Source organism: Furipterus horrens, unplaced genomic scaffold (genome assembly GCF_987537825.1).
Source record: "Furipterus horrens unplaced genomic scaffold, mFurHor1.1.pri manual_scaffold_3, whole genome shotgun sequence".
NCBI lineage: Eukaryota > Metazoa > Chordata > Mammalia > Chiroptera > Furipteridae > Furipterus > Furipterus horrens.
This window is the reverse complement of record NW_028327173.1, coordinates 94,601,584-94,673,672: the sequence shown is the minus strand read 5'-3', so window position 1 is coordinate 94,673,672 and position 72,089 is coordinate 94,601,584. Positions and strand designations below refer to the sequence as shown.

At 39.9% G+C, this 72,089-nt stretch overlaps 1 pseudogene; it reads right to left on the bottom strand.

The window, feature by feature from the left end:
* Window positions 1-48,750: 48,750 nt before the first annotated feature.
* Window positions 48,751-51,206, bottom strand: LOC150015526 (HEAT repeat-containing protein 3 pseudogene; annotated as a pseudogene).
* Window positions 51,207-72,089: the final 20,883 nt, after the last annotated feature.

Sequence of the window (72,089 nt, the reverse complement as noted above, 5' to 3'; positions counted from 1 at the left end):
AAATATTGGCAAACAGGATCAAGCAATACATCAAAAAGATCATACACCAAGATCAAGTGGGATTCATCCCAGGGATGTAAGGATGATTTAATATTTGCAAATCAATAAATATAATACATCACCTAAACAAAATGAAAGACAAAAATCACATGATCATATCAATAGATTCTGAAAAAGCATTTGACAAAGTACAACATGCATTTATGATGAAAACACTCAGCAAAATGGGAATAGAGGGAGCATACCTTAACATAATTAAGGCTATATATGAGAAGCCTGAAGCCAACTTCATACTCAATGGACAAAAACTGAAAGCATTCCCCCTGAAATCAGGAACTAGACAAGGCTGTCCACTCTCTCCACTCCTATTCAACATAGTGTTGGAAGTCCTAGCCACAGCAATCAGACAAGACAAAGAAATAAAAGGCATCCAAATTGGGAAAGAAGAAGTAAAACTATCATTATTTGCAGGTGGCATGATAGTATACCTAGAAAACCCTATAAACTTTACTAAAAGACTACTCGATATAATAAGTGAATTTGGCAAAATAGCAGGGTACAAAATAAATATACAGAAATCTAAGGCATTTCTGTACACCAACAATAAAATAGCAGAGACAGAGACAAAAATGTAAATACCATTTACTATAGCAACAAGAAAAATAAACTACCTAGGAGTAAACTTAACCAAAGAGATAAAAGACTTGTACTCTGAAAATTACATAACATTAAAGAAAGAAATTAAGGAAGATACAAATAAATGGAAGCAAATACCATGTTCTTGGATGGGAAGAATCAACATCATCAAAATGGCCATACTACCCAAAGCAATTTACAGATTCAATGCAATCCCTATTAAAATACCAATGACATTTTTCACAGAGCTAGAACAAATACTCCAAAAATTCATATGGGACCAAAAAAGACCCCGAATAGCAAAAGCAATCTTGAGACAGAAGAACACAGCAGGAAGAATCACAACACCAGATATCAAACAATACTACAAAGCCACAGTGATCAACAGTCTGGTACTGGCATAAGAACAGACATATAGATCAATGGAACAGAATAGAGAGTCCAGAAATAAACTCAGGTCTATATGGTCAACCAATATTTGACAAAGGGAGAAGGAACATAAAATGGGGTGAGAAGAGCCTCTTCAAAAAATGGTACTGGGAGAACTGGACAGGGACGTGCAAAAAAATGAAACTAGACTACCAACTTACACCACTCATGAGAATAAACTCAAGATGGATCAAAGACTTAAATGTTAGCCATCACACCATCAAAGCACTAGAGGAAAACATAGGTAGGAAAATTTCATATATCTCACATAACAATATCTTCACAGATACATCTCCTAAGGCAAGAGAAATAAAGGAAAAAATAAACAAATGGGACTACATCAAACGAAAGAGTTTTTGCTCAGCAAAAGAAAACGTCAGCAAGATGAAAAGGAAACCAACCATAAGGGAAAACATATTTGCCAATGACATCACAGACAAGGGACTGATCTCCAAAATATATAAAGAGCTTATATGACTCAACATCAAGAAAACAGACAACCGAATTAAAAAATGGGCAAAGGATCTGAACAAACACTTTTCCGAAGAGGACACACAGAAGGTTCATAGACACATGAAAAAATGCTGAACATCATTAGCTATCAGGGAGATGCAAATTAAAACCACAATGAGATACCACTTTACACCTGTCAGAATGGCCATCATCAACAAATCAACAAACAACAAGTGCTGGCGAGGATGTGGAGAAACAGGAACCCTACTGCACTGTTGGTGGGAATGCAGACTGGTGCACCACTATGGAAAACAGTATGGAATTATATCATAAAACTAAAAATGGAACTGCATTTTGAACCAGCCATTCCACTGCTAGGACTATACCTGAAAAATCCTAAAACACTAATTCAAAAGAACTTATGCACCCCTATGTTCATAGCAGCACTGTTTACAATAGCTAAGTGCTGGAAACAGCCTAAATGTGCATGTGTAGATGAGTGGATCAAAAAACTGTGGTACATTTACACAATGGAATACTATGTAGCAGAAAGAAAGAAGGAACTCCTGCCATTTGTAACCACATGGATGGAACTAGAGAGAATTATGCTTAGTGAAATTAGCCAGGCAAAGAAAGAAAAATACCATATGATATCACGTAATAGAGGAAACTAAAGAAGAACACAAACAAATGAACTAAATAGGACAAAGAGCAAAATAGCAGTCAATAGGGAGGAGGGGGGAGGGAGAGAAGGGGCATAAGTAAGGGAAGGGTTTAGTCTAAGAACGTGTATAAATGACTTATGGACATGGACAACAGGAGGAATATGATTGTGGGAGAAGGGGTGGGCTGAAGGGGGGAGAGAAATGGGGGAAAAATGGGACAACTGTAATTGAAAAAGCAAAAAAAAAAAAGTTGATGTGATAGAGAAAAACAGTGGTCATTTTTGGATTCAGATGCCAAAAGTTAGTCAAAAACAAGTATCAGATCTAACTCAACGAAAATTGTGTTTCCCACTGTAATGGTTGTAATTCAAGTGATTCAATCCTTGAGTCAGGTTCTGAAACTTCAGGCCAAATAAAGGGAGCTGATTGACTGGCTGAGTGAGCTGGCCAGATGGAGGGAGTGCAGGAGTGGTCTTGACTGGTTAGAGAAATAGGTATAGTGCCCACCCCTTTGCAATCTTAGTAAAGTGTGTGTGTGTGCTTGGCAGGTGTCCTTGGGGCACTGGGCCCTCATTGAACAAAACTCCAAAGGAGGGTGGTGAGTATATCCTACCCATATTTCCTTCCTCTCTGTAGCCAGAACTCTTGGTAAGGTTCCTTCGTTCAGGGTAGTCCTGGCCCCTGGCTGATGCTGCCCACTGGTCTATGATGTGGTTTCTTTGCAGGGCTGCCCCATTGCTTCCTTGCAGGAACTGTTTGCTGTTCAGGGAAAAATTGAGCTGTATGGAAGGCAGTTTCATTTTTCTCCATTCATTCCCCTTTCTCTAGTAAGTTCTCCTGCACAGAGTTTAGGTTCTAGAGAAGATGCTCAGCCTCAGGAGCCAGGTAGGTATGGGTGTGCCCAGGAGCCATGGAACCTCTCTAGGCAGGGGCAATGGGGAGAGGGAAAAGATGGAAGCCATCACCATGCCTCCTCATTCTCAGGTACCAGCTCAGCTTTGCTTTGGGGTCTGACTTCCCCTGATCCTCTTTCCCCTCCAAAAAAGGCCTCATGTCCTCACTGACAGGTGAGCAAAGGTGCTTCCAGGGCCAACCAGGTGCTTTTCCCTGTATTATTTTTCCAGGGCTGTTGTCACCAATACCACAGATGGCATGGCTAACACAGAAAGCAGGCTGCATCTTCAACACTTGGCTTAGAAATCTCTTCATCCAAGTTCATCACTTTAAAGTTCTAGTTTCCACAAAACAGTGGAACATAATTTTGCCAAGTCCTGGGCTGATTCATAACAAGAATCACCTTTCCTACACTGTCCAGTAACATGTTCCTCATTTCTGATTGAGACCTACCAGAAGCACCTTTATTTTCATATCATACAACATTCTGTTCATGATATGTGTATCCTCTCAGGTGATAGAAGCTCTCTCTCTAGTTCTCTTCTTTCTAAGCTCTCACTACAACTGCCTTTAAAATCCATGTTTCTATCAACAATTTCTCCCAGGAAATATAGATTTTTCTAGCATGCAGCTGAAATCTTTTTTAGCCTCTTATGCAACACCCAGTTTCAAAGCCACTTCCACATTTTTAGGGATTTATTACAGTAGCATCCCACTTCCCAGCACCAAAATCTCTATTAGTCTGCTGGAGATGTTGTAACAAAATACCACAGACTAGGAGCCTTATACAACAGAAATTTATTGTCTCACAATTCTGAAGGTTATAAATCCAAGATCAAAGTGTTGGCAAGGTTGGTTACTTCTGAGACCTCTCCTTGGCTTGTAGACAGCCATCTTCTCTCTGTGTGTATCTGTGTCCTTGTCTCCTCTTCTTATAAGGACACCTGCCCTACTAGATTAGGGTCTATCCCAATGACTTTAATTTTTTCACTCCTTTAAAGGCTCTGTCTCCAAATACAGTCACATCATGAGGTCCTGAGGGCCAAGTTCAACCCATAACACCCTCTGTTCTGTGTCTCTTTGTCACAATGAATGAGTGCCATTGTGACTCCCACTTCTCAGACACTTGTTTGTGCCATGTTTGGTTTGTACCTGGAAAAGCTTTTTGCCCTGACTGGTGTGGCTCAGTAGATTGAGCACCAGCCTGTGGACTGAAAGGTCGCTGGTTTGAGTCCTGGTCAGGGCACATGCCTGGGTTGTGGGCCCAGTCCACAGTTGGGGGTGTGTGAGTGGCAACCAATCTATGCTTTTCTCTCCCATGTTTCTCTCCCTAACTTTCTCCCTCCTTTACCATCTCTCTAGAAACAATAAATAAAATTTTAAAAACTTTAAAAAAAAGAAGAAAGAAAAGCTCTTTAAAATAGAGATAGACTAGACTGGGGCTGGGACTGGGACTACCTTTCCTATAGTTGCCTGTGGTGACAATTATCCCTCCTCAGCCTGAACCCCAGAAAGATCTACACTTGAGCTATTACAGATTCATGATTATTAACCTTTAAAACACCAAAACAAAATATTCTATTCCAAGACAGCCCCTGTTAATTGCTGTATGATGGAGTGGGAAGAGATGGGATCAGTAGGCTTTGATTTTCAGCTCTGCCTCTTATAAAGTCTGTAATGTTAGCCAAGTCATGCACATCTCTAAAACTGTCTTATCATCTTAACGGATAATTATATGTGTTACTTTGACTGGGCCAGGGATGCTGATATTTGGTCAAACATTATTCTGGGTCTTCTGTAACGAGGTCAACATTTGAATCAGTAGACTGAGTAAAGCAGATTGCCCTCCCTAGTATATATATGCATGAGCCTTATCCAATCAGTTGAAATCCTGAAAAGAACAAAAAGCCTGACCATCCCTGAGTAAGAAGGAATTCCTCCTGTCTGACTGCTTTCGAACTGAGCATTGGCTTTTCTCTGCTATTGGACACAAACTAAAACATCAGCTGTTCCTGGATCTTGAGCCTGTTGGACTTTGAACCCAGAATTTACACCACTGATTCTAGTTCTCAGGCTGTTAGACTTAGACTGGACTATACTATTGACTTTCCTGGGTCTCCACCTTACTGACACATCCTGCATATCTTGGGATTTCTCAGCATCCATAATCATCATGTGAACCAATTCCTTATAACAAATTATTATATAATATTTAACATAATATATAATTTATTATATAAGAAACTATACAGAACTTATTTATAATTATATATAATAAATTATATATATATGTACATATACACTCCCTTTAACAACAGGAGTTTGAACTGCGTGGGTAGACTTATATGCAGATTTTTTTCAATCGACCTATGGAATTCAATTGACCAGTGCAGTTCGGACCTGGGTTGTTCAAGGTTCAACACTGTGATTGGGAATCCTGGTATGGAGAGGGTCAATGGTAGTTATATAAAATTTTTGACTGCATGGGAGATCAATTTTCTTAACTCCTGCCCTTTTCAAGAGTCAACTGCATAATTTTTGTGCTGGGTCTGTTTCTCTAGAGAACCCCAACTAATATGGCATCCTTATAAGTGGAATAAACATGTAGCCCATCCATTCCCCATGGTCATTGCTTTGATTTTTAAAAGTAGCATTGGAGGGCATTCTGGAAAAAGTGACATGCTATTCCTATGACAGTCATCATTGTTATCATTGTCAACAATGACTTGGCATTGCTCAATCTCGGGATCAGCTGTCAGTTCTTGTCTCACTGACCAGCAGTCTCACACAGGAAATCACTCTCCTTTTCAAACCCTCCCCTGAATCCTGAGGAGCATGCTCTCCTGGCTGACCCCTTTCTCCCTGCCTGTTCCTTCTTAGTCCTTTGGCTGCTTTCTCCTCTTTCCTGGACCTCTAAATATTACAGCACCCCACATTCTGTTCCTGGAATACTTTGTTTTTCTACTGATGCTCACTCCCTTGGAGAGCTCAGTGAGTCTTCTAGATTCTAATGCTGTGGTTCTCCAGGAGCAGACTCTGAGAAGGAAGTGTATTGGGGCACAATCTGGGGATCAACCTGGGGGAGTGGTTAAGCAAGTTGAATTAGGACTGGAGACTTACTAGCCAGAAGCTGAACTGAGATGTCATTGTGACTGTCAAAGATAAGCAAAGCTGGACACTGGTTAACATGTTAAGGACAGATTTTAATTGGGAACATAATATTGCAATAGGGAAGAGTCCAATGTGATCTCAACTTTGATTTGTACAGAGATGTACAGAGGTGATTGAGTGTTTTAAAGAGAGATAATGGTATAGGGAGGAGTGGGGCTCAATAGAGTCAGGGAAGTGAAAAATTACAAAGAAGGGAGGAGGCCAAAGAGGGGCAGAAAGAGGGGGAGGACTGGTCCCCTTTCATTTGTTCCCTGGTGCTCATTAAAGTGAGGCTCCTCCTCTCCCATAGAGGCTGGGAGGTAGAGTCCTATCCTCAGGTGTTTGCTGGGACAAATGCCAATTCTGTTGGTAGCCTTGAGTCTTTTGAGGCAGGCTTTTTGCGGTGGTCTAAGGCCATCCTGGGGGTGTGGCTTTGAGCTATTAGAAACTATTTTAGTGTTTGTTCAAGTCTTCACAGGCCAAGGTTGAGGCTTAGTTGTGAAGAGGGGTCAGAGGAGCCTGACCAGAGTTTGGTCAAGGAGAGATTTTTTTTTTTTTTTTTTTTTTTGTCGCAATAAAATGATTAGTTCCCACTGGGACCTCTGGAGCTTGGGTGACCCTACATAGCCATTGCACTTGGAAGGCAGGGCACTGGCTCTGCTATGACCAGCCATTGGATGTGCTGCTAGGGAAGAGGGTGTGATGTCAGGCAAGGCCATCAGCTGCAATGACAAGGAAAATGAGTGCCTCTTTTCTCAGGGGGGTGTTAGGTCGAGAAAGGTTATGACTTTGAAGCATGGAAAATCAATTCTTGCCATCAAATGGCAAGACTGGAATGTAACCCTGTTTCAAAGCAGTTGCAGCTCAAGAGGCATCAAGAGTTAATTCACTTTATTGCAAATATTGCAGGGTCAGTAGGGTGACCAAAGCATGGACAACAAATCTAGTAGCACTGTTTCCATAAACTTGGCATGTTCACTCTTTCTGTCACGTCAGGTCCCAGTTCTGTCAGCAGGTACCACGCTTACTGACTTAAAATTCACAGTCTTCATTTTGTTTTATTTAAAAATACCTGGGCCTTCAGCACATCAGATCTGAATTTTACCTAAGTATGCAGATGTGTTAATGATTGTGCTCACTCCCTTCTTTCTAGTGTGGTCTTTCTTAGTAAAGGCTGCCAGGATTTTGATTACAGCAGTATGATTCAGTCCTCTGGACAGAGCTGTGAGAGGAAAGCTCCCTTGGCTAATCTTTAATTCTCTTATGGGATCTTATCTGTCATCCAGAAATTATGATGGCAATATTGATTCTGACCAGCCACTCAATGCTGAGAAGGATTTTCTCAACTATCATTTTATAAGAATAAATGTGGAGCTCAGTGTAAACAATTTCTTTTATGATTATCCTCATCCTGGAGGAAAAAAGCCAAGCTGCCATTTCTTATGCAAAGTATCACAGTTTGAACTCAATTCTCCCAGTTGAACTATTCCCCAGAGTGATGGGAAGCTGCCTTTGCTCAGACCCAGGGAAATAAGGACAGACACTGGGCCCACAGGTGCTCCTGAGGGTCCTCCTCCAAAGCCCTGTGGAAGAAAGGCCGCAGGTAGGGAGTGGGGGCCCAGCTCTGCTTCCAACCTGGGAGACTGAAGCTGTATATTTACCACCTCCACCACCTTTTTTTTTTTTCAGATATAAATCAATTGCAAAGTAGATATTTAAGGAGAGACTCAAAGGAGGTTATTCAAGTATTCCAAAGAGCTTCCCCTCTTTGCTTTAGTGTAGGATATCCCCAAATGTATGCCCACCATCACTGTCCCCAGTAACTACCCAGCCTTTCTGAGACCAGAGAAAGGACCATGTAAATCATGGTCATTACTAAGCATGTCATATTTCATCAGGGCTCAGAAGACAAAACCTTCTTTCAAATTGTATGATGCCAAGAGATCACAATTTATTAATCAGAATAAAAGATCAAAGTTATAGTATCAAAAAAATGTTGGCTGCATTCATGTCTGGAAATGAATTTAGGGAAAAGTAACTACTTTTTTAATATAATTTATTTATTTGTTTATTTATTTTTTTAGAGAGAGAGGGAAAAGGAGAAAGAGAGAGGAGAAACATCACTGTGTGGTTGCCTCTCACTCGTGCCCCCAGCTGGGGTCCTGACGTGCAACCTAGTCATGTGCCCTAACTGGGAATCGAACCAGCGACACTTGGTTAAAAGTAACTATTTTTTTACTTAGGTCAGAACAATGGGTTGAATTGCAAAATATATTCTCTTAATCTATCATTAACCTAACTTCACAGTCACTGGGGCATAGTGAGTTCTTACCAGGGGCCTAATGCTGTGAAGTCAGTGCTATTTTTCTTTCTTAGAGGCACATAGATTCCAGTGCCTGGCAACCTGGCTTAGAATCCTGCTTCTGTTGTGGAGCTTTAGGAAAGTTAATAAACCTCTCTGGCTCAAATTTTTCCTCTCTCATATGGGAATAGCAGTAGCTTCTAGCTCAGAAGGTTGTCTCAGTATGCAGTGAATTAACGGATGGTTAAGATATCAGCACCTAATCCAAACAATAGTTGAACAACACCATGCCCTTAAGCTGGTGAGTTGTGTTAATTTTGCTTTCTTATTTTTAATGTGAGATTTTTACAAGTATTGTTTTAAAAAAGAGTGAGAGAGAGAGAGGGTTCTCCTGAGTTCTAATGGTCACTGTGGAGGGGTGACTTGTCATATTCAGTGGGTGTTTCAGAAGGGAGGCTGTGCTGGAGGCTTCCATTTTAAGTGCACTTGGGGAATCCAGGGCCCTGAACCAGTTCTCCCAAGTTATTAACAGTGGCAGTGAACTTGTCCTCACACATCCTGGACAGCCAGGAGCTGGCCTGGAAGATCTCATTTTGTCTCAGCCTCGGTCTTCATTCCTTTATAGTCCTTGTTTCAAAGGTAGCAGCAGGAAAAGTATACCTCATTCTTACTACAGACAATGTATAAGTCTTATCTGGCTTCTCTGAGGAAATCATTATTATATTTTTTTATAGATTGTCTACTAATGGCTAACCCTTGGCCTTGGAACAGTATCTAGAGGAGTGTATAGAACAATACCCAGAAGAGTGCCTTGGTTAATAATAGGAGTGCAATAGATCTGTGTCGAATGACTAAAGTGTTCAAAATGCTGAAAGGATGAATAAATGAACAGTGAAGCACTCAGAGGTGGAATCATCCCAAACCCTATTCTGAAATGGCTGGTAGGTGACATGGTCCCCCAGAAAGTGTAGGTGGAGTTCTGAACAAAAGTGAGAAAGACCATGTTGCGGATATAATGAAGGGCCCCAACCCCTGGGGTGACTCTGATGATTCAGCTAGCCTGGCTTTAGGAGCCCTAGGGTCATGACCAACACCCACATGGCTGCAGAAGGTAGAGTTTGTTTGATTTTTTCCCAGTGAGTGTTAACAAAGGGTCTGAAATGAGTGGGGAGGATGAACAAACTGGCGAGCCTTGCACTGTGCTAGTGTGGGTATGCTCCTTCTCCATGCTGTTCTCCATGCACACTTGCTTGTGCTCTAATAGGAAGAACCTTACACTCTGCTCTTACATTTTGGATTTACTTGTGATCCCTAGTGTCAAGGATGGCTCTCAGGAAGCTGTGCTAACAGGGTGAGCAGGCCCAAACTGGAATGTTGAACTGGAGTTACTGTCAACTGGGAAGCATATGCTTCTGGTGGACTCTCACAGTCCAGAGGGAACCATTTAATTTTTGTTACTTCAGGCAACTGTTTTCAGTCAGTAAAGTATATAACTTATGGACAAAGCTTTCTGATGTGCAGTTGTAGGGCAGGAACATGTTTTATTCCGCTCTGGAAAGTAAATCACATAGTTTGAGAGTGTTTTAGATCAAAAGGGGGCAGAGCATGCCTGAGATCCACTTGCATTCATGTTCATGGTTTTTCCCACAGAAGCAATTTGAATCCTACCAGGTAAGGCTTATTTTCTTCCCTCTTTGGTGTGGCAGAAGTGGTAGAGTCAGTGAGGTGTGTGGTGTTTAGAGACCTGCATCAAACCCCTGCTCTGTTGCATAAAAGCTGTGTGATGGTGGGAAGTTGCTCAACTTCTCTGAACCTCTTGTTTATATGAAGAATGAGTGTAGTAACATACATGCATTTTTCAGGTGGGGTGCAAAATTGGATATACCTCAATAAAGCTGTTATAAATAAATTACACTTTTAAAAAATTGAGGTATATTGTGTGAAAGTGTTTTTATAGCATAATGCCTTCCAAGTGGAAGGCCCTAAGCAACCATGTTCTTGTCTTCCTTCCTATTTCCCTCGCTCCACTCCCTTCCAATCTTTTCCCCAGGAGAGCCCATAAGGTTTCCACGGTTCCTTAGGAGCCCATTTTGGGAAGGCTGAATTGTGCTCACCTCTGCTCTGTATGATCCCAGAGGATCCCAAAGCCCCCAGCAACCAGTGACCAGGATTAGAGGTGTGATGAGGAATTGCAACATCACACCACACAACGAGGCCTGCTGTTACAGGGAAGGGCAAGTCGAGACTGGTGGGGAGGTTGGCATGTCCTGCTCATTTATTGTTATCATTTACTTCAATATTTTTTAAATTGGATTTCTCCCTGTGTGGACAATTGCCAGGGGCAAAAAATTGGGTAAAGCATAGGCACAATACTACTGCCCTACTGCTGGCTGCAGTCATCCACTGTGGTCTGAGGAAATGCCATGTGAAAAGAAAGGAAAAATGAAAGTTTCTTGTGTGAAAGAAAGTTTAAGAGAAAAATTTCAACTTAAAGAAAGGAAAACAAAGTTTGGTTTTTGTTGGACTGATTGTTCATTGGGAGAAAAACTAGAAAGTGAATATTGGTCGGTAATTAAGGGCATGTAAAAGGGAAAAGTCAAAGGACTTCAATGAAGTCTGGAAAGAAGGGACTATGAAAGAGAAGCTGCTTTCCAACTATTGGGTTGGCCAAAAAGTTTGTGTGGTTTTTCTGTAAAATAAAAGACACAGTTTTCATTTTCACTAATAACTTTATAGATTTGGATATTTTGAGTATGTCGTCTATCTCCTGTGTGATATAATGTTGATTGTTCTCAGTTAATGTCTCAAGTTGATCGCTTTCAACTTCAACTGGTTTATCTGACCATGGAGCATCATCCAGGAGCAATTTCCAGCATGAAACTTCAAACACCACCTTTGACACATTCAACCAGTCACAGCACCTTCTCTATACACTGCACAAATCTTTTTTTTTGCATTTCAGTTGCATTTTCACCTTTCTTGAAATAATAAAGCATAATATGCTGAAAATGTTGCATATTTTTTCAATGTTCAAATGGCTACCCAAGGATTCACCTATTTTGATTTTTAAAAAAGAATATTTGCTGATATGACAGCTGTCACAATACAATCTAACAAAAATTGTTTTGAGTGAAGTTAAAGCCATCTTATGGAAAAAACAAATGAACATTTTGGCCAGCACAGTACTCGTCAGGTGTTTCTTTTTACACCTCTCCAGATTTGTAAAATTATTTAAAAAGTAGAAGATGGCCCTGGCTGGTGTGGCTCAGTTGATTGGAGTGTCATCCCATAACTGAAGGGTTGCAAGTTCAATTTCTCATCTGGGCACTTATGATCCCAGGTCCAGGAGCGTGCACGACAGATCCCAGATCTGGGTGTGTACAAGAGGCAACTGATTGATGCTTCTCTTTTGCATCAATGTTTCTCTCTCTCTCTTCCTTTCTCCAGCCTTGCTTCCAGAAGTCAAGCTTGGGCATCTTCTTAGACTGTTAACTCACACTGAGATTCAGAAGTGCAGAGACAATCAGGTTTTTGAATTTACCTGCATCTAATTTTAAGCTCTACCCACTGGTTAGCAGGGGGGAAGATTTTAAATTATGCTATATTTTTTAATTAAAAATGTAAAGTAATGTCCATTGTGGCTCAGATTTTGATTTGAAAATGTAAACAATGCTTTCAGATATTTTTCTTTCTAGGCAAATATGCCCAGACTTTCAGATTGCCTTCTTTTCCCTTTCTCACCCTTCTCTTTAACTTATGAGTGGAAAAGTGGGGGCTGTCAATGGCCATAGCCAGAGAGGAAGACCTGGCTGGCACTTGCAGACTGTGTCATCCATTGGGGAATGTCCCATGCCCCCACCGTTGCTTCCCTCTGGCACTTGTCTCCTCCTGGCAGAGGGACACTCACCTGCCACCACAGTCTGTAGACCCCTGAACTCTCTCTACCTCGTCATCCATCTGGGCCCCCCACCTGCTGCACTGGACTCTGCTGCAAGGTCACTGCACACCAAAATGACAGGCCATCGCTGGCCCATGGATGTCTGTCCTGTGTCCACACCCCACAGACACTGAGGTCAGCTTAGGGCCACCTCTATCTTGCCCAGCTGTTCCACTAGATTGATGGGCCCACACCTGAAGTTGGTGAGGGCAGCTAGTCAGTGAGCAGTTTTCAGAGTCTGAGACAGGCAGCAGAAGCCAAAGCCCACTGTACTCATAGTTCCTGTGTTTATGTGCTGAACTTCCTCTCTGGGCTGAAGCAAGGTGGGAGAAGGTAACAACAATAAGACCTGTGCTTCTGACCCACAGGTCCTCCTCTCCACCTCGTCTGTCCTCCTCCCTCCTCCTACACCAACCTCTCCTCTGCCCCTAAGCTCATGGCTCACAGCCACAGGGGTAAGCAAAGATGCCTCTTTTCTACAATGTAGGAGAACTCCAAGGGGAAGAAAAACTCCTGACCATCCCACCAGGAGTGAAAGGCCTGTTTTCCATGGTTCCACAGATACTTGATGTCTCCAATAAGATGAATGAAAGGGGTATTTCCTACTGTGATCATTTGTCTTTTACTTGCTAGTAAAGTTTCTTTTCATATGCTTGTTGGCTACAGTAGTCCCTCTCTATATCGTGGCCTCACTGTATCGCAGGATTTTTTAAAATATTATATTTAATTATTTATCATGGATTTTTTGCTATACCATGGGATTTTGCAATACTGTATACATATGTTGTTAAAGTTATGTAGTTTAAGAGTGTAGAATATGTTTAAGAACATAAGTAGTGTTTATAAAAGTGTGGAAAAGGTTAATAAGGGAGGGGGAAAGGTTAATAAGGGACTGGGAACGGTTTATAAGTGTGTAGGAAGGGCTTATAAAGACTTAAATTATATATAAATACTGTACTAAAATAAATGTAAGGTTCCTACTTCGTGGATTTTCACCTGTCGTGGGAAGTCTAGAACGTACTACCCACGATAAGTGAGGAAATACTGTATTTCTATTTTTTCTTTGTTGACTATCAAAGAAAAAATTGTTCATTGAAACAATTATTTTGTCTTTTTAAAAATAAATTTCTTTATAAATTACTTTGTTTTATTTGTAAATTTTCTTTATAAATATTTTTATGATTTGTCATATTATTTAATTTCATTTATAACATCTTTAATAGTTAAGTATTTATATAATTTTATTAGTCAGTTTAATCGTTTTTAAAAATAACTTGTGGGTTTTGTATCATGCGTAGAATTTTCCAGTCCATAGTTAGAGAAAGAGCTTCTTATATTTTAAATAATTTTATTCATTGTTTTGTCATTTTTAAATCTGAGATTTATTTTCCTCGTGGTAGCAAGTTTGGAGCTGGGGTGGGGAATCTAACAATTTTTCTTCCTACCTTCTTCATTATCACAATATTATTCATGAAACATCTACCTTTTCTTCACCTATTGAAATGCCAATCTCTAGAGACTGCTGTGGATGAAATTTTCATTTCCACTTATTCTCCCTCTGTCCTCCAAAGAGGGAGAGTCGTGTTTTATGATTGGACAGAGCCAGATATCTGAAACACCGCTAGGATGACATTTCACTTTAGGCAAGATTATGCATAGTCACCCTTTCATTCAGTTGCTGGGATCAGCCTACGTGGCAGACACACTGCCCCTTTGGGCTTCCTGTGTCCTGTGGGCAGCAACCTGGGCTGAACCAGCTTTTTCTCAATATTATTCACAAAACATCTACCTCACCTCCCTGTCTCCATTCTGACCAACCACATCAGAATGCCTGTGCCTGGGTAATCCTAAAAATTCTGGTTCTGCAAGTCACTGAGGTGGACCTGCAATGTGTAGAGTCATCTAGTAGAGTCTACTGGGAGCACAGTACTGAGAGAAGGGGCAACTCCATCCTTGTTCAGGTATTGGTAGTGATTTTTTGTTGCTTCTTTGCTGTACATGTTTCTTGGGAGGAATCTCCAAGTAGGAGGGTTGAGTTGTGGGTCTGGGAACTCGCACTCCATGTAGTGAACACACCACGCATACACGTTTATTTATTTTCCTAGTGATCTTTTTGTGTGCTTCTCTGTCAGCACCAAACTTGATACCACACTATCCTGTGGAGTGACAGCTTAGGTAAAATAAAGGTTAGGCTCTAAAGTGGCCCATAAAGCTAAAATTGGTAGACAAAATTGCTCTTGAAAATCCTTGAAATCAACCAGAAAGTGCAGCACACAGAGCACTGGGCTCAATAAGCTCAACCAAGATGATTTTTCCTCCATTGTTGGATCTAACCTGTTTTTCCACTTGGATACTGGGGAGAAAGGATGGTTTTCTTTAGGGGCAGTGTTGTATGAAATACACATATCTTCAACATTAGATTCACACTTGGTTCGGTGAGAGGCTCACATCATGAGAGACCCGGCAACTGAGACTTTCAGGAGTAGCCACACTCTGCCATACTGCATGGCAGCAGGTTTGCTGGCACTGTCTGGATTAGTGTGGAGGCTGCTGTAGCCAAGTCTCACAGACTGAGGGGCTTCAATAATACACATTTCTGTCCTCACAGTTCTGAAGGCTGGAAGTCCAAGACGTGGTTAATGTCTTCTGTGGCCTCTCTCCTTGGCTTGAAGATGCCTCCTTGTGGCTCTGAGCTCACATGGTCTTTACTCTGGAGTGTGTGTATGTGTCCAAATGAATCTCCTCTTCTCATAAGAACATCTATCAGATTGGATTAAGGCCTACCCTAATGAGCTCATTTTACTTTACCTCATAAAGGCCCATCTCCAAATATAGTCACATTCTGAGGTGCTTGGAAGTAGGATTTCAACATGAACTTTGGAAGGGAGGACAAATTGCAGCCCATAACATTGTTGAAATCTCTCAATCAATCAATCAATCTATCTCCCAATCTCATTCTCTTCTCCCTTTATCTCAATCTCTCTTTCTCTATATCAACTCATTTTATTTTCACAATACCCTAAGAGATAGGTATTATTATTATTATTCCCATTTTAAATATGAGGAAACTGAGCACTTTAATGTTATGTAATTGTTTCAAGTTCACACAAATTAAGTGGATGAGCTGGAATTCAAACCTGTATAACCTGACTCTGGAATCCATGCTCTTAAGCAATAATGAGACTACTTATCAAATATTTTTGCATATTTATTTTGTTGATAAAAGTTTGCTGACATTTCATAGGTTATGAAATGCAGAACTCTTTTTTTATGTCATTTTCTAATGAATTAACCTGTTATGTAATTTCTCATTTTTGAGAATTACTTATGAGTATTTTTAAATTTCTAACATTATGGGGCTATAGTCTTTGGTGTTTCATTTTAGTTTTGTTGTCAGATGATGTGGTATGTTCAGTTGCTATCTATCTATGATCTACCTATATCAGACAATAAAAGGGGTTCTATGGAAAGAAATCTCACAGGGTGATCTGATCATGAATTTCTAACCAAGCAAGTCATGGTGGGTAATCATACCCCAGGCCTATAATTTCTGTCGTAAAAGGGTTATTGTTGCCTGAAGCAAGGCCTGTCCCTTGTTTCTGTGCATCTAGGTTGACGTGCCTTTGACATAAGCATAATCACTGTGAAGAGAGTACATAATCTTGTAAACTACCCTGATATAGAATGTCTGCTTTGCTTTCTCCTACCTTCATGTAATCTTCCCTCCTTAATTTCAAATACATAAAGCTGTAAAACTGTCATTCTCTGGAGCAGTTGAGATCTTGCTTACTGGCAATTGTCAGTTTGGCTCAGATGAACTCTTATAAAAATTCTTTACAGGTCTGGATATTTCTTACATTGACACTATCAATACCTCTATGAATTTGTTAAGATTTTCTTTATGACACAGTCTTTAAAAAATTTCTATAAATAGTAAATAAACATTAAGTTTTTTTCTGTTTTATAAAATGTAGTATGTCTATTACATAAAGCTTGTTGTAAAATTCAAATAATCATATTAACTCTTTTTCTACTGGAGCTGTTACATTTTTATATAAAATTTTAAAACACATTGTGATCTGCTCTGGCTGATGTGGTTTAGTGGATTGAGCACCAGGCTGTGAACCAAAGGGTCAACAGTTTAATGCCCAATCAAGGCACATGCCTGGGTTGCAGGCCAGGTTCCACACATTGATGTTTCTCCCTCTCTTTCTTCCTCCCTTCCCCTCTCTAAAAATAAGTAAATAAATTTTAAAAATCTTAAAAAAAAAAAAAAAGACACATTATGATCTTGTAAAAATTTTTGAATTTCTAAATTTTTTTCTTCATTTATTTTCATACAATGTAGTTTAATGTGTAAATATCTATAATTATTACAATTTCCTTAGAGATAGTACTTTTTATCAATAAAATTTCTCTTAGCCTTATTTTTTGTGTGATATTAATATTACTGCCAAGACTGCCGGCCAAGATGGCAGTCTAGACAGACATGCTGTATCTCTCTCCACAGCTAAGAAGAAATACAACTACCTCAAAGCTGGAGACAACCAGAAGTTCCAGAGAACTGAGCTGCATGGAAGTCCAACAAACAACAATATGAAAAAGAGGTGCTCATCAGGACAGATAGAAGGGGCGGAACAGGGGTGGAGAAGATGTGATGTGGTGGCAGTAGCGGCAGGCCGGCGGAAAATGCAGTCACACATTTAAAAAAGTCAGGAGGGACACCTGAGGAGTGTTTCCAGCCCCAGATCAGACCATGCAGCTCACAGTTCCAGCACTGAGGAAGGTGGAGCCTCATTGCTTCTGACTGTGAAGGCCAGTGGGGGTTGTTCTTGGAGGAGGAGACTGCCAGTCTCTTGGTAGAGTCTGCTTCTTTGGAGGATCCACATGGTCCTGAAACATTCACAGACCCATGCACTCTGGGAACAAGGGCCAGGGCAGTGGCTAGAGAGGCGCAGTCCCATGTGGAGGTGGGAAGGGTGCCTGGAGCAAGGGCAAGTGCTGAGCAGGTGGCATTGTTCCCTCTCAGACCCATCCCCCACATACAGTGCCACAACATGGTGAAATGGGTAACCGGTACTGATAAATACCTAAGGCTCCACCCCTTACAATGTAACAGGTGCAACAGCTCTACTTAAGACACAGGGACAAACAAACACAGGAGCCTGTCAAGATGAGGAGAAAGAGAAGTATGGCCCAAAAGAGGGAACAGATCAAGGTTCCAGTGGGAGAACTAAGTGACGAGGAGATAGCCAACCTAACAGAAGAAGAGATGGCCAACCTAACAGATGTTGAGTTCAAAACATTGGTGATAAAGATGCTCACAGGCTCGACAGATATGCTTAAATATCGCAAATGAGTAAGGGAAGAATTGAAAGCTATGCTAAATAAAACAAAGGAAAATCCACACAAAACCAATGGTGAAGTGAAGGAAACCGGGGTTCAAGTCAATGATTTGGAACATAAGGAAGAAAAAAACAGTCAACCAGTACAGAATAAGGAAATAAGAACTGAAAAAAATTAGGAGAGGCTTAAGAACCTCTGGGAAAGCTTTAAACATGCCAACGTTCACATTATAGGGGTGCCAGAGGGAGAAGAGGAAGAGCAAGAAATCAAAAGCTTATGTGAAAAAATACTGAGGGAAAACTTCTCAAATTTAGCAAAGAAAATAGACATACAAGTCCAGGTAGCACACAGTCTCAAACAAGCTAGACCCAAAGAGGACCACACCAAGACACATCATAATTAAAATGTCAAAAATTAAGAATAAAGAGAGAATCCTAAAAGCAGCAAAAGAGAAGAAGAGAATTACATACAAAGGGGTCCCAATTAGACTGTCAGCTGATTTCTCAAAAGCAACTTTGCAGACAAGAAAGGATTGGCAAGAAGTATTCAATGTGATGAAAAGCAAGGACCTACAACCAAGATTACTCTATCCAGGAAAGCTATCATTTAGAATGGAAGGGCAGATAAAGTGATTCCCAGACAAGGTAAAGGTAAAGGAGTTCATCATTACTAAGCCATTATTATATGAAATGTTAAAGGGACTTATATAAGAAAAAGAAGATCAAAACTATGCACATTAAAATGACAACAAACTCACAACTACCAACAAATGAATCTAAAAAATAAAAACAAAATCCAACTAAGCAAACCAGAACAGGAACAGAATCATAGGTCTGGGGATCATTTGGAGGGTTACCAGCTGGGAGGGGGAAAGGGAAGAAATGGGGAAACGGTGCAGAGATTAAGAAGCATAATTGGTTGGTACAAAATAGACAGGGGGATGTTAAGAATAATATAGGAAAGGATGAAGCCAAAGAACTTATATGCATGACCCATATACATGAACTAAGGGGGTAGGATTGCTGGAGGGAAGGAGGGTACTGGGTGTAGGGGAGCAAAGAGAAAAAATTTGGGACTTCTGTAACAAAATAATAAAATATACTTAAAAATACTACTGTCATTTATCATTGTTAACATTCTCCTGATATTTCTTACTCACTTCTTTATTTTCTACCTTTTCTTTTTCATTTATTATGTATACTTTAAAAACAGATTTTATCTGACTTTTGCACTGTCACTTAATTTGTTCTTTTTTATTGAATATAAGATATAGCAAAGAGAATAATCATATCCACATATATTTTTATTGTAATTAATGATATAGTCAATCTTTGTCTTAACATCTTATTTTATGTTTTGTGTTCATTATGAATTCTTATTACTTCCATTTTTCACCTTTCCTATCTCTTTCTTGTTTGATTTTTTTTTTGTTCTTTGTTTCTCAAGTGACATAAAATATTACATCTAAATATTATTCTAATAGTAGTTATCCTTAGGTAATTACAAACATATTTTATTCTATATTTCTTTGTCAAAGTTAAAAATTAAACATCATTCATAACCACCGGCCTTCACAGCCAAGAATTTTAACATGAATTTACTTCATTTTTCTTCCCCTTATCACCTGTTTTTTATTAAGTAATCTGGGCTCTTACTTATATTTCTCCCTCTCTCATTTATTTTTTAAAATTAATTAATTTTTAATATTATATATAACAGTGAGAATTGAGGGTTGCAGTAATTTTAATATTTTAGGATGAAGAAAATTACTTTGGAGTGTACATGTCTTTATTTTGGGATGTACTTTTTAATGAACACTTTTTGTCATTTAACAAAAGATCTACTCATTAGGGGAGGTCTTGAATTAACCTAAGTACAGCTGTTTTGGATTGAGATGTTAAGTGTTATACTCAGTAAAGTAACTATTTGTTGAACTAGATAAATACTGAAAAAAAAATTACTGTTAGTTCTAAAGCAATGAGTACTTCTTGTAAGTCATTTGCCCAAGAGTTGGGTTGGTCTATAGCCTGGATTTTATGCAAGGCTTATTTCCTATCTCATGTAGAAGAAATTATGGAGCTTGGCACAGAGCTAACTGTTTTGGCCTAGTGGTATCCTGATACTGTTTTTTGGGAGAAATGCCCAAGTGCTTGGGAGCAAGTATTGTGGGTAATTAATATTACCTTCACTCACCCACAAGAATGGCCTAAATGTTTTGAGTTAGGTTGGGACAACTCAGAAGAAAATAAAAGTTTTTACTGTTAATCATCTAGTATTTCTTAATTATGGCTTTGCTCATTGTACATATTTTTAATTTATGAAACTGCTGTTGAAGAGATATTGATATTGACTCTCTCAGACTTATCCTATGAGTTCTTTCTCTTTTCTCACTTTACAATTTCTGGCCCTTTTGTCATTTTATTATGTTTGGGGAACTTTCTTGAGTTAATTTACCAAATCCAAGATTATATTTTTACAAGTGTTCTTCCTGTTGGTCAATTCCTTGATTAAAGGTTATGCTTCTTTAATTATTGTTTTCTCTCTATAACTATTTTTTATATCTCTAATGGGTTCTTTTTCATAGGAGCCTTTGGTTGTTATTTTATCTTCTTAGATATCACTGTGAATAGTAATCAGAATTTATGAAAGATTATCTTCTGTTTTCTGCATTAAATCTTTTAAATTGGGAGCCATTACCATGAGTTGCCTAGTTTAGCCTCCTTTCTGGTTGCTCATTCTCCTCAGGAGCCTAATAAATTGCCTTTACTTGATTACATTTATAGTGGGCTGGTAGGACTACCTCAGCATGTAGTATAGGTTAATGTGTAATTTCCTCTTTAGAATGTCCTGATCTCGATCCCCCTCCAGCTCCAGTGAAGATACTAGCCGAAAAATGTTCTAGAATTGAGGAGGAAAACCAGCTACATTGATTGAGAGCCTTTGGGTGTCCCAGTGACTCTCTGCCCATCCCACCTCCCCCATAGCTGATCTACTCCATGCACTATATTGTTGTGTTTCTGTGAATAAAGATGTCATTTTATTCAATTCAAACCATGTTCCCTCTGGCTGATAGTCTTTCAAGTTGGTAAAAATAACATAGAAGATTTCCTTAGACTTGGTGTAGTTATAATTCTCATGCTCCTTTTTGCTGGTGTCTGGGAAGTTTTTATATTTTACTTTTAAACTATAAACATAATTTATATTCTTATATATTCTTAGAAGTCTTCCAAAATTTTTTAACAGAGTAAATCTATCTGTGCATGCACGCACACACACACGTGTGTTATATATATAGTTATATTTATATATAGTTATATATATAGTTATATTTATATATAGTTATATATATAGTTATATTTATATATATAGTTATATACAGTTATATATTGGAATATATTGAAATGATTGGAATAGTTAGTTTAAAAACTGAAATGTATCTAAGTACAGGAAGTGTAGTGCACTATGAGGAATCCCAGAGCTAGGATTCAGAACATCTTATTCTAGTACTAGTTCAACACAAGCTGTGTGACTCTGAGAAATCATTTTCTTGGATTCCAGCTTCAATTTTGTCATCTGTTAAATAAAGGTAGATTATTCAGACATCTTATATCTTACCCAAATTATTCATTTATTCATTCAGCAAGGATCCATAGACAGATGAAACTATGCACAAAAATATTTTTAAAATACTAAAAGAAAGAAGAGAAAAAGAAGCAGGATGAGGAGGGAGAAGAGAAGGAGGAGGAAGAGGAAAAGGAACTGGTGGAGAAGAAGGAAGAGAAGGACAATGCCATTAGTATGTTCTAGGTCAATTGAGAAACACTATATTAATTAATTTTTAAAGTTTTCAGTAATTATTATACTACAACAGTGTACAGTATTAAACATATTTAACAGAAGACAGAAAGACTGAGGTCTTCACACCTCCTGGAAGTTAGAGAATCATTGGTATCCTTTTATAGAGTTAACTCAAAATTTGGATTCAAAGATTACCAGGAGTTGTCATAGGGATGACGACTGAGCAGCCAGGAGGAAGGATGAGCATGAGCTAAAGAAGACTGTTAGAAGAGGATGGAAGGATCAGTGGCTTTGGGGCACAGATTAAGAATTCCTGAGATCTATAGGGCATCCCAGGAGATGACCTGGAGCCCAGGATAGGAGGGGGAGCTTATTGGGAGATAGTATGACAGAGCTGATGGCATGGGTCTCACAGGGGAGGAATATTGGTTTGCAGAAAATAGGAAAATGCTTACTCACCTGAAAATGAAGAGAGATATGGGGAAAGGGCATTCACCACCTGGAGAGGCTAGACAGGCAATGTGCTCAGGGCATGGCTAAATTTTAGAGGTGAAAGAAACATTTGATGAGAGATTAATTTTTTCCCCCCAGGAGACAAGAATCCAGATGATAGCAAAGAGAGGGTAGGTAAGATGGTAAAGTGTGTCATGTCAGGTGGAAAGAAGTTGGGTAGCTCCTTAGGGTGGCAGCACCAGGGAGGACAGGTGGCCAGCAGGGCTTGTGTTCCCAGCACAGGAAGATTATGGGGATGATAAACAAGGCAAGATGAGCTGGCTTCAGCTATCACTATTGGAACAGGCTAGGCTGTTGGAAACCTCACAATTTTCTCTATCCTTCTAAGGTTCTTCCATCTGGTCTAATAATTAAATTAACATGAAATAGATTAACAAGAGAAAATAACGATATTTAATTACATATATGATAGAGCCAGAGACCCTGACCTGGAGGCTTCAAGAGGGAAGAGAGTTATTCACAGATAATAATAATAATAATAAAAAAAACCCAGAAGTTTAGTAATTAAAAGTTTACCCTTTCCTATAGATAGGTCATAAAAAGTTATTTCTGGTGATAACTCTTTTGCGCAAGGCCCTAAATTTAAACTATTTAAGAAAGAGGTAGAAATTTCTCTTGATCCCTCAGGTCCCCGTGACCTTCAGCTCAACATAAACTAAATGTTAGGTTAGCACATCTTGGGGAGGCCTGTTCTGAATCCCTTCACAAGCAAGAACAATAATTCCAAGCAGTGCCAATTCAGCAATTTCATTGTGCCTCACGGGGAGGATTGGACATTCAAGGTGGAGTCATGCTCAGGTAAGGAGAGCGTTAAAATCAAGGCATGGACTTGTTGGGGGAACACCCATGGCATGATGGACTGCAGGATGGATTACTATTACAGAGTAAGGTGGTTTCACCTTTCTCAACATATAGTTTCAGCCAGTCACTTACTGAGATACATTATGGATAATGTTAAAAATAAGCTATGTTATCAAGACTTCTGGCCAAGATGGAGGCATAGACAGACATGCTGTGTCTCCCTCCACAGCTAAGAAGGAATACAACTACCTCAAAATTAGAAACAACCAGAAGTTCCAGAAAATCAAACTGCATTGAAGTCTAGCAAACAAAGATATAAAGAAGAAATACTCATCCAGACAGGTAAGAGGGCCAGAGCCGGGGCAGAGAGGACACGGTGTGGTGGCTGCAGTGGCAACAGCAGCAGGCCAGCAGAAGGTGCAGTTACATGTTTTAAAAAGTCAGGCAGGACACAAGAGGAGCAGTCCCAGCTCCTCACCAGGCTGCGAAACTCAGTGTCCCAGCACCAGAGAAAATCAAGCCTCATTGCTTTTGACTGTGCAAACCAGTGGGGGTTGGGTTGGAGGCAGAAACTGCTGGTCTCTCAGCAGAGTCTGCTTGTTTAAAGGGCCCCCACAGACCTAGAACATCCGCAGACCCACCCACCCACTCTGGGAATGACAGCCAGGGCAGCAGCTAGAGGGGCACCAGTCCAATGCGGAAGTGGGAGAAGTGCCTGGGAAAGGGGCGCGTGCTGGCCAAGTGGCATTGTTTCTTCTCAGACCCCTCCCCTGCATACAGCACTAAAACATGGTGAAACAGGTCGCCCGTTACTGATGAATACCTAAGTCTCCGCCCCTTACAACATAGTAGGAGCAACAGCCCTCCCTGGGACACAGAGGCAAACACAGGAGACTTCCAGCCAAGATGGAGGCCTAGACTGACATGCTCCATCTCTTTCCACAAGTAAGAAGGAATACAACTAACACAAAACCAGAAATAACCAGAAGTTCCAGAAAATAAATAGAAGTCCATTGTATGAAGTTATAAAGAAGTGGTGCTCATCCAGACAGGTGGGAGGGGCAAAGCTGGGGAGCAGAGTTCAAGCTGTGCTGTCCATGACAGAAGCAGTGATGGAGGCAGGACAGCAGTAAGCAAGACACCCGTATTTAGGGGGAGGTGAGAAGTGCCTTGGGAGCACCCCCGGCTGCAGACCAGACCCATCAGCTTACAATTCCAAAGCTGGGGAAGGCCGACCTCCATTGCCTTGGACTGTGAGGCCCGGAAGGGGTGGGGATAGAGGAGGAGGCTCCCATTCTCTCAGTGGAGAGTGACCGTCAGGGATCCATCTTGGACTCCCATCTCCACAGAAAACGCCACAGTGTGATGAGACAGGTCACCCGGTTGTGATGAGTGCATGGGGCTCTGCCCCCTATAGCATAGGAGGTGTGACAGCTCTGCCCAGGAAGCAAATGTAAACACAAAACGGTCAGGATAGCATAGATTATGATAGAGATCCTGGTGACACAGCTGACCAGACAGCAAATATCTTATCTAATGGCTAAGCAGATAGAAAATCTTTCTGAGGCTCAGTTCAGAGCTTTGGTTATAAAAATGCTCACAGACCTAACACAGATCTTAAACAAGATGGGGAAGGAATGAAGGCTAGTCCTGCTGAAATGAACAACAACACATATGAAACTCATGGTGAGGGCAATAAAACCAGGTATCAAATCAACAAATTGGAACATAGGGAAGGAACAGTCAACCAGTGCAGAAAGAGGAAACAAGAAATGACAAAAATGAGGAGAGGCTCAGAAACCTATGGGACAGCTATAAGCTGGCCAACATCCGAATCATAGGGCTACCAGAAGGTGAAGAAGAACTAGAAATTGAAAAATTCTGTGAAAAAATAATGAAGTAGAATTTTCCTAACTTGGGGAAGGAAATAGACTTACAGGTCCAGGAAGCACATAGCATCCCAAAAAAACTGGACCCAGGGAGAACCACATCAACACACATTATAATCAAAATGTCAAAAATTAAAGATAAAGAGAGAATCTTAAAAGCAGCAAGAGAGAAGAAGAGAGTTATATACAAAGAGGTCCCAATAAGACTATCAGCTGATTTCTCAAAAGAAACTCTGCAGGCAAGAAGGGACTGGCAAGAAATATTCAAAGGAATAAAAAGCAAAAACCTACAACCACGATTACTCTATCCAGCGAAGCTGTCATTCAGAATAGAAGGGCAGAGAAAGTGCTTCCAGGACAAAGTAAAACTGAAGGAGTTCATCAGATCCAAACCACTGTTATATAGAATGTTAAAGGGACTTGTTTAGCAGAAAGAGGATCAAAACTATGAACATTAAAACGAAAACTGTATCACAACAACCAGCAACAGAAGCTAGGGAATTGAAACAAAGGCAGACTAAGTAGGCAACAAGAGTGGGAAAAGAATTATAGGTATAGGGAAAATTTTGGGGGGAGGTCGGTGGGGAGAGGGAAAGGGGAAAGGGAGGGAGATGGTACAGAAATTAAGAAGCATAGTAGAAGGGAGTGGAGTAGATAGGAAGATGTTGAGAAGAACTATATGCATAACCAATGGGCATGGACTAAGTGGGGTGAACAACTGGAGGGTGGGGGGTCATGGGGTGGAGGGGAACAAAGGGAAAAGAAAGTGGGACAACTGTAATAGCATAAACAATAAGGCATATTAAAAAATAAGCTATGTTAGCAGATATAGTCCTGTAACTTGTCAGACACCATCTATAAAGCATAGACATCTTTTTTCTGCTATGGTTTTTCTACTCTACATTGTGTTGCTTAGCTTACTTCATATTGGCTCCCCCAAATCCCCTTGAGATACTTGGAACATATTACTACCACCCAGGAATAGCTGCCCGATCAATGCAAATCCCTTCCCCTCTTGGCAACTCCTAGGACATTTGTTCACCTTTCTACTCTGGGCTCTGGGGTGGGAAGTAGAGGGAAGGAGTCCTGGATTTATTGCCAAGGCTGTGCCAGGATAATTGTATTCCTGCCATGCCAAGTTGAAATGATAGTAGCTTATCAAAACAATCTTTATACTTCCAGCCAAGATGGATGTGTAGACAGAAACACTGCATCTCCCTCCACAACTAGGAAGGAATCCAACTACCTCAAAACTAGAAACAACCAGAAATTCCAGAAAATCAAACTGCATGGAAGTCCAGTAAACAAAGATATAAAGAAGAAATACTCATCCAGACATGTAGGATGGACAGAACCGGGGCAGAGAGGATGCACTGTGGTGGCAGCATCAGTGGCGGGAGCAGCAGGCCAGCAGAAAATGCAGTCACACGTTTTAAAAATCAGGAGGGACACCTGGGAGCATTTCCAGCTCCTAACCGGACCTCTTAGCCCACAGTCCCAGCACCAGGGAAAATCAAGCCTCATTGCTTCTGACTGTGCAGACCAGTGGGGGTTTGGGTGGAGGCAGAAACTGCCGGTCTCAGCAGAGTCCACTTGTTTAAAGGGCCCACATGGTCCTAGAACATCCGCAGACCCACCCACTCTGGGAACAAAGTACAGAACAGCAGCTAGAGGGGCACCAGTCTGGTGCAGAAGTGCAAAAGGTGCCTGGAAAAGAGGAGAGTACTGGGCAGGAGGCATTGTTTCCTCTTGGACCCCTCCCCCACATACTGCGCCACAACTGGGTGAAACAGGTCACCCTGTACTCATGAGTCCCTAAGGCTCTGCCCCTTACAATGTAACTAGAGTGACAGCTCTACCTGGGACGCAGAGGCAAACAAACACAGGAGCCTGTCAGAATGAGGAGACAGAGAAGTATGGCCCAGAAGGGGGAACGGATCAAGGTTCCAGTGGGATAACTAAGCGATGAGGAGATAGACAACCTACAGATGCAGAATTTGAAGGACTGGTGATAAAGATGCTCACAGACTTGACAGACATGCTTGAGTACAGCAAACGCATAAGAGAAGAAGTGAAGGCTATGCTAAGTGAAATGAAGGAAAATACACACAAAACCAATGGCGAAGGGAAGGAACCGTGGTTCAAATCAATTATTTGGAACATAAGGAAGAAAAAAACAGTCAAGCAGTGCAGAATGAGGAAGCAAGAATTGAAAAAATGAGGAAAACTTCCCAAATTTTGTGAAGGAGATGGACATACAGGTCCGGAAAGGATGAGCTGGACCCAGAGGGGGCCACACCAGGACGCATCATGACTGAGATGCCAATGGTGAAAGATAAAGACAGAGTCCTTGGGACAGCAAGAGAGAGGTGGAGAGTTGCCTATAGTGCGGTGCCTATAGGACTATCAGCTGGTTTCTCAGGGGACACTTTGCAGGCAAGGAGGGACTGGCAAGAAGTATTCAATGTGTTGAAAAGTAATCTACAACCAAGATTACTCTATCCAGCAAAGCTATCATTTAGAATGTAAGGGCAGATGAAGTGCTTCCCAGACAAGGTGAAGCGAAAGGAGTTCATCATCACCAAGCCATTATTATATGAAATGTCAAAGGGACTTACTTAAGAAAAAAACATCAGGACGGAAAGGGAAAAAAAAAAAAGAAAAAGAACATCAAAACTACAAACAGTAAAATGACAAAAAACTCACAACTATCAACAAATGAATCTAAAAAATAAAAACAAAATTCAACTAAGCAAACCAGAATAGGAACAGAATCATAGATATGGGGTCATTTGGAGGGTTATCAGCTGGGAGGTGGGAGGGGGAGAAATGGGGAAATGGTGCAGGGACTAAGAAGCATAATTGGTTGGTACAAAATAGACAGGGGCAAGTTAAGAATAATATAGAAAAGAATGAAGCCAAAGAACTTATATGCATGACCCATGGACATGAACTAAGGGGGATGGGTTGCGGAAGGAAAGGGGCATACTTGGCAGAGGGGAACAAAGGGGGAAAAAATTGGAACTACTGTAACAACATAATCAATAAAATATACTTAAAAATTCTTTTTAAAAGAGTAATTTTTGTCTCTGGAGTAATTAGGAATATCATCCAGCTAGCTAATGGGCTAAACAGAACTTTTTTTCCTCAAATGGGCTACCCTGTTTACATAATGATGGCTTATTACAGTGTGACAATTTTTAAGTCTTTGACGTGTCAGGGAGCTGTCCATCCAGACTCTGGTGGAGACTCTCAGGTCATGATGGATAGTCATATTCTCAGGAGTTTAAAATTTTTTATATTTAATTTATATACAATGACATTTACTATGAGTTTTGACAAATACTTACAGTGATGTAATCAGCACCATAATGAAGATGCTGAACAGTACCAAAATTTTTTCTTGTTTTGCCATTTTGCAATCAAACCAACCTCTACCGCTATATCCAGCAGCTACTGATCTGTTCTTTACCCTTACAATATTGCTTTTTTCAGAATGTTATATAAATGGAATCATACAGTATTTGACTTTATTAGTAGGCTTTCTACACTTAACATAATGCATGTGAAAGTATTTCTAAAGTTATTTTATTCATAATTTTGTTTGTTTTTGGTTTGTCTCCCCTCTGCCTTTTGCTGTTGCTGTTGTTGTCCTGTTCCCCTTTTTCTGACTTCTTTGAATTACTGGGAAATTTTTTAGTATTCCATTTTTGTTGTTATCTCTTTGGTTTTGCCTATCTCTCTTTGCATTTTAAATGGTTGTTCTGAATATTATAATATACATATTCTGAATATTATAATATACATTATAACATACATATGTCATTTTATCATTACCAACTTTTATCATTCAAAATACAGCATGGAAGTTTTACAACCATATAGTTTTCATTACCCTTTGAATACATTGAAAACACTACGAGACACTGTAATTTTTGTTTTTAACAGTTGTGCACATTTTAAATAAAGTATGTAAAAGGGGAGAAAAGTAATTTAATATTTATTCAGATCTTTGCCAAATTGTTTGCCTTTTCTTGATTCCTGAGATTACGAGATTTCCCCTAGCCTGTAAAACTTTATTTAGCCTTCTTTTAATCTTTTTACCTTTTAATCATTGAGGATATATTTATTTCATATTAGCCCTAAACATATTTTCACTCAATATAGAATTCTGGGTCAATAGTTATTTTCGTTTAACACTCTAAAAATGTGTTCCATGGTTTTTAGCTTCCATGGTTCTTAATGAGAAATCCAGAATAATTTATTTCTATTTTTTAACATTTACTTATTAAAAATCCTATTTATTTATTTTTAGAGAGAGGGGAAGGGAGGGAGAGAGAGAGGGAGAGAAACATCAATGTGTGGTTGCCTCTAGCACATCCACAAATGGGGACCTGGCCCCCAGCCAGGGCATGTGCCCCAACTGGGAATCTCACTGGTGACCCTTTGGTTCATGGGCCAGCACTCAATTCACTGAGCCACACCAGTCAGAGCTATTATTTCTTTATATATAATGTGTTGTTTTCTTCTGGTTGCTTTCAAGACTTTAAATTTTGATTTTCAGCAATTTGATTACATGAGTCTAAGTTTTTTCATATTGCATTTTGCTAGCTTGAATATTTAAATTTTTGTCTTCCACAAGTTTGGAAAATTGCATTTATTGTTTAAAGAAACTTTTCTTTTTCACCAAATTTTTTCTTCTCTCTTTGGAACTGCAACAACACAAGTGTTAGATTGTCCCATATTGTCCCACAGGCCCCTGATGCTTTGTTCATTTTTTAATGTTCTCTATTCTTCAAACTATGTACATATTTTCTACTTACCTATGTTCCATTTCACAGGCTCTTTCCATTGTCATCTTCACTCTGCTATAGAGCCCAACCAGGATGTTTTAATTAAGATATTATATATTTTTTCAGGTTTAAAATTCCATTTGGTTATTTTCTATACTTTCTGTCTCTCAGCTGAGATTTTTATCTCTCCATTTATTTATAGTGTTCATATTTTTTACCTCATAAAGTGTAGTTACAATAGCAATTTTGAAGAGTGTCTGATAATTCCAACATCTGGGTCATCTCAGAGCAGCAGCTACTGATCATCTTTTTCCTAGAGAATTCCTGGATTGAATTCTGAACATTTTGAATATTATGTTCTGAGACTCTAGTTTACCTTAATATCTCCTGGGTAAACTCAAGAAGAAATATAAAATCTGAGCAGAATATGAATGATAAAGAGATTGAATCATAAATTTAAAATTTCCAGAAAAGAAAAGCCCAGGACAGATGGCTTCTCTTCTACTAAACATTCAAAAAAAAATTAATAACAGTCCACCTTAAACTCTTCCAAAAAACAGGAGAATGCTTCCTAACTTATTCTATAAAGCCAGTATTGCCCTGATATCAAAGCTGTGCAATGATACTACAAGAAAAGTAAAGACAAATATATTTTATAAATGTAGATGCAAAAGTCATCAACAAAATACTAGGAAACCATATCCAACAGTTTATTAGGCGATTATACATCATGACCAGATGAGAGGCTGGCTCAACATGTGAAAATAAATCAATATAATACAGAACAGAATATGAAAAAAAGCCCATATGATCATCTTAGTTGATAGAGAAAAAAAGTATGTGACAAAATCCAATACCCTTTCATGACAAAAGCATTCAACAAACTAGAAACAGAAGAAAACTTTCTTGACATAATAAAAGACATTTATGAAAAACTCAGAGCTAAAATCACACTCAATGGTAAAAGAATAAAAGTTATTCCCCTAAGATCAAGACCAAAACACCTGCTTTCAGTATTGCTATTCAACAGTATATTGGAAATTCTAGCCAGAGAAATTAGGCACATAAATAAATAAAATTAAATTCAAAAAGTCATCCAAATGGGAAAGGATGAAGTAAAATAATCTCTATTGCTGATGACAGATTCTATGTATATAAACTCATAATGAACACACACACATACTGAACTACTCGAGATAATAAATTCAGCAGAGTTTCAGAGTACCAGTCAACACAACAATCACCAGCAATAATGATGCAAAAAATTGCAAAACAACTCTAATTTTAATAACATGTAAAAAAATACGTAGATATAAACTGAACCTCAGAAGCATAGATATTGTACACTAAAAACTTTATAACATTGTTGAAATTTAAAAAGACCTAAAAAATGAAGGGCATTCTATGTTCATGAATTGGAAAACTTAATATTATAAGATACTAAGACTACCCAAAGCAATCTATAGATTCAATGTAATTTCTGCCAGCAGCCTTTTGCACAAACAGAAAAGCCAATCCTCAAATTCATATGGGATCGGAAGGGGCCCTGAATAGCCAAAACAATATAAAAAAAGAAGTTGGAGAACTTACACTTCCCAATTTTAAAACTCACTACAAATCTACAGTAAGCAAAACAGTGTGGTGTAGGTGTAATAATAGACATATAGGTCAAAGGAATAGAATTAAATGCTCAGAAATAAACTCACATATCTTTAGCCAATTGATTTTTACCAAGGCACCAAGACCATTCAGTGGGTAAAGTATAGTTTCTTCAACAAATGGTGTTTGGAAAACTGAATATACACATGGAAAAAAAATAAATTTGGAGCCCTGCTTCATAGCATTTACAAAAGTTAATTCAAAATGGATCACGTATTTAAATGTAAAAACTAAAACTATAAAACTTCTACAAGAAAACAGGTAAATCTTAAATGACCTTGGATTTGGCAATGGTTTCCTAGATATGACAACAAAAGCATAAGAAAGTAATAGATAAATTGGACTTTATCAAAATTAAATTTTTGTGCATTTAGAGGATAATCAATAAAGTGAAAAGAGAAACTATTTGAAAAATTTATACCTAATATAGGTCTAGTATCCAGAATATACCAAGAACTCTTAACAACTCAACAACAAGAAGTTAAAAGACCCCATTTAAAAAGTGAGGCAAGAATTTGAATAGGCATTTCTCCAAACGAGATAGATGCCAAGAAGTGCATGCAAAGATACTCACCATCATTAGTAATCAGGTAAATACAAACCAAAACCAAAATGAGGTACCACTTTGCACCCACCAGCATGGCTACAATAAAAAAGACAGGCAATAACAAGTGTCAAAATATAACAAAACTGGAACCTTACACATTGCTGGTGGGAATGTGAAATGATACAGAAACTTCACAAAAACAGTTTGGGAATTCCTTAAAAAGTTAAATATAAAATTATCATATGACCCAGTAATTCCACTTTAAGTATGTACGCAAAAGAATTGAAAGCAGTTATATAAACAAAAACTTGTATACAAATGTTCACAGTAGCATTATTTACAATAGCCAAACATGGAAACAACCTAAATTCTTATCAAGAGATAAATGGGTATACAGTATGCGGTATATCTATACAATGGAATATATTTAATAAATAAAATGTTATTATAAAAAATAAAATACTGAAAACATTATTCAACATGGAAGAATCTCATAAACTTGTTAAGTGAAAGAAGCAAGACACAAAAGGTCACATACTGTATGATTTCATTTATATGAAATATCCAGAATGGGTAAGTCCCTAGAGACAGAAAGCAAATTGGCAGTTGCCAGGGTCTGGAGAGATGGGAGAAATGCAAGGGACTGCTTATAGGGTTTCCTTTTGTGGTAATAAAAATATTTTGCAATTATAGAAGTGAATGCACCAAATGCTACTGAATTGTATACTTTAAGATGGCTAATTTTATCTTTTGTAAATTTTTTCTCAAAAACAAGACTTCAAAACCCCATTCTAATCATGAAACAAACATCAGACAAATTCCAGTGAAGAGTGTTCTACAAAATACCTGGGAAGTCCTCCTCAAAACTGTCCAGGTGATCAAACACAGGAAAACAAGAGAAACTGTCACTGCCAAGAGGAGCCAGACACATAACAACTAAATGTAATGTGGTAACCAGGATGAGATCCTGGGGCAAGGGAAAGACAAGTAAAAACTAAGGAAATCTGAGTAAACTGTGAACTTTAGTTCTTAATAAGCTAATTAATTGTAAGAAATGTACAATATGGCTCTGGCCAGGTAGCTCAGTTGGTTAGTGTCTTCCTGATACAGCAAGGTTGTGGGTTGGATCCCATGTCAGGGCACATACAAAACTCAATCAATAAATGCATAAATAAGCAGAACAACAAATTGATGTTTCTCTCTCTCTCCCTTCCTCTCTCTTATCTCTTTGAAATCATAAATAAAAAGTTTTTAAATGTATCATACAAGTGTAACATGTTAATAACAGAAAACTGGGTACAAACTTTAGAACCAAAAACTGTTGTAAGGTATTACGGTGTGCTCACAAACCCTCTTAATAATGTTAGTCTCTTTGTTTTTGTTGGCAAACGTGTCAGGTTCAGACTGCCAGTCCTGATTCACTTTTGGGGTTGCTGGTTCCAATGTCAATTCAGATGTCAAAGCCCTTCCCATGCTCTGTTACTGCCCAGGTGTGTACTACTCCAGGATTAGTCTGGAAGTTCTTGGTTTGTTTTAGGTTGTAGTTTAGTTTCCAAAACCTTTGGCAAATGCTTCTTTGGGTCTCTTCCACATATGTGCAACTGAGGGGTGAAATTAGAATTTTTATTGGTTCGTTCAGAGAATAAGGAGATGCCTGTCTCCAGCTCTCTTCGAACCTGGATTTCCCTGTACTCTCTGCTCACCAAGGTTTCTTTTGTCAGAAAGACGTGTTATTTACTCCAGTTTTAGGTGCCTGTGCTGTGGTGGCAGGAGCTATACTGCTTTGCAACTGAGGCTGGCCTTGGGGTAGAGAGAGAAAAAGGAGAAAACAAGAAAGGTGGAAAGGTGGATTCCTCCCCCACTCACAGGCTCTTAGTGACCCTTCTTGTCCTCCTAAAAAAAAGCAGAGTATACAAGGAGTTTGTGCTATCTGCTTTCATTAGCTCTGTTTGTGATCCACCCTTTAGGTCAGAGCCAAGAGATGAAGGGAAAAAATGAGTAATCTCTACTGTGTTTGTCATTCTTCAAGTTTTGACTTCCTTCCCCTAAATAGCCCACTCTTGTTTACTTTTCAGAGTCCTCAGGTAGTTAGCTGCTTTTAAAATTCTTTCCAGAATTTTTAGCTGTAATTAGTGGGGGAGGTAGACACGTGGAGTCCAGTCTGAATCAACTTTCAACCCACCCATCGTCTCCAATGCTCCCTGGTTCCCCGCTCCTTCATCTCCTGTTTTAGGTTCTGAGGTGATCAATCAGCCCATTAACTTCTAGGTTGCTGACTCATCTCTTTAGTGTCCTGGCCTTTGCTAGCATTCTCTTTCCCATACAGTGACATTTCAAACTGAGTCCCCTAGATAGCACATATATTTTGGATTTTTCCTGGGACTTCCACACCTGTGAATGGACAGGGCTCAGCTCTGAGGATGCCACTTTCTTCAGGTCCTGGCAGGACTAGTGGTACTTGATTTTTCTGGGCCTTTTGTTACCTTTCAAACATCACATCTTGAGTTATACTTAGAGGTCATCAAAGACAATTCAGGACAAGATCAGAGCTAAGGGAACTAACCCAGACATAGAGGAGGCTCCAAAGTACACAAGGGGGTGAAAGACCAAGCTTTTTGGTAGTACAGGAGATAGTACTTCTGCATGTGCAGGTTTGGTTGCTCAAGGGCTCTTCTCTCCTGGTGGCTTTTCTATTAGGTATAGTCTTCCTGAGAAAGGACAGAGAGGCGATCTAGAATCAGCCTCAAAGTCATTTCATATTAATGCCCTCAGTGATGACAAAATTCATCCTTTGAAGGAATATATCATTTTTTGAAATAGTCAAAAGTCAGTTGGAATATAGACATTTCTGGTCAATGAGATGAGTTTATGAAGTTGGTGGTGCTGTTAGTAACCCCAAATGGGGTGAGAGTATAAGGGAAAATGGATCTGTGTAGCCTGTAAGTTCTCTCAGAAGACAGTATAAAGATTAAAATATATTTTTAGAAATGGCTATATTGCCTCCCAAGGTAACTACTTTGAATGAGATAGGTCTCATTCAGATGGCTAAATCCTCTTATGTTTAACTGTTGATGTAAAACCAGTTTGTGAACTTATAGACACTTGATTTACCTGCTTATTTTCTTAGGCTATGCTAGAATTTCCCCTCTGTTGTGGCTTCTCTTCAAGCTGATTACTTGGTGTATTAGAAATAACAGGAAATTGATTAGACTGCAAGTAACAAAGTTCTGAAAAACAAGGACTTAAAGGAATTAAGGCTTATTCTTCTTTACTTAACTGCACACTCCTAGCTGCAAGGGATATTAGGAAATGTGTTTTTCAACTGTGTCCACATTGTCCTCCATCCCCAAACAAATTAAGATTCTTTTGGTAAGATAGAAAGGGAGAATGGATCTTGGGTTGGCAGACCGTTGGAATCTGTCATATATGGTAGATAAAAATGTGACCTGAGTCTCTGGATCTGCTGAAATCACAGGGGGAAGACTTTTATTAATGCTTTAAACAGGGTTGTCTACAGGAAGTAATGGAATATGGGAATATTTATACTGGTTTACTAATAGCTCTTCTTGGCTCCTTGTTCATATTGAACACAGTGCCAATCTAAGTTGGACCCAAGATTTTGTTAGCCTTGACCATAGTTGAAAATTAGATATTCAACTCCATCATCCCAGGTCATTAAAATTCATTTGAGTTCATGTGTTTTGAGAACTTGGACCATAACCTAATTTTAAAAGGTCCTCATGAGGATGACTGAAATAAAGGACCATTTAGGGAAATGCTGATTATTCAGAATTAGTTATCTATACCTACTTCTCCTTTCCTCCTAGCTTATTCATATGGCTAAATCATTCATCCATTTATGCATCCATCCACCCACTCACAGTGTTAGACACTAAGACCTCAAAGATAGTTAAGGAAGTCATGTTCTTTATTTTTGAGGACCTTAAAGTCTATAAGCAGAAAATCATTTGGCCTGACACACGGAGGGGGTAAATCAGCATATATATTTGTGTGCAGGTGCTTTTACCTCTTTCTTACATAACTCAGGGTTATAATATGATTTTATCCAAATCTACCTTTCTATTACCTTCTATTTGTTTATTTTGGGTAAAAAGGAGACAAAAATAAGCCTTTATCTGCTATATAAAACTCTAAATCTTAAAATCCAGACTGTGTCCAGTACTCTCTATATTGAGAATGACCAGAGGAAAAGAAAATAGTCTTAAAATGCTTTCCTGTTTTCGACCAAGTGTGGATTTTCTTTTTGCTTTACATTTTCCTTTGTTCTTTCTCCAGTTCCTCTGTTGTTTTTTTTGGCCCAGCACAGTGGGCCTTACAGCCAAACACCCTCCTCAGACTGATGAGGCATCCTGTGGGGACACGATGGAGCACCGCAGTGCTGTGAGAGGTGGGAGAGCAATGTGGGTTGGAGAGAAGGTGGCCTGCACAGTGTGCTGCTGATGGATGGCCACTTTGTTTAAAGAAAAGAATTTTCATTTCTGTTTTTTCTCTTTTATGAGTTTAAAAGCTGATTGTAGGCCCAAGTGGGAAGAAATTTTGGAACTAGAACTCTATAGTAATTGACAGCAAAATGATGACAAGTAGTGCTAGAAGTGTGCCTTCCTTCTGTCTAGAAAAAGAATTCTGGGTTATTGTTGCTGTTTTTCTTTCTAGATTCTACATAACTTTAATAATTCTACATCACTGATGGGGCTGAAATAAAAAAGAGTCTTCTGGGGCTCAAGTGGACTTAGGATAGTAATTCTTAAGGGTGGAAGGCTGGAAGCCAGGTTTGCTTACCAGATGTCAGCAGGGAGAGCTGAGAGAGGGATTAGTGAAACAATAATCAAAGCTGATGTTTTTAAGTCTTTTAATGTGGACCAGACATCATTATAAGAGCTTTGTAAATGTGAACTCATTTACTCCTCACTACAATCCTGTGCAATAAGCATTGTTATTATTATTTACATTTTGTACACAAGAAAACTGAGGTCCAGAGAGGATGAGCAATGTGCCCAAGGTCACACAGCTAGGAAGCCATACATCCCGAGTTACAATGTTATAAAGAGGATGGCATGAGAAGGAAAAAAAAAAAAGTAATTACTTACATGCTTGAAGCTCTGCAATCTTCAAGACACTTCATATCTCATTTAGTACATTCATTCAACATATATTTGTTCAATACCAACTAAGTGCCAGGTACTGTGTATTAATAGAAATTTTGAGGTATAGTAAAGCCAATAGATCAGGAGATGGTTGCCATTGAAAACACCATTTGTTAGTATCCCAGAGGAAGGGTCATGGCAAGTCATGGGAGGCCACATGGATAAGCACCAGAGTCAGTTGAGTGGTAGAATGGGGCAGGAGGAACCCTAGCAAGAGCCTTAATTGTTTTTTTTTTTTTGCATGAAGGAACAGGTGAGGCAGGCTTAGGATTGGCTAGTTTGAATAATTTCAGTGGGCTCTGGGCTCTGGGGCTGTCCCTAGTGGCCTGGTATTTGGACTTGGATGATTAGGGCAGAGCAATAGTGGCCTGAAATATGAGTGACCCATAGAGGAGGTGATTGGTGTGGGCTCTGAATTGCTTGGTTTGTATTTGAAAAGTGCACTAATAAGTGAGTTGTTTACTATTTCTAGGAACTAGCTATTCTTGGGAGGGTTGTCCTTTCAGGGTTAGCAAGACCCCAGATATCAAAGCATGAAAAGTACAGAAAGTAAAACATGTGGTTAATACACTGCGCTAAATGTTGGGGATATAACACTGACTAAGCCAGGTAACCAGAAAATGTGTGTGTGTGTGTGTGTGTGTGTGTGTGTGTGTGTGTGTGTGTGTAGAAGACAGACATTAAAAAAAACATTCAGAGACTTCCGGCCAAGATGGAGGTTTAGACGGACACGCTAGGTCTCCCTCTACAACTAGAGAGGAATACAACTACTTCAAAACAAAGAATAACTAGAAATTCCAGAAAATAAAACTACACGGAAGCCCAACATATGAAGTTATAAACCAGCGGTGCCATTTGGGCAGGTAAGAGTTAAAGAGGGCAGCGCTGTTTGCGGTCGCACCTGGGACAGCGGCGGGGCGGCGAAAAATCCCGGCTGCAGTCAAGCCCCTGGCAGTGCGCGACCCCAGCGCTGGGGAAAGCAGCCACCACATTGCCTTGAACAGTGAGGCCCAGGGGGGCGGGAGGACGGATCCCGGTCTCCTAGCTGAATAACTGTGTGAATCCATCTTGGACCCCCGCCCCCAAAGAAAGCACCACAGGGCTGCGAAATAGGTCGCAGACAGGCGCCGGTCGCTGAATTGTGACGCGTACACAGGCACTGCCCCCTACAGCCGGCCCAAGAAAACAAAACGCATCTGTCAAAATGAGGCAGACAACTATAGAAATCCCGGTGGCACAGCTCACCAGGCAACAGATAGAGAACCTGACAGATGAACAGATAAGAAACCTGTCAGAGGCTCAGTTCTGGGCCATTGTTATCAGGTGGCTTACAGAATTCACAAAAGAGCAGGAAAAAGATAAGAAAGAAGCGAAAAACATTCATAACGAAAGGAACAAAACCACATACGAGACAGATGGTGAGGAAAAAAAATCCAGAGTTCATTTCAACAAACTGGAATATGGAGAAGGAACAAGCAGTCAACCAATGCAGCGAGAGGAAATGGGAAGCAACAGTGAGAGGATCAGAAACCTCTGGGACAGCTATAAAAGGCCCAACATAAGAATCATTGGTTTGCCAGAGAATGAGGAAGATGAACTAGAACTTGAAAAATTGAGTGAAAATATAATAAAGGAGAACTTCCCAGACTTGGGGAAGGGAATAGACTTGCAGGTCCAGGAAGCAAGGAGAGTTCCCAAGAGACTGGACCCAGGGAGAACCACTCCAAGACACATTATAATCAAAATGTCAAAAATTAAAGATAAAGAGAGAATCTTAAAAGCAGCAAGAGAGAAGAAAAGAATTATGTACAAAGGGGTCCCAATTAGACTATCAGCTGACTTCTCAAGGGAGACCCTACAGGCAAGAAGGGACTGGCAAGAAATATTCAAAGTAATGAAAATCCAAAACCTACAACCATGAATACTCTATCCAGCGAAATTGTCATTCAGAATAGAAGGACAGAGAAAGTGTTTCCAGGACAAAATAAAACTGAAAGAGTTCATTAGATCCAAACCACTGTTATATGAGATGTTAAAGGGACTGGTTTAAAAAACAGAAGCTAGGGAGATGAAACAAAGGCAAACTAAACAGGCAACGAGAGTGGAAAAGGAACTGTGGGTACGGGAAGCATATTGGGGGGAGGTCAACAGGGAGGGGGAGTGGGGAGAGGGAGGGAGATGATATAGGAATTGGGGATCATGGTAGGAGGGAATGGAATAGACGGAGAGAGGTTGGGAGGAACTGTATGCACAACTAATGGACATAATCTAAAAGGGGGGGACAACTGTAGGGAGGGGGGCCACCGGGTGGAGGGGAGCAGAGGGAAGGGAAATTGGCACAAATGTAATATTTTAATCAATAAAACACATTAAATCTGAAAAAAAAAAGAAAACATTCAATTAGATAATTAATTACAGTCCTGGTAAATTCTGTGGCAGAGAAGTGTAGGGTGCTAGAAATACATGTAATAGGGGATTGGCCTAATCTGAAGTAGTGAATCCCCGCAACATCTTAATAAAAAGGCAAAACAGAAATACCTGCACATTATAACTTTATTTTATTAAATAAGTTTCCATTGAGTTCCCATTGTATATCAAACCATTAGGGGTATAGAAATGATGAAAAATTTAAGTCTTGTCCCCAGAGTTTGTAGAGAAGCAGGAAGAGTAAGACAATTAGACATTTTGAGGTGATGTAAGTGCTGCCATTCCAGGGAGAACCTGGTGCATGGGAACATCACTCAGCAGAGAATGATGGGAAGGGAAGGGAAGGACTAGGCCAGTCCAGTGGGGCAGGGTGAGGCCATGCTGGCACGCCACAGAAAAGGACTGTGTAGAAGACACAGAGATGTGAGGGAACTTGCTGTGCTGGGGGAGTTCCAAGTGTGGGCCTGGATGTGGTTGCTCCTGGGGGTGGTGATGGCAGACCTGAGGCTGGAGTCAAGGCTTCCGTGAAGAACCTTGGCAGCTGAGGACCACAGGTGTTGAAGCAGAATGACAGGACCAGATTGGCATTTAGGATCAGACTCTCTCTCACTTGTGCTGTTTTCCTGCTTTCCCAGTTGCCTCTCAATCTTTGGCAGAAGTAGTAAGAGGCACTGTTTCTGACAGTGCCATCCAGGGAAACAACACAGCAGAGAAAATCAGTGATGACTCATCTGAGACCCACAGCCTCAAGGAAGAGATGAGACCAGACTCTAGACTCATATCTTTTGATTTTGTCTTTGGTTTTTATCCAAACCAAGGAAGGCAGAAAAAAAGAAAATTCAGGAGGAGAGAGAAGGGAGTCTTCCTGATTAGGTGTCACTTAAATGTACAGAGAAGTGAGGCCTGTTCTGGTGAGGGGCAGATACCTGATCCACTTCCTTTTTTCCCCCTCTCACACTCCATAGATTTTAACTCTGAAGTTCCCTCAAGACTATCCAGAATAAAAGGTATTGAGGTACAACCCATTTCCCAAAATGGCCTGAACCGTGGCTGTGGGGGGAAAAGCATCTAATTTTTTCCTGGCAAGAGAGGGTCTTTAGTGAGAACTGGCTTTTCTGACTCTGCTCTGGGGATAGAGATAGGGGGCAGGGGGATTCGAGTCTTCAAGAATACCTCAAGGCCCTGAGGGAGAGGGGAGAGTTATCCTGAAATCTCCTCCCAAAAATCAAAGTCTTTTCTTACTGACCACATTGATTTTTTTTCTGGATATCTTGATATATCACAAAATCCTAAACTGGCTGATCCCTTTTCTGGGAAAAGGAAAAAAAAGAGAGAGAGAGAGAGAGAGAGAGACAGAGAGAGACAAAATTTACACACAGCTAAATGTATATTCTATAAGTTTTTAAAAAAATGTTTAGCAAAGTAACCAACAATCAGCCCTGGTTAAAGTGTTGGCCTGATATTCCAAGGTTGCGGGTTCAATCTCTGGTCAGGGCACATAGAAAAAGCAACCAATGAGTGCATAAATAAGTGGAACAACAAATGGATGTCTATCTCTCTCTCCCTCTCTTCCTCCCTCCCTCTCTCTCCCTGCCTCTTTCTCTCTCTCAAATTAAAAAAAAAATATATCCAAAGTAACCAACAATCAACAAAATGAAAAGGCAACCTACAAAACTGGAAAAATATTTGCAAACCATATATCAGATAAAGGGTTAATATAAAATATATATAAAGAACTCATACAACTCAATAGCAAAAACCCAAATAATACAATTTAAAAATGAGCAAAGAACCCAAGTGACTTTTTTTTTCAAAGAAGATATGTAAATGGCCCACAGGTTCATGGAAAGGGGCTAAACATACTAATTATTAGGGAGATGCAAATTAGAACCACAATGAAATTACAGCTCAGGCCTGTAAGAATGGCTGTCAGAAAAAGATAAGAGATAACAAATGCTTTAAGGGTGTGGAGAAAGGGAAACCTTTGAGCACTGGTGTAAATTGGTACAGCCACTATAGAAAATGGTATGGAGGTTCCTAAGGAAAAAAAAAATTAAAAATAGAACTACCAATCACCAGGAATTCCACTTCTGGAAATACATTTGAAGGAAATGAAAACATTATGTTGAAGATATGTCTGCACCTTCATGTCCATAGCAGCATTATTTATGATTGCCAAAACATGGAAATAAGCTAAGTGTTCACTGCCAGATGAATGAATAAAGAAGAAGTGGTACAAATATACAATAGAATATCACTCGGTAATAAAAACAAATAAAATCTTGCCATTTGTGACAGCATGGATGGATCTATAGGACATTATGTTAAGAGAAACAAGTCAGATAGAGAAAGACAGAAACTGTATGGTTTCACTTACATGTGGAATTCATATATACAGTAATCCCTCTCTATATCACAGTTCACTTATCATGAAATTTTTAAAAATATTATATTTAATTATTTATCATGGACTTTTCGCTATATCACAGGATTTTGTGGTATTGTATACATATTTATATGCATAGTATTTATTATTTTAATGATTTTTGCCTAAAAATTTTCAAAAAATATAAAAATATATAATAAATGATTCTAACATTAAAAGAATATTAAATCAAAATAAAATACTGCACACTGTTTATAGTATGTATTTTTTTGTGGACGAATACATACATTATGCTGAAAACGAGATGTACGCTTGAGCTCGTTTGCCTACGTGAGATTGTACATGGCACACGATTGGCTGATTGATGGAAGGCGACCAACCAGAGCACTGTCTTGTGTATTCTGGGCACTGACTGGCTCAGTAACCATAGCATCAGTCTGTCTGCTATCCTGCACTGTGTGCATATGATCAGCATCTCACCTTGTCCACTTCACTCCTACCTTCGATCGCTGTGCGTAGTTTTGCTCTGCAGTGTTGTGTTTTGTGAAATTTTCCTTAAAGACTGAATTTATTGCAAGCCTTATGATGCCACCCAAACGTCCTACATCTTCTAAGTATTCTGGCAGTGAACTCAAGTGCCAAAGGAATATGCTTACCATAAAAGAGAAGGTGGAACTTCTCAACATATTGAAGGAAGGGAGAAGCTATGCATCTGTTGGCCGCCATTATGGGATCAATGAGTCTGTGGTTCACTATATAAAGAAGGATGAGAAGAATATCAGGTCTATGGCATCAGTGACTTTCAACAGAACAGCAAAAAGGGTGGTTACTTCCTGCAATAAGATTATTGTGAAGATGGAGTCTGCATTAGTTGTGTGGATAAACAATTGCAGAAAAAAGAATATCTCGCTGGATACAAACACCATCCAGATGCAGACCAAGCAACTGTATAATCATTTAGCAGCAAAAAGGGATGACCACAATGATGATGAGAATGAAGAAGAGGATGACGATGACGACGCTAAAGCAGGACCTTCAAGTGCTTCACCAACCAGACCAACCCCATTCAGTGCCAACAAGGGCTGGATTGACAAATTTCAGAAACACTTTGGACTCAAGTGCATTTCTGTGCATGGAGCAGCTGCCTCTGTGGTTAAAGCCAGAGCCAAGGAGTACATGAACATGTTCAAAGACATCATCGAGGAAGGAGGCTATAAGCCTGAACAAGTTTTCAACATGGATGAAATGGATTTATTCTGGAACCGGATGCCATCTCACACTTTCATTATGAAGGAAGAAGTAAAAGCCCCTAGTTTCAGGCCCCCAAAAGATAGTGTAACTTTAATCATGTGTGGGAATGCTGCAGGCTTTATGATAAAGCCAGGGCTTATTTATAAGTACAAGAACCCAAGGGCCCTAAAAAATAAAAATAAGAATGTGTTGCCTGTGTACTGGATGCACAACCCTAAAGCTTGGATCACGAAACTCCTCATGACTGATGGGTTTCATCAATGTTTTATCCCAGAGGTTAAGGTTTATCTGGCAGAGAAAGGCCTTGATTTCAAAGTGCTTCTGATAATGGGCAATGTTGGAGGCCATGCAGTCGACCTGACATATGATGGCATCCAGATAGACTTCTTGCTGCAGAACACCACATTGCTCATTCAGCTAATGGATCAAGGTGTTATTCATGCTTTTAATGTGCTCTACACCCAAAATGTCCTGAAAAACCTCATTGAAGCTATGGACTCAGATGAAGACTTCTCACTAAAGGCATTCTGGCATGAGTATACAATTGCAGCATGTCTCCAAAATATTCAAAAGGCCATAAAGGAGATGAAGAGTGAGACTTTGAATGCCAACTGGAAAAAATTGTGGCCAGAAGTGGTTCATGATTACAAGGGATTCTCTCTTGATGAAATCCATCACTCTGCGGTGGATAAGGAGGGCTTCAGTGACATGACTACTGAAGATGTAACTACACTGATCGATGTGCACTCTCAACCGTTGACAGATGAAGACCTGGAGGAGCTGACTAAGTCAGCAAGTGAAGAAGAGGATGAGGAACAAGGTGAACAACGGGTTGAAGAAGAGGAGGAGGTTGACCTAACACTTGATTGTCTTGCAACCATAGTCAGAATGGCCAAAGAACTTCAACGAGTGACCAAAGAATTGGACCCCCATATGATTCGTTCATTGCAATTTGCAAATTCAATTGACAGTGCCACGTCAGTTTACAAAAACATTCTCAATCAGAAGAAGAAACAGCACCAGCACCTCCCCATAACTATGTTCATCACTCAAACGAAGAGGTTGGTTATGCCTATGCCTTTAGTGGAAGTAGAAGTTATGGACGAGGCTGAAGATACTACTGCACCACCTGAAGAAGCGCCTGATGAAGTGATGCCTTTAGAAGAGCTGTAATTCTCTTTTCCACTGTGCAGTACATTCATCTCATCTTCATCACCTTCATCGTCATCAGTACTGCACAGCTAATTCATCATCTTCATCATTCAAGTTGTAGTATACTTCACTGGTGAGTACCCATATAAAATTTTACAGTACTGTATACATATGTTGTTAAAGTTACATAGGTTTAAGAGTGTAGAATATGTTTAAGAACATAAGTAGTGTTTATAAAAGTGTGGAAAAGGTTAATAAGGGAGTGGGAAAGGTTAATAAGGGACTGGGAACACTTTATAAGTGTGTGGGAAGGGTTTATAAAGCCTTAAAATATATATAAATACTAAAATAAATGTAAGGTTCCTACTTTGTGGATTTTCACCTATAACAGGGGGGGTCTAGAACATAATACCCGGGATAAATGAGGGAATACTGTATAGTAGCATATTATTGCCTTAGAAAAGAAGGAAACCTTGTCATTTGTAACAACATGGATTGACCCTGAGGGTGTTATGCTAAGTGAAATAAGTCAGACCGAGAAGGACAAACACTATATGGTCTCACTTATATGTGGAATCTAAAAACAAAAACAAAACAAAACTCATAGAAAAGAGAGCAGATTTGTGTTTACCAGAGGTGGGATGGGGTTGAAGAAGGGAGAATTGGATGAGGCAGGTCAAAAAGTACAAAATTCCAGTTATAACATAAATAAGTACTAGGGATAGAACGTACAACACAATGACTATAGTTAACAATGCTGTACGGTATGTTTGAAAATTGTTAAGAGAGTAAATTCTGAATTTTCATCACAAGAAACAAAAAAAAAACATTTTTTGTGTCTATATGAGATAATGCATGTTAACTAAATTTATTGTAATAAATTTTGCACAATTATGTAAATGAAATCAGTATTCTATATACTTTACACTTATACAGAGCTGTATGCCAATATACCTTTTTTAAATTGTTGTTTCATTACAGTTGTCTCATTTCCCCCACCCCAGTGCTCTCCCCTGCTCTGCCCACCCCATCCCCTCGCCCACAGTCAATCCCCACCCTATTGTTCATGTCCATGGGTTATTTATGCTAGTTCCTTTACTAAACTGTTCCCCTTCTTTCCCATCTTCTCTCCCTTTTCCTCCTCCCCTCTGGTCACTGTCAGTCTGCTCCTTGTTTCCATGACTCTGCTTCTATTTTACTCATTTATTTGTTTTGTTCACTAGGTTCCTATATTAGATGAGATCATATGGTATTTGTCTTTTGCTGCCTCGCTTATTTCACTTAGCATAATATTCTCCATTTCCATACATGCTGTTTCAAAAAGTAGAAGTTCTTTCATTTTGCTGAGTAGTATTCTATTGTCTAAATGTACCACAGTTTTTTGATCCATTCATCCACTGATGGGCACTTAAGCTGTTTTCAGGACTTGGCTATTGTATATAACACTGCTATGAACATAGGGTTGAATAGCTTCTTTTGAACTGGTGTTTCAGGATTCTTCAGGTATAATCCTAGTAATGGAATCACTGGATCAAAAGGCAGTTCTATTTTTAGATTTTTTGAGAAAATTCCATACTGTTTTACACAATGGCTGCACCAGTCTGCATTCCCACCAACAGTGCACTAGGGTTCCCTTTTCTCCATATCCTTGCCAGCACTTGTTTGTTGATTTGTTAATGATGGCCATTCTGACTGATGTGAGGTGGTACCTCATTGTGGTTTTAATTTGCATCGCTCTGATAACTAGTGATGTTGAGCATCCTTTCATATGCCTATGGGCCCTCTATATGTCCTCCCTGGAGAAGTGTTTGTTCAGGTGCTTTGCTCATTGATGTTGAGTCATATAAGTTCTTTATATATTTTGGAGATCAAACCCTTGTCTGAGGTATCATTGGCAAATATGTTTTCCCATAGGTTGGCTTACTTTTCATTTTGCTGATGATTTATTTAGCTGTGCAGAGACTTTGTAGTTTGATGTAGTCCTATTTGCTTATTCTTTTCTTTATTTCCCTTTCTCTAGGAGATATGTCTATGAAAATATTGCTGTGTGGGATATCTGAAACTTTATTGCCTATGATTTCCTGTAGGACTTTAATGGTAGTACAGCTTATGTTTAAGTCTTTTCATCTTGAGTTTATTCTGGTGTATAGCGTAAGTTGTTGGTCTAGTTTCTTTTTTTTTTTTTTTTTGCATGTTCCTGTTCAGTTCTCCCAACACTATTTGTTGAAGAGGCTATTTTTACTCCATTTTATGTTCCTGCCCCCTTTGTCAAATATTAATTGGCCATAGAGACCTGGGTTTATTTCTGGGTTCTCTATTGTGTTGCATTGATCTATATATCTGTTCCTCTGCCAGTACCAGACTGCTTTGATTACAGGGGGCTTGTAATATAGTTTGGTATGAGGTATTGTGATTCTTCCTACTTTGTTCTTTCTCAAGATTGCTGAAGCTATTTGGGTGTTTCCGGTTCCATATAAATTTTTGAAGTATTTGTTTTAGACTGTTATATATAACATTAGTATTTTAATAGTGATTCCATTGAATCTATAAATTGCTTTGAGTAGTATGGACATTTCAATGATGTTAAAACTTCCCATCCATTAACATGGTATATGCTTCCATTTATTTGTATCTTACACAATTTCTTTCTTCAGTGTTCTGTAGTTTTCTGAGTACAGGTCTTTTACCTCCTTGGTTAATTTTATTCCTGGGTACCTTATTTTTCTTGTTACTTTAGTAAGTGGGATATTTCGATATTTCTCTTAGTTTTAATCTCTGATATTTCATTGTTAGTGTACAGAATGCCTTCGATTTCTGAATATTGACTTTGTACCCTGCTATTTTGCCGAATTCACTTTCTAAGTTGAGTATTTTTGGTGGAGTCTATAGGGTTTTCTATGTACACTATCATGTCATCTGCAAATAATGACAGTTTTACTTCTCCCTTTCCAATTTGGATGCATTTAGTTTCTTTTTCTTGTCTGACCCTTGTGGCTAGAACTTCCAAAACTATGTTGAATAGAAGTGGGGAGAGTGGACACCCTTGTCTTGCTTTTGATCTTAAGAGAAAAGCTTTTACTTTTTGCCCATTGAGTATGATGTTGGCTGCAGGTTTCTCTTATACAGCCTTTATTATGCTGAGGTATGCTTCCTCTATTCCCACTTGAATGAGTATTTTTATCACAAATGGGTGCTGTATTTTATCAAATGCTTTTTCAGCACTATTGATAAGATCATATGCTTTTTGTCTTTCATTTTGTTTATGTGATGTATTATATTTATTGATTTGTGAATATTATATCATCCTTGGATCCCTAGGATGAATCCCACTTGATCATGGTATATGATCTTTTTAATGTATTGCTAAATATGGTTTGCCAATATTCTGTTGCGTATTTAAGTATCTATGTTCATTAGTGATATTGGTTTGTACTTTTCTTTCTTTGTTGTATATTGACCTGGTTTTGGAATTAGAATAATACTGGCCTCATAGAAACAGTTTGGGAGTATTCTCTCTTCTTGGATTTTTTGGAATTGTTTGATAAAAATAAAAGTTAGTTTTTCCCTAAATATTTGGCAAAATTCTCCTGTGAAGCCATCTGGTCCATGGCTTTTGTGTGTTGGGATTTTTTGATTACTGCTTCAATTTTGCTAGATGTTATAGGTTTATTCAGGTATTCTGCTTCTTCTTGATTCAGTTTTGGAAGATTATATATTTCCAGAAATTTGTTCATTTCACCCAGGTTTTCAAATTTCTTGGCATATAGTTGTTCATAGTAATATCTTATAATCCCTTGTATTTCTGTGGTATTGGTTGTTATTTCTCTTCTTTCATTTCTAATTTTATTTATTTGTGTCCTCTATTTTTCTTGATGCATTTGCTTAAAAGCTTATTGATTTGGTTTATTTTTTCAAAGAAAAAGCTCCTGGTTTTATCACTCATTTGAATTGTTCTTTTAATCTCTATGTTATTTAGTTCTGCTCTGATCTCGATGATTTCATTTCTTCTACTCTCTCTGGGCTTTGTTTGTTGTTGTTCCTCTAGTTCTTGTAGATGTAGAGTTAGGTTGTTTATTTGAGATTCTTCTATCCTTTTTGGTAGGCCTGCATTGCTATGAACTTTCCTCTCAGGACTGCCTTCGCTGTGTTCCATAGGTTTTGGAATGTTGTATGCTCATTTTTATTTGTTTCCAGAAAATTTTTGATGTCTTTCCTTGATTTCATTGTTAACCCATTCATTATTTAATAACATGTTATTCAGTCTCCATGAATTTGAATGTTTTTGAGTTTTTTCCTTAAGGCTGGTTTTTTTTTTTCAATAAAAAAGTTATTTATTAAGAGCTATTTTCTCCCAATTCAGATTCCATATCAAATGAAACAAGGTTACAGAATAGTCGATGAGAACTGTTTCTACAGAGAATGCCAATGACCTCATTAGCTCATTTGTATATTCTACTTAATAGGGAAATACAAATTCATTCACTTCACAAAAGGTAAACATAATTGGTTTAATTTTATAAAGCTTGTCTTCATATTTAAGTTAAAAATTCAGCTACTATAAAATGATATTGACTTAAAAGGGCACCCAAGGAATACTTTAGGTTTCTTTTTTTCTTTTCCTTTGCAAAATTTAAGAAAAATATGATTGGAAGTTTCTTCACTGCTCACAAAGAACCACCTGAGATACCTTTCTAAAGTTTCCACTCTTCACATTTTCAATGATTAAAAGATGCTGGGAACCTGGATTTAGAGAGCACCCGAAATGCCACTCAGTTCCCAGAGCTAAAAAAAAATTCTGATAGGTTCTGAAGTTCATAGGAACTTCAAATTGATATACAGGACAGAGACATTAAAAAATGGCTTTCCGAAATATATACTGCACACTCAAAGAAAACCGTTTAGTAGTGAACAACCCGAGCAAGAAGTGCCCTTTCTTTCCATGGTTCAAGCAGTCAGTCTTTTCTGAACACTTTCTTGATAAGCAATGAACCTTCTCAAATTCATCTTCACATTGTCGAGAATACAGAGCTGATCGGGGCTGTATTTACCTTTCCCTTCTTTTCAAATCATCTTGAAGACTGGCTGGAATTCTTTGAGAGCAGATAACAAGTGAATTTGAACGGAGGTCCTTTCCGCTTCTTTACCATCTGCAAACACGTCGAAAAGGGCGTCCAGGGCCTCTCCAGCGACTACCAGCGAAGGGTCCTTGGTGGCAGCCTCCAGCAGGAAGCACCCGATGGTCTTGAGAGTCTCAAGCGTGCCGTCTTCCTTGGCCAGGACGCTGCCCGTGATTCCCAGAATACTAACCACGTTCACTCTAACGCTGACGTTCGCGCTCTGCATGCCCGCTCTGCACAGCGTCATCAGCTGATCCGGGGTCACGCACTGAGAAATGTTCCTGGAGGCCATTGTTTGCAGAAGGGCCCGCAAGGCACTACTTATGGCTTCTAGAAAGTCCATGTGCTTAGTAAAATCTGGCTGAGAAAAGAGCAGGGCGGACAGGTGCTGCGCAAGGGCCTGAAGGGCTGGCGCTCCTCCCAGGTGCTCTGCCTCCAGGAGGGACACGAGACTCTGGAGGCACACGAGGGCTCGGCACTGCACGGTGTTCATCTTTCTAACCAAAGGCTTCCAAGCGGGGTCCCTGGAACATATGCCAACTGCAATGCTGTTTGGAAAGGCCGTTTTCTCAAATATCTTCCTTGGGGATGAGGAAGCTGGTGAGGGCAGCGTGGACCTCGTGGGACAGGCAGAGCGGGGAGAGCAGCTGCCCAGCGCCCTCGCAGAGGGAATCCTCCAGAAACGCCTCGCTCTCGTCGTTGCTGGAAAGCTCCTCCTCCCACTCATCCTCTTTGGAGGGACCTTCGCTGCAGCACATGTTGACGATGACTTCCAGGGCAGTCTGCTGTGCGGTCAGCAGCGCCAGGGCCTCTCTCAGCTCCTTGTCCGTGGGCGGCAGTAAATCCGAGATGAAGGCTTTCCTTCTGACTCTTCTCTTCGGCGGCGTCTCTTCCATGTCATCGTCTTCGATCAAACCGTCACGGCCGGCGCGCCCTAAAGCTTCCTCCGCCTCCGCGGCCGTCTGCAGCCTCTGCGTCTCAGCCGCCTTCATCCGAATGACTGCGTCCCCGGCGTCCACCTCCAGCACTTCGGAGAAGACCTTCAGGATGGCGTTGATGATTTCTGCTTGGCTCTTGGATGGAATGATGTCCTTCAGGTTCCAAACTGTGCCTGCCACCAATGTCTTTAGCAGACTGTGTTCCATGGAAGTGACCGGGAACATCATTGCTGACTCCAGCACACGCAGGGCTGGGTCACTGAAAGACTTCAGGAGCTCTGGGTTATCTTCGGTGACCGTCTTCAAGCAATAGGCTACTGAAATAGCCAGGTCAACATTGGTGGAAAACCTACTTAAATACTTGATTAGAATCTCCAAACACCCTTCTTTGTTGAATATAGATACTGCTCTACTGCAGCATTCACACACGTTCCACAGCACGTTCACAGCCTCGTTGGCGGTGCTCTCCACAGCGCTTCTACTCCTGTCTTTTTCTTTCTGTAGAGACATCTCGTCCGAATCCAGCCCAGCGCTACACTCCCTGAGCAGTACCACCAGAGGAGTCATGATGTCCTTAGTCACCATGTCGTCACAAACTTCAAAACCTCCACAGGCGCTGAGGTTTCTGAGCGCGCCGGCCGCCGTCTCCCTCACCGCCAGGCTGGGGTCGAGCAGCAGCGGCCCGAGGCGGCGCACGGCGTCCTGGCGCGCCAGGTCGGGGAGAGCCGGCCGCTGCTGCACCAGCCGGGCCAGCCCCACGCAGGCGCACTCGCGGACCTCGGTGCTCGGGTGCTGCAGCTTCTGCAGGAGCTCCGCAGCCGGCCCGTCGTCGTCCTCTCGCTCGGACCCGTCCTGCGCCGCTGCCAGCTCGGCCTGGCAGCCGCCCGTAGGGGAGAACTGAGGTCTCTTGAAGCGCTTTGTCCTGCTCTTGCCCATGGCAGCAGCGCTGGGGGGAAGAACGGCGAGACGCGACGGCGGCCCAGCCGGCGGCGGGCCCGTGCCCAGGGGTGTGGTCCGTGGGGCGGCTCAGCTGGGCCGGCAGCCTAAGGCTGGTTTTTAGTTTCAAGCTGTTGTGATCTGAGAATATGCTTGATATAATTTTAATTTTCTTGAATTTGTTGAGGCTTGTTTTGTGTCCTGCCATGTGGCCTAGCTTTGAAAACGTTTCAGATGTACTTGAAAAGAATGTATATTTTTCTTTCTGGGGGGTGAAATGTTCTGTATATATCAAGTCCATTTGATCTAGAGGGTTGTTCAGTGCCACAATATCTTTGATGTTTCTTTGCTTAGAAGATCTATACATTGTTGACAACGAGGTGTTAAAATCCTTTACTATGATTGTGTTGCTGTCAATATCCTTCTTGAAGTCCTTCAAGATTTTTCTTATATATTTGGGTGATCCTCTGTTGGGTACATATATGTTTACAAGGTTTATATATTTTTGATGGATTATTCCCTTTAGTATTATGAAGTGTCCTTCTTTGTCTCTTTTTATGGACTTTGTTGTGAAATCTATTTTGTCTGATATAAATATTGCCACCCCACCTTTTTATTTCATGTCTATTTGCTTGAAATACATTTTTTCATCTCTTCACATTCAGTCTTTGTAGATCTCTTTTTCTGAGGTGAGTCTCTTGTGGACAGCATATAGGTGGGTCATGTTTTCTTATCCATTCAGCTACCCTATGTCTTTTGGTTGAAGCAATTAATCCATTTCATTTAAAGTTATTATTTATAGTAACTTATTCATTGTGATTTTTTTTTTCCCTTGGTACCTGTGTTCCTCTCTCTCTCTTTCTTTTTCTTCATCTTCCTAAAGAAGTCTCTTTAGCACCTCTTGCAATGCTGGTTTGGTGGAGATGTATTCTTTCAGTCTTCTTTTTTCTGGAAAACTCCTTATTTCACCTACCATTTTGAATGAGAGCCTTGTTGGGTAGAGTAGTCTTAGTTTTAGGCCTTTGCTTTTCATTGCTTGGAATATTTTTTTGCTGTTCCCTTCTGGTGTGTAGTGTTTCTGTTGAGAAATCAGCTAATAGCCTTGTCAGAGCTCCCTTGCATGTTATTAATTGTTCATCTCTTGCTGCCTTTAGGATTCTCTCTTTGTCTTTGAACATTGGCATTTTAATTATGATATGTCTTGGAGTGGACCTCTTTGGGTTTATATTCATTGATAGCTACTGTGCTTCCTGGACTTACAAGACCTTCTCTCTCATCGAGTTTGGGAAGTTTTCGGTCATTACTTTTTCAAACAGGTTTTCTATACTTTGCTCCTCTTCTCCTTCCTCTGGTATCCCTATGATATGGATATTATTATGTTTCATCTTGTCCTGCATCTCTCTTAAACCCTCTTCATTCTTTTTTAGTCTTTTTTTCAATTTGTTGCACAGTTTAGGAATTTCTTTCTATTTGTCCTCCAGCTTGCTTATCTGATCCTCTGCTTCATCTGGCCTGCTTTTGATTCCTTCTACTGCGTTCTTAAGTTCAGAAATTATATTCTTCATTTCCTCTTGGCTTTTATTTTTATTTTTATTTTTTAACATGTGAATTTATTCTTTTTTTATTTTTTTAATAAATAAATTATTAATTAATTTTTTTAAATTTTATTTTTTGTTATTCAATTACAGTTGTCCCATTTTTACCCCATTGTTCCCCTCTCCCAGCCCATCCCTTCTCCCACAATTATATCCCTCCCCGTTGTCCATGTCCATGAGTCATTCATATACGTTCCTTGACTAGACCCTTCCCTTACTTATCCCCCTTCTCTCCCTCCCCCCTCCCCTCTACTGACAACTATTCTAGTCTTTGCCTATTTAGTTTGTTTGTTTGTGTTGCTCTTTAGTTTCCTGTATTGGGTGATATCATATGGTATTTTGCTTTCTTTGCCTGGCTTATTTCACTAAGCATAATTCTCTCTAGTTCCATCCATGTTGTCACAAATGGCAGGAGTTCCTTCTTTCTTTCTGCTACATAGTATTCCATTGTGTAGATGTACCACTGTTTTTTGATCCACTCATCTACAGATGGGCACTTAGGCTATTTCCAGCACTTAGCTATTGTAAACAGGGCTGCTATGAACATAGGGGTGCATAAGTTCTCTTGAATTAGGGTTTTAGGATTTTTCGGGTATAATCCTGGCAGTGGAATCACTGGTTCAAATGGCAGTTCCATTTTTAGTTTTTTGAGGTAATTCCATACTGTTTTCCGTAGTGGCTGCACCAGTCTGCATTCCCACCAACAGTGCAGTGGGGTTCCTGTTTCTCCACATCCTCGCCAGCATTTGTTGTTTGTTGATTTGTTGATGATGGCCATTCTGACAGGCGTAAGGTGGTATCTCATTGTGGTTTTTACTTGCATCTCTCTGATGGCCAATGATGTTGAGCATTTTTTCATGTGCCTATGGACCTTCTGTATGTCCTCTTCAGAGAAGTGTTTGTTCAGGTCCTTTTAATTGGGTTGTTTGTTTTCTTGATGTTGAGTCGTATAAGCTCTTTATATATTTTGGAGATCAGTCCCCTGTCTGTGATATCATTGGCAAATATGTTTTCCCATATGGTTGGTTTCCTTTTCATCTTGCTGATGTTTTCTTTTGATGAGCAGAAACTTTTTAGTTTGATGTAGTCCCATTTGTTTATTTTTTCCTTTATTTCTCTTGCCTCAGGAGATGCATCCGTGAAGATATTGTTACGTGTGATATCTGAAATTTTCTTGCCTATGTTTTCCTCTAGGACTTTTATGGTATCACGGCTTACATTTAAGTCTTTAATCCATCTTGAGTTTATTCTCATGTGTGGTGTAAGTTGGTGGTCTAGTTTCATTTTTTTGCATGTCCCTGTCCAGTTCTCCCAGCACCATTTGTTAAAGAGGCTCTTCTCACTCCATTTTATGTTCCTTCCTCCTTTATCAAAGATTAGTTGAGCATAGAGGCCTGGGTTTATTTCTGGGCTTTCAATTCTCTTCCACTGATCTATATGTCTGTTCTTATGCCAGTACCAGACTGTTTTGATCACAGTGGCTTTGTAGTATTGTTTGATGTCTGGTATCGTGATTCCTCCTGCTGTGTTCTTCTGTTTCAAGATTGCTTTTGCTATTCGGGGTCTTTTCTGGTTCCATATGAATTTTTGGAGGATTTGTTCTAGGTCTGTGAAATATGTCATTGGTATTTTAATAGGGATTGCATTGAATTTGTAAATTGCTTTGGGTAGTATGGCCATTTTGATGATGTTGATTCTTCCCATCCAAGAACATGGTATTTGCCTCCGTTTATTTGTATCTTCCTTAATTTCTTTCTTCAATGTTGCATAATTTTCAGTGTACAAGTCTTTTATCTCTTTGGTTAAGTTTATTCCTAGGTACTTTATTTTTCTTGTTGCTATAGTAAATGGTATTTTCTTTTTTGCTTCTGTCTCTGAGATTTTATTGTTGGTGTACAGAAATGCCTTAGATTTCTGTATATTTATTTTGTACCCTGCTATTTTGCCAAATCCACTTATTATATCGAGTAGTCTTTTAGTAAAGTTTATACGGTTTTCTAGGTATACTATCATGTCGTCTGCAAATAGTGATAGTTTTACTTCTTCTTTCCCAATTTGGATGCCTTTTATTTCTTTGTCTTGTCTGATTGCTGTGGCTAGGACTTCCAACACTATGTTGAATAGAAGTGGGGAGAGTGGACAGCCTTGTCTAGTTCCTGATTTCAGGGGGAATGCTTTCAGTTTTTGTCCATTGAGTATGATGTTGGCTTCGGGCTTCTCATATATAGCCTTAATGATGTTAAGGTATGCTCCCTCTATTCCCATTTTGCTGAGTGTTTTCAACATAAATGGGTGTTGTACTTTATCAAATGCTTTTTCTGCATCTATAGATATGATCATGTGATTTTCGTCTTTCATTTTGTTTAGGTGATGTATTATATTTATTGATTTGCGAATATTAAACCATCCTTGCATCCCTGGGATGAATCCCACTTGATCATGGTGTATGATCTTTTTGATGTATTGTTGGATCCTGTTTGCCAAAATTTTATTGAGGATTTTAGCATCTATGTTCATCAGTGATATTGGCCTGTAGTTTTCTTTCTTTGCTGTGTCTTGACCTGGTTTTGGGATGAGGGTAATACTGGCTTCATAGAAAGAGTTTGGGATTTTTCCCTCTTCTTGGATTTTCTGGAATAGTTTGAGAAGGGTAGGAGTTAGTTCTTCCCTAAATGTTTTGTAAAATTCGCCTGTGAAGCCATCCGGTCCAGGGCTTTTGTGTGCGGGGAGATTTTGGATTACTGTTTCAATTTCCTTCTTTGTTATTGGTCTGTTGAGACTTTCTACTTCTTCTTGATTCAGTTTGGGAAGGTTATATGTTTCTAGAAATCTGTCCATTTCTACTACGTTGTCAAATTTCTTGCCATATAGTTGTTTGTAGTAATTTCTTATAATTGTTTGTATTTCTGAGGTATCAGTCGTGATTTCTCCTCTTTCATTTCTGATTTTGTTTATTTGGGTCTTCTCTCTTTTTTTCTTAATGAGCCTGGCTAGAGGCTTGTCAATTTTGTTTATTTTTTCAAAGAACCAGCTCCTAGTTTTGTTGATTTTTTGGATTGTTCGTTTAGTTTCTATGTCGTTTAATTCTGCTTTGATCTTGATGATTTCCTTTCTTCTTTTTGCCCTAGGCTTTGTTTGTTGTTGCTGTTCTAGTTCTTGTAGCTTTATGGTTAGATTTTTTATTTGAGATTCTTCTGGCCTTTTCAGATATGCCTGTATTGCTATGAACTTCCCTCTTAGGACTGCTTTGCTGTGTCCCATAGGTTTTGGGCTGTTGTGTGTTCATTGTCATTAGTTTCTAGAAATTTCTTGATCTCCTCTTTGATGTCATTGTTAACCCATTCATTATTTAAGAGCATGTTATTCATTCTCCATGAGTTTGGGTGTCTTTGATTTTTTTCCTGAGGTTGATTTTTAGTTTCAAGGCATTGTGGTCTGAAAAGATGCTTGATATGATTTCAATTTTCTTGAATTTGTTGAGGCTTGTTTTGTGTCTTATTATGTGGTCTATCTTTGAAAATGTCCCATGTGCCTTTGAAAAGAATGTATATTTTGCTTCTTTGGGGTGAAAAGTTCTATATATATCAGTTAAGTCCATGTGGTTTAGTGTGTTGTTCAATGCCTGTATATCCTTGATGTTTCTTTGCTTGGATGATCTGTCTATTGTTGATAATGGAGTGTTGAAGTCCCCTACTATGAGTGTGTTGTTGTTAATATCCTTCTTGTGGTCTTCTAGTATTTTCTTTATGTATTTGGGTGCTCCTATGTTGGGTGCATATATGTTTATCAGTGTTATATCTTCTTGAGGGATTGTTCCTTTAAGTATTATGAAATGTCCTTCTTTGTCTCTTTTTATTGCCCTTGCTTTGAAATCCGTTTTGTCTGATATGAGGACTACTACCCCAGCTTTTTTTTCAGGTCCATTTGCTTGTAATATTTTTTTATATGCCTTTACTTTCAGTCTGTGTAAATCTTTTGTTTTGAGGTGTGTTTCTTGTAGACAGCAAATATGTGGGTCCTGTTTTCTTATCCATTCTGTTACCCTATGTCTTTTAATGGGAGCATTTAATCCATTTACATTTAACGTTATTATTGACATGTATTTATTCATTTCCCTTTTGTATTTCTGTTCCTCTACTCTTTTTTTTGTTTTTTCTCTTCCCTTTTCTTAGAATATTCCCTTTAGCATCTCTTGCAATGCTGGTTTTGTGGAGATGTATTCTTTTAGTCTTCCTTTGTCTGAGAAACTCCTCATTTCACCTTCTATTTTGAATGAGAGCCTTGCTGGGTAGAGTATTCTTGGTTGTAGGCCTTTGTTTTTCATTGCTTGAAATATTTTTGACCATTCCCTTCTGGCTTGTAATGTTTCTGTTGAGAAATCGGTCGATAGCCTTATTGGAGCTCCCTTGTAAGTTATTTGCTGTTTTTCTCTTGCTGCTTTTAGGGTTCTCTCTTTGTCTTGGAATGTTGCCATTTTAACTATGATGTGCCTTGGAGTGGGTTTTTGGGGATTCCTCTTTATTGGAACTCTCAGTGCTTCTTGGACTTGCATAACTTTTTCTCTCATCAGGTTCGGAAAATTTTCTGTCACTATTTCTCCTATCAGTTTTTCAATTCCATGCTCCTTTTCTTCTCCCTCTCTTATTCCTATGATCCTGATATTATTTTTTGTAATGCTATCCTATAATTCCCTTACATCTTGTTCATATTTTTTCAATCTTTTTTCATTTTGCTGTATCATTTGAGAATTATTACCTACGTTATCCTCTAACTCACTAATCCGATCCTCTGCTTCGTTTAGTCTGCTTTTGACTGATTCTACTGTGTTTTTCAGTTCAGAGATTGCATTCTTCATTTCTTCCTGGTTCTTGTTGATAGTTTCTGTGTCTTTTTTTATGCTGGTGTAGTTCTCTGCAAGTTCTCTGTAATTTTCTTGGAGCTGTTGGTAACTTCCTTGGAGGTTGTCATAGTTGTTTTTGAGGTTTTCAAGCATATTGAGCTTCTTCACCACCATAGTTTTGAATTCCATGTCTGACATTTGGGCTATGTCTATTCCATCTACCTCTCTTTCTGGGGATTTCTCTTTTCTTTTCATTGAGAGGTTGTTTCTGCATCTTACCTTGTTGGATTCTTCTTGTTTGTTTTTCTGATTTCGATTTGTCTGCTTTGCCTTCCCACCTTTGTGGTATGAGATTTTTTATGGTAGATCTGGGGGTTTCAGTGGTGCAGTCTCTTTGACCTCCTGAGCCTGATGGTCTTGGGGTACCTTTTATATTGTTTGTTTATGCTGTCTGATTATATTTCAGATTTTTTTTTTTTTGTTAGGATATTCCTTCTGGCTTGTTAATTGAGAGTCACTCTAGCCACTTTATCTCGAATTCTTTTGTGGAGATGTCAGTTCAGCCTTCTTGTGTCGTCTTCTTTTTCTGCGTTCACAGCTGGTCTAATGTGATGGGTCAGAGATTCCTATTCCTTGCAGCAGTGGTGTGTGCGAGGTGGCCGGCAGGGTGCAATGCAAGGCAGCCAAGAGCCCACCTCAGGTCTGCCATGCCGCGCTCCAGGAAAGCAGGCCATGCTGCGCTCTGGGGAAGCTGGCGAGGTGTTTTTTTTTTTTTCACTCAAGCATCAGTGCGCGCCCAAGGCAGCTGGGGAACTAAGCTCAGGCCTGCCGCGCCGCACTCCTAGAAAGCAGGCCGCGCCAAGCTCCGGGAAAGCCCTCCAGGTGATTTTTTGGCTCGAGCACCGGTGGGCGCCCAAGGTGTCCGGGGAACTAAGCTCCGGCCTGCTGCGCCACGCTCTTAGAAAGCTGGCCACGCCGTGCTCCAAGGAAGCCGGCTGTGCCGTGCTCCGGGAAAGCCCTTGAGGTGTTTTTTGGCTCGAGTGCCGGTGTGCACCCAAGCGGCTGGGGAGCTAGCCTCAGGCCTGCAGCGCCGTGTTCCGGGAGTTGGTCTTTTGCCTCTTCGGGCAGGGCTGCAGACACTTGTGCTCAGTAGACATGAGTGTCTGTGAGTCGCTGCTGCCCGCTGTTGCCACGCCGCAGCCGCCCACTGTACCCGCACCTCCTGAGCGGGCACACGCAGAGCCTGGGCAAGTGCTCTAAGCTCCGGATTCCGGCCTGGTACTTTGGCCTGGCGCCCACTGGGCTGGCCAGGGGCGACTGCGCACAGTCTTCTGCGTATCCGGTGGGCCCTCCCTGCGCCCGTTGGGTCACTGATTTTATGTCTGTTGGCGTGTGTCCGAAGGGCCCCTGGACGCGCAGCCCTGCGCACCTGGGCCAGTGAATGAGGGCACTTCCCTATGCGCGCCCCCATGACCCAAGGGGAGGGTTGGGGGGTGGATGAGCGCACCACTGCGCCTGCTCTCCTCAAGAATGACCTACCACCCCAAAACTTTCCTCTGCTCTCCACCATCCACTAGAGAAAAATATAAAGGAGAATTATGTTCTCACTTGCCCGGCAGCACGCTGTCTCCTGTCCTTCAGCACCAATGCCACTTGGTCGAGTCCGGTCTCTGCCACTGGGCAGAGATCCGGTCTCCTTCCAACACCTCTCCTGGGTAGCCTGTGGTCGCCAAAAAGCCTTTGTGTACTTCCAGCCACAGCTCCGGCAGCCGTCCCAGTCAGGAATCCCGTTTCGTCCCCTTTTTCTCTGCTATCCTAACTAAACAGGTTGTTCCCAGATGGATTTTCTCTAATCCAGCAGTGCCTTGGCTCCACTCCTGCCAGTGTCCAGCTGCTCACTGAGATGTTCTGTCTGCAGTTAGCCCAAACTGCAGAAGGGTCTCTCCTCTTGGCTTTTAAAAAAATAATTTCTATGTGCTTCTTAATGCTGGTGTAGTTTGAAGAAACTTCCTTGTACTTTCCTAGAGTTCTTTGTAGTTGCGCTGGAGTTCTTTAAAGTTCCCCTGGAGTTCTTTTTAGTTTTCTCAGAGTTTGTTGAGCTCATTAAGCTTTCTTAAAACCATTATTTTGAATTCCTTGTCTGAGAGTTTGCTTGCCTCTATTTCAATTAGCACTGTTTCTAGGGATTCCTCCTTTCATTGCAATGAGAGTTGTTTCTTTGTCTCCCCATTTTAGGTGACTCTTCTTGTTTGTTTCTTCTTGATCTGATTTGACTTCCTGCCTTCATGGTGCGACCTTCTGTGGTAGGAATCTTGTGAGATTTAGTGTTGTAGACTCCTTGATTTCCTGAACGTGATGCTCTTGGGATGCCCTTTATGACATTTATTTGGGTTGTTTAGTTGTATTTTAGTTTTGATTGTTGTTGTGTTGCTCTTTGGTCAGTCCTTCCTCTGGCTAGCTGACTGAGAGTCACTCTGCCCACTACATCTTATATAATGTTGTTGAGCTGCTGCTAGAATAAAACCACACAACTCAGGCAAGAAACCTACAACCACAAAGATAACCCCACCCTCAATCACACTATCAATTCCAAATGAGCCAGCATTAACAAGGATGTAAAGAGATTAAGATGATTATAAGAAAGGAAAAACAAATGAGAGTTGACTAACTGAAAGAAAAATGACTTTTGAGAGAGGTGAGGGAGGAGCAATAAGAGTTGCAAGTAGGGACAAGGCAATGAGAGAAAGAAAGTAAAATAAACATCATACATTAAAAAGGAAAGAAAGAAGAATGATGTGAGAGAGGGGAAGCATGTAGTATTGGATTTGAACAGAAGTTATAAAATATATAAATATATAAAATATAAATATGTGTATATTTAGTGTGTGAGAGAAGAAACACAAAAAAAAAAATAAGGAAGAAGAATAAGAAGAAAAAATAGGAACCAAATTAGAGAAAAGGTTTCACCATAGCACTTTCAACAACCTATGAACTAAGATTAATATAAGTGGGATGGGAGTAAGAGGTAAAATATAAATAAAGATAAGCTTAAGATATGTCTGGAGGAAAGGGTAGTGATTTTGTGATAATAGAGGAAGAAGAAATACTAAGAGTGATAAATGAAAACCGGGCTAAGGCAGGAAAAAATTCAAATTAAAATGAAAGAATGAAATGGCTGGAGGAAGGTACAAATGGAATAAAAAAGGGGAAATGATAAGATTTGAGAGTTGAAATACCAAAATAGTGAAGACCTATGAATAAAATTGCAGAAATGTAACAACTACCACCATATCCACACTCAGTGGGCACAGATTGATCAAGGTAGAGAGAGAATAAGTGTGCTTTATGAACAAGATAAAGAATGTGAGATGACTAATGACAAGAAAAATGGTTTGGGGAGGCAGAATAGGGAAGAAACAGTAAGAGTGCAGAATGGAAATGTGTTGTAGCAAGAGAAAAAATAGAATTTAAAACAAAAATAAGAGGAAATCAGATGGTAAAATGGAGTGAGAGATGGGAGGAGTAAAATATGAGATTTGAAATAAACATTAAAAACTAGTTACTTAAAATGCACAAACTGGGAGAACAAAAAATTAATGTTAAAAGGATATGTCAGAGACAAATAACTCATGTAGAACATCACAGCGGAGTTTGTCTTCTTAGTTTCTGGTTTTTAACACTTTGTTCTCTTTCTAGATCCACCCCTGGTGACATCAGATTATGTCCCACCTGTGCCTAGGCAGTCTGTTCAATACTACCAAAGGTCTACTGCCTGTGGCTGTCTCTTTCAGTTGTTAATCTAGTCACTCTATAATCTGCAGTCAGGTTTAAGCACTGGGCCAAGTAATTCCTTTGGGTGGGGCTATTACTTCCCCTCAGGCTGATGTCACTTGGAAGGGAGTGTCTGCTTGAAAGATGGCTCCTGCAGCACAGGAGATGAATCAGCACTGGGGTCCCATCTGCTGCTCCAATAGCTCTCTCTTCCAGACACCACCATCCCAAACTCACCCCAAGCATCTCTAGTCCACTCCACTCTCCCTCTGCCGGAGATCAGGGCAAGTGGGCATGAATGCAATCCTGTGTTCCTTCCTATAAAGAATCTCCCTATATCTTCAGCTGTCCCTCCCAGGTCAGCAAAAAACAAACAAACAAAAAAACAATCAATCAAACAAAAAGAACAGAACAGAACAAAATAAAACAAAACAAAACAAAACAAAAATGCTCCTTTTTGCTTCTCATAGCCAGATGTTATTTGGTTCACTCTCACTTCTCTTGCTGCAGGCCTGTGGGCCCAGCTTGGGGTCTAGACCCCAAACCTTTCAGGGAGAATCCTCAGGGCACTGAAACATCTCCTTGTATCCTCAGCTGCTGCCAGCAGGAGCTCAGTTGGCTCTCTTGCATCTCCTCCACAATCTGCACCAGACACACCCCAATGAAGAAGCCTCCTCCATCTGTCCATGGCTACAAGGCTTCTCTCCAGCCAGTGTTAAATTGGTCATTCCAGATTATTTCTCCACAATTAAGCTGTAATCCCAGATTGGTTTTAGGAAAAGGTTAGTGTAGCCTCCACTCACTCCTCTGCCATCTTGGATCTCCCAATATATCTTAATATAGCTGGAAAAAATAATTAAAGTATCACAAGTATTTGGGGTTACCTTTTCAAGTAAAAAAAAAACAAAAAACAAACAAAACCAAAAACATTTATTGTCTTCATGATTTCTGCAGATAAGTATTTTAAAAATTGCCTTTTGTATTTTCCCACACGTTTAGCATTTCTAATTTTCTTAATTTCTTCCTGTAGATATCAGTTTTTTTCTGATATTATTTCTCTGCAGGTTAAAGAACACCCTTAGCATTTTTTGTTACACAGATTTTCTTGTGATAAATTTCCTAAGCTTTGCTTATTCTACAACCTCACATTTGAAGGATGTTTTCTTTGGGTATAGAAATATTTATATATACATGTACATTTTACAGTCGGCCTACATTTTACTGGGATCTCCCTTGTAGGTAACTAACTGGTTTTCTCTTGCTGCTTTTAAGATTCACGCTTTACCTTAACCTTTGGCATTTTAATTATGATGCATCTTGGAGTGGGTCTCTTTGCATCCATCTTATTTGGGACTCTCTGTGCTTCTTGGACTTGCATATCTATTTCCTTCATTGTGTTCTGGGATTCATTGTTTTACATGGGAAATTAAACATAATTGTATTGTCATTCTGAGTGTGGTGTCTCCTTTTTCTGGTTGCTTTGAATATTTGATCTTTATCTTTGGCTTTTAGCAATTTGACTATGATATGCCTAGTTTTAGTTTTGTTTGTGTTTTTTTTCTATTTGGTGTTCAAAGTGCTGCCTTTTCATTATATAAGTTGATGTTTGTAACCAAATTGAGAAATATTCATTAAAAAATGTGTTCTATCAATATGATGTAATACATTCTTTCATATTTTTATGTTAAATCATCTTTACATTCTTTGGCAAATCCCATTTAGTCATGGTAATAATTCCTTTTTATATGCTATTGAAATTAGTTTGCTAATATTAAGAAGTTTGCTATATTTCATAAAGGATGTTGGTCTGTAGCTTTATTTTTTTGTAGTATCTTTGGATGGCTTTGATATTAGGGTAATGCTGATCTCATAGAATAAATTAGAAAATAATCCCTACTGTTCTATTTTTTTGGAAAAGTTTGAGGACTGATGTTTATTTTTTTAATGTTTGGTAAAATCCACTGGTGAAGCCCTCTGGTCCTAGGCTTTCCTTTGTGGAGGTTTTGATTGCTGATTCAATTTCTTTACTTCTTATAGGTCTGGTCAGATTTTCTATATTCTCTGAAACAGTTTTTATGATTTGTTTTTATCTAGGAAGTTGTCCATTTCATCATCTAAATGATTTTTAAATTAATATTTCTCAAATTTGGTTACATCTAAAAAAGAAAAAAAAATCTCATGGACATGGACAAGAGTGTGGTGATTGCTGGGGTTTGGTGGGTGGGAGGAAGGAGGTGAGAGAGAGTACAGTGGGGATAAATGGTAATGAACAGAGACTTGACTTAGGGTGGTGAACACACAATACAGTGTACAGATGATGTGTTGTAGAATTGTGCACCTGAAGCCTGCGTAATTTAATTAAAAAAAAAAAAAAAAAGCCTGGTTGATCTAGGTTGTCTAATTTGTTGGTACACAATTTTTTTACTGTATTCTCTTATAGTTCTTTTTATTTCTGTAAAGTAAATCATAATGTCAATACATTTTTAAAACTCAGGCATTGTTATTTTCAGTTTTAGAATTTTTTAAAATTATATTTTATTGATTATGCCATTATAGTCATCCCAATTTCCCCCTTTGCCCTCTTCCACCCAGCACTATCCAAACCCTCAGGCAATCCCTATGCTGTTGTCCATGTCCATGGGTCATGCATATATATTCTTTGGTTACTCTATTTCTTATGTTGTACTTTACATCTCCATGACTATTCTGTAACTACCAAGTTGTACTTCTTAATTTCTCCACCTTTTTTGCCTATTCTTCTGACCTCCCTCACTTCTGGCAACCACCAAAATGCTCTCCATATCTATGATTCTGTTTCTTTTCTTCTTGTTTGTTTAGTTAGTTTGTTTGTTTTTTAGATTCAATTGCTGATAGGTATGTGTATACTGTCACTTTATTATTCATAATTTTTATCTTCTTTTTCTTAAATAAGTCCCTTTGACATTTCATATAAAATGGTTTGGTGATGATGAACTTCTTTAGTGTTTTCTTGTCTAGAAAGCTCTTTATCTGCCCTTCAGTTCTAAATTGTAGCTTTGCTAGGTAGAGCAATCTTGGCTGTAGCTCCTTGCTTTCCATGACTTTGATTATTTCATGGCCTTCTAGCCTGCAAAGTGTCTTTATAGAAATTAGCTGACAGTCTCACTGAAGCTCCATTATAGGTAAATAACTACTTTTCTCTTGTTGATTTTTAATCTCTCTTTACCTTTAACCTTTGGCATTTTAATTATGATGTGTCTTAGAGTGGGTCTCTTTGCATCCATCTTCTTTGGTACTCCCTGTGCTCCCTGGACTTGCTTGTGTAGTTCCCTCACCAAATTAGGCAAGTTTTCTTTCATTATTTTTTCAAATAAATTGCTAATTTCTTGCTCTTTCTCTTCTCATTCTGGCATCCCTATGATGCAAATGCTGGAATGCTTGAAGTTGTTGCAGGGGTTGCTTTTTTTGGATTCTGTTTGCTTCTTGTTGTGATTTGTTGCTTTTTGCTTCCTTATGTTCCAAATCATTGATTTGATTCTTGGCTTCATCTACTCTCCTGTTGTTTCCCTGTAAACGTTTCTTTATTTCAATTAGTGTATCCTTCATTTCTAATTGGATCTTTTTTATGCTCTTGAAGTCCTCACTAAGTTCACTGAACATCCTTTTAACTAATGTTTTAAACTCTGCATTTGATAGATTTCTTATCCCCATTTTGTTTAGCTCTTTTTCTGGAGTTTTGATCTGTTTTTCACTTGGGCCATATTTCTTTGTCTTCTCATTTTGGCAGCCTCCCTGCGTTTGTTTCTATGTATTAGGTAGAGCTTCTATGACTCCTTATACTGGGGGCATGACCTAATGTAATACGTGTCCTGTAGGGTCCAGTGGCACAGTCTCCCCTATCACCTAATCTGGGTACTCAAGGTATGCCTTCTGTGTGGACCGAGTACACTCTCCTCTTGTAGTTGAGCCTTATTGCTGTTGACAGGTAAATGGGAGGGATTTACCCAGGCCAGTCAGCTGCAAGAATTGGCTGTGACCATTGATCACCAACCTCTGCGCTCTGTAGAAGATCATTTGTAAAGGGGTAGGGTGATGGTGCCCAGAAGTGGTCTGTAGATGTCCACTGGGTGCAGAGGCCCTGGTATTTCAAAGGTGGTGCCAACCAAGGTCAGCTCCCACTTGTGATCTTCCCAAGGCTACCCTGCACGAGCTACAAAGAAATCTGAAGATGGCTGCTACTTATGCTGGGCTCGCAGGCTCCTAGGCAAACAAAGCTATGAACCTAGGCTGGCTGCTGCTAGTGCTGGGCCTGGGGCCATTTAGCAAGGGTGTTAGCTGAGGCCTGCTGTTGTTTGTTTGATAGAATTTATCAAGTTGTGAAGTATGAGTCAAGACCAACCATTCAGATGGAAAAGTTACTGTTAACAGCTTGTGTGGGCCCATAAATTGGGTTGGGGGAGCCTCAGGGGATCTCCAGGCTGGGGCAAACAGTGTTAGCCAGTTTGATGGAGTATGTTGGCTCTGTGTCTCTGTGAGTGGAAGGTTCAGAAAAAGACCAATGGCTTCTGCCTGCCTCTCTGCCTGGGAGAAACTGTCCCCCCAGTTCTCGTCCTGATTCAAGACCCTTTACTTCCTCCCTGTATGCCTCTGGTGCCTTTCAAGTTGCTACTCTGGTGCTGGAGCTCAGAGGGAATGAGTCTGAATAAGTCCATGTATGAGTTATTTAAGAGGGAATGTTTGCGACTCCAGAAGTTTTTCCACCAACTCAATTTCCACTGGTTTTTGCAGCCAGAAGTTATATGAACTTATCTTCCTGGCACTGGAATCCTGAGATAGGAGGCCCAATGTGGGACTGGTACTCCTTGCTTCCAAGATATCCCTCCTCAATTTTTATTTACCACACGTGGGTGTGGGACAAGCCCATTTTGCATCTCTGCCCTTTCCTGCTAGTCTGGATGGGTGTGGTTTCTTTAATTAGGCAGTTTTCAACTCAATTTCTATTGGTTTTGAGTGTTGGTTGTTCTATATTTTAGTTGTAATTTTGATGTGGTTTTGTGAGGAGGTGAGCTGTGTTTACCTATGCCTCCATCTTGACTAGAAGATCCAGTTTTAGAATTCTTATCTTTATAGTTTCCATTTATATGATGAGGTACCCCATCTCATAATATTTATGTTTTCCTTTAAGTCTTTTGACATATTTATAATAGTCCTTTAAAATTGTTTATAGGTGAATTCCAGCATCTAGAAAATCTCAGCTTCTGTTTATATTGTTTTCATTTTAATTATGCTTTTTATTTTCTTGCTTCTTTAATAATCTAGTAGTTTCTTATTGTGTGGTGGACATTACGGATAATATATTTTTAGAAGGTTGGATAACTTCCTCTTCCTTTAATGGGTACAATTGGTATTGGGTTTTGTTTTTTCAGACAGTAAGTTACTGATGAGTCTTCTTGATCCTGTCAAGCTTGGTTCTATTCTTGGTTATGGCCTCATGGTTTCAGTTTTTTACTTTAGTCCCAAAGCATGGTTTTTATTCTAGTGAGCTATCATTATTATCAAAACATTGGCTTCTTGGGCTTCTTGGGTCTCAACTGAGTCTCAAGTCTTCGTAAATCTCCACACTCAGCTTGGGCAGATACTCAACATCTCTCAGTTTTTTGCAATATTTTATCTTTTCTTTAATTTCTAAGCCTCACCCCATCTCTCTTTTTTAGGTCAATGTTAAAAGAATATGCAAGTTCATCAACAAATAAATGTCTAGACAAATGTGGTGTATCTATATAATTGAATGTTATTCAACATAAAAAGGAATGAAGCACTGATACATGCTGCAATGTAGATTAATCTCTAAACAGTACATTAAGTGAAAGAAACCAGACACCAAAGGTCACATATTATATGATTCTTTTTATATGTTATGTATAAAACAGGCAAATCCATAGAGACAGAAGGCAGATTGATGTTTACCAAATGGCTAGAAAGAAAGAATGATGGGCCTTTTACTTCCATTGGTGGCTGGATAATAAGCAAAAGGGATAATTGCTTAGTGAGTAAGAGGTTTTATTTTGGAGTAATAGTTCAATCAAATAGGACAGCTCTACAATGCCTGCCCCCATATTTCAGTGATAATAATTTAGTATTGGACTTGGTGTGTACATTTGTTTAAGTAAATCAATGAAAATCATTTTTAATTCAATTTTTATTCTATTTCATTATTGACTTATTGTATAGTGACATTTAAGCAAATTACTTATCTCTATTAGTTTTTCAACAATCCAATAGATGTGAAATGTGATGTCAACATTCAACTCAGGAACTCTGGGATACAAGAGACTCTACCTGGAATCTCAATTATATGTGGCCCTGATTGGAGGTCTCCTATGAGTCTTGGTGACAAGACTGAGCTGTGGACTGAGGTCTAGGACACTGGACTCTTAAATATGGAGGTGGAAACTGTTCCTGACCTATGTTGGGAGTGTCTGCACAGTCATAACTTTCATCTTGAGAAGAGATAGTCTCTTACTATCTATATTTCTATCCTGATGGCTGTATTACAGCAGCAGAACCCTCCAGGAAGTGGGGCCATGACACTGAGCAACAGGCTTGGGTGGTAGTGTGGGTGAAAGTGTCTTAATAGAGACATTTGGTTCTATTCTTTGTTATGGCTCCAGTCAACTGAGGGATCAGGAAACTGTCCCAGAGATGAGTATTGGAGAGGAGGGGAGAGGAAAGGCATTAGAATATTAAGACTAAATGACATATAATGGTTCAGGCCTGGGGAATTTGTCTTCATTTCCTCAGAAGAAGGGGTTATAATCTGAAGAAGCATATGGCCCTTTTGTAAGTTAGAAAGGAGAGCTATAACTCTGGTAGGGAGAAAGCACTCCACAATCTGGTTAAAGAGTCAGTTATCTTGGGAAATGAAAAACACATAGGATCTACACGGTGACACTTTGGAATGTAATACAGACCAGAGTTGCAAACAAAAGCATCAGCTACATTTCCTGTGTCACTGGAGAATTTACATCATTTGGGGATCAGTTTTGGTTACCAACTCAAAACTTAGTATGATTTGGTGAATTAACTAGGAGGTCTTTCTGCTTTACATAACCAGTGCACTGGAATAACTTGAAGGTCCAAAACTGGTCTCAGTCACAAGGCAGCAGGTGGTGCTAGTCACCAGCTGGGAGCTTATCTGAGACTGTCAGCTGGGCAGCTTGGTTCTCCTCCACATGAGCTTTTTTCCTTTGGCTTCCTGGCCTTCCTCAAGTTGGGTAGCTGTATTACAAAAGGAGTATTTCAAAAGGCAAAGGGGGAAGCTATACGTATATCTCTGAAGTCCCAATTCTGGAAGTTACAGTGTTATTTCCATGATAGTCTACTGGGCCAGTCCAGATTCAAAAGTGAGGGACAAAAACCTCACCTCTTGATGGCAGACTGGTGAGGTCATACTGTAAAAGAGAATTTGGAAGGGGAGACATCACTGAGGCTAACTTTAGAAACACAGTCTACTGCAGGGTCTTTCTAGGAGAGGGAAGGGACCTGGGAGAATGGGGAGGTCTCAGTGATTCCACCATAATAGACAAAGCTTAATGCTGTGCTTACCAAGAAATTAAGTTATTTACTTCTCATAACACTGTAACAGTATAACACTAATATTATGCCCAGTTTTACAGGTAGGAAAAGCACATCATGCAGAAATTATGCAATTTTTAAAGGTCACCCAATTAGTAGGTAGTGGAGTCAGGATTCCTACCCTGTCAGTACAGCTCCAGAATCTGCAGGTCCATTGCAATTAGTACTATCTAGACCCCCTGAGTCTTCTTCACAAACTTTCCGATAGGTATTAATTGGGATAGAAAAGATAACACATGCATTTCAAAGCCCTCTACTTATTCTTGTTATGCCTTAACTACTGCATTTTTGTGGTATCTAATTTTCATGATGTTGAAATTTTCAGGCTTCTCCTGTCCCCTGTAATGTGGTTTGCTTTATCCTAATCATTAAAAACATATTGATGCTAAATCATGTTGGCCCTCTGCCTGTGACCTTTTGCAGCTCAACAGAGCACAGGAGTTTTGTTCAGAGATATTTTCTGAACTTGAAGGAACAGGTGCTGGAAATTTACAGGGCATTTCATGCTTGCAGGCACTCAGCTTCACATGCTCTTTGAAAACAAAAGGCTTCCATTGTGGGGACAGTACAAGTGAACCATTGGTTTTTGCTTTATGGGTGAAAGCAACCACATCAGCTCTGCTCTGTAATCTTCAAACTCGTGAACTTGGCAATTTTTTTCCCTAAATGGAACAGACTAATAGGCTTAGCTACTGTTCAGAGAAGTGGTATGTGTGTACATATAAGTGAGTTTTATAAAGCAAAACCTAAAGTCTAAAAAGAAGCAAGTGAATACTCCCTTGTTCTTTAGACTTTTTTTATTTATTGATTTTTGAGAGAGAGAGAGAGAGAGAGAGAGAGACTGAGAAACATCAATTTTGTTGTTCCACTTATTTATGCATTCATTGGTTGATTCTTGTATGTGCACCAACCAGGGATAGAACCTGCAGTGTTGGCATATCAACATAACACTAACCAACTGAGCTACCAAGCCAGGGCTCCCCTGTTCTTTAAAGAATAACAGTAGAGGACTTCTGGCCAAGATGGAGGTATAGACAGACATGCTGCGTCTCCCTCCACAACTAAGAAGGAATACAACTACCTCAAAACTAGAAACAACCAGGAGTTCCAGAAAATCAAACTGCATGGAAGTCCAACAAACAAAGATATAAAGAAGAAATACTCATCCAGACAGGTAGAAGGGGTGGAGCTGGGGTGGAAAGGACACGGTGTGGTGGTGGCAGCTGCGGCAGCAGTGGTAGGCCAGTGGAAAGCACAGTTACACATTTTAAAAAGTCAGGAGGGACACCTGAGGAGCATTCCTAGCCCCTCACTAGACTTCGCAGCTCACGGTCTCAGCATTGGGGAAAGTCAAGCCTCATTGCTTCTAATTGTGCAGACCAGTGGGGATTAGGGTGGAGGCAGAAACTGCTGGTCTCTCAGCAGAGTCCACTTGTTTAAAGGGCCCCCACAGTCCTAGAATGTCCGCAGACCCATCCACTCTGGGAATGACAGCCAGGACAACAACTAGAGAGGCACCAGTCCCATATAGAATTGGGAGAAGTGCCTGGAAAAGGAGGGAGTGCTGGGCAAGCGACATTGTTCCTTCTCAGACCCCACCCCCACATACAGTGCCACAACATGGTGAAACAAGTCGCCCTGTACTGACTAATCCCTAAGGCTGCACCCCTTGCAACATAACAGGAGTGAAAACTCTACCTAAGACACAGATGCAAACACACACAGGAGACTTTTGGCCAAGATGGAGGCCTAGACTGACATGCTACATTTCCCTCCACAACTTAAAAGAATTACAACTACTGCAAAACCAAGAATAACAAGAATTTCCAGAAAATAAATGGAAATCGAACGTATGAAGTAATAAGGAAGTGATGCTCATCTGGACGGGTAGGAGGGGTGAAGCCGGGGTGGAGAGGTCAAGCTGTGCTGGCAGTGGTAGCAGTGGTGATGGTGGCAGGATGGCGGTAAGCACAGACATCCGTATTTAAGGGGAGGCAAGAAGAACCTGGGGAGCACCCATGGCTGCAGACCAGACCTGTCAGCTTGCGATTCCAACGCTGGGGAAGGCAGACCCCCACTGCCTTGGGCAGGCACAGAGGGGGTGGGGATGGAGGAGGAGGCTCCCAGTCTCTCAGTGGAGAGTGAATAGCAGGAATCTATCTTGGACCCCCACCCCCACAAAAAACGCCACAGCATGGTGAGACAGGTCGCCTGGTTGTGATGAGTGCATGGGGCTCCGCCCCCTATAGTGTAGGAGGTGTGACAGCCCCGCCCAGGAAGCAAAGGTAAACACAAAACTGTCAGGATGGCACAGATCATGATAGAGATCCCGGTGACACAGCTGACCAGACAGCAATATCTAATCTAATGAAGCAGCAGATAGGAAATCTTTCTGAGGCACAGTTCAGAGCTTTGCTTATAAGAATTCTTACAGACCTAACAGCAGATCTTAAACAAGATGGGGAAGGAATGAAGGTTAGTCCTGCTGAAATGAACACAAACACATATGAAACTACTGGTGAGTGAAAGGAAACCATGGATCAAATCAACAAATCAGAACATAGGGAAGGAACAAACAGTCAACCAGTGCAGAAAGAGGAAACGAGAAGTGAGGAAAATGAGGAGAGGCTCAGAAACCTATGGGACAGGTATAAGCGGGCCAACATCTGAATCATAGGGTTGCCAGAAGGTGAAGAAGAAGAACTAGAAATTTAAAAATTATGTGAAAAATAATGAAGCAGAACTTCCCTAACTTGGGGAAGAAAATGGGCTTACAGGTCCAGGAAGCACAGAGAGTTCCAAAAAAACTGGGCCCAATGAGAACCACACCAACACGCATTATAATCAAAATGTCAAAAATTAAGGATAAAGAGAGAATCTTAAAAGCAGCAAGAGAGAAGAGAATTACATACAAAGGGGTTCCAATAAGATTGTCAGCTGATTTCTCAAAAGGAACTCTGCAGGCAAGAAGGGACTGGCAAGAAATATTCAAAGGAATGAAAAGCAAAAACATACAGCCATGATTACTCTATCCAGCGAAGCTGTCATTCAGAATAGAAGGGCAAAGAAAGTGCTTCCAGGACAA